This window comes from Carassius auratus, chromosome 38, assembly GCF_003368295.1.
Source record: "Carassius auratus strain Wakin chromosome 38, ASM336829v1, whole genome shotgun sequence".
Lineage (NCBI taxonomy): Eukaryota > Metazoa > Chordata > Actinopteri > Cypriniformes > Cyprinidae > Carassius > Carassius auratus.
In genome coordinates, this window is record NC_039280.1 from 20,291,362 (window position 1) to 20,363,450 (window position 72,089).

Genomic DNA, 72,089 nt, shown 5'->3' on the forward strand with positions numbered 1-72,089 from the left:
ATTAGCATTAGCACGCTAACGTAAGTGAATTAATATTACCTACAGAACAATTAAGTGACAGAGATCAGAATCCATGCTTTAAATTAATAAAATACTATTTAAATCCCCAGAAAAATAGGCCTTGAAACGTTATTGGAGCAGGAATCCGCATATTTAATTAGCTGTCAAAGAAGCTGACTTTAAATGCTAAAAAGAGCTATTTATCAGTGATAAAAACCTAAGAAAGCTGTACGGTCGTGTCCGACATATTTGGAGGAGCACAAGATGGGTCTAATCTCAAAAAAATATTTGATAATTTTGAACTCACCACCCTGTAACAGTGTATGCAAAAACACACAAATAGAAGGCTATTGCAACATCTTTCTCTCTCAGAAGTTATCGCATCCAGCGGTTACCCTTGTGTGAGGGTGATGTCTGATTGGTTTGCCATAACTTTTAGGAGGGAGGTCTGGTAGAAGCTTGATGCCCCGCATCCGCCAGTCTCAACCTTCGACCTTTTAGGAGTGTTCTAGGCCAAGTTTTCGATATTTCAGACCTACTTTGGTTTATTATACAGCAGAGTACATTTTGTTTTTTTTTTTTAGTCGCTCTAACATGCACTCCAAATATTTTCAAATCAACAGAATCAAATTAACATTTCTCCTAATCACTGGTTTAAGTGGAAAACCCCTTTTAACTCAATCCAGATCCAGACCCAACCATGCAATTGTGGATCTGGTCAGGCCCAAATAGCATTGGATACAAGACACGCGCTTGGGGCTGATCGTCCAAGCGAGCCGGCCTCAGCGTGGGTGTATAGTGTTTAACGGCCGAAACACCCGATGATCCTGAGGTACACTACTGAAGAGGTTGTCTTGAACATTTCCCTCACTCTAACTGTTTTGGGGGAGCAGGAAAGAATAATGACCAAAAATGTCCTATAACAAATATCGTCCTTGAAACATGGCATTTGCCTGAAACAAAACTTCTTGGCGTGTTCTCACATCTACTCAGATCTAATTTTAGCACTGGAACAAACCTGCGCTCTAAACCTAACCGCAGCCTTCAAAAACCCAACCGGTTCAACTCGGGTACTGTTAAATCTATAGATGGACCAAACCGCACTCTAAACCTAACCACCATAACCGCAGCATGTAAAAACCTAGCCGGTTCAACTCGAGGACTGCTATTTTTAAGGCTGGACCAAACCACACCCCTAAACTTAACCATCACAGACCCAACGATTATAATTTAACTATGACATTAACAGTCTTTGATAACATGGCAGTCTGGCTGAAACAGGACTTCATGGCGGAACGCGATGCTGGGTCGGGATCGACGGACTCTGAATTTCGAGCTGTGGTCTGGTGAGTACTGCTAAATTTAAGGCTGAACCAAACCACACCCTAAACTTAACCATCACAGACCCAGCGGTTTAAAAACCTAGCCGGTTTAATTCTAACACAGCTAAATTTAAGGCTGAACTAAAACATACCCTAAACTTAACCATCACAGACCCAGTGATTGCAGTCTAACGATGACACTTACCGTCTTTGGGACAAAGCAGTCTGGCTGAAACAGGACTTCATGGCGGAACGCGATGCTGGGTCGGGATCGACGGACTCTGAATTTCGAGCTGTGGTCTGGTGAGTACTGCTAAATTTAAGGCTGAACTAAAACACACCCTAAACTTAACCGTCACAGACCCAGCGGTTTAAAAACCTAGCTGGTTTAATTCTAACACAGCTAAATTTAAGGCTGAACTAAAACACACCCTAAACTTAACCATCACAGACCCAGCGGTTTAAAAACCTAGTCGGTTTAATTCTAACACAGCTAAATTTAAGGCTGAACTAAAACACACCCTAAACTTAACAATCACAGACCCAATGATTATAATTTAACTATGACATTAACCGTCTTTGATAACATGGCAGTCTGGCTGAAACAATACTTTTTGGCAGAGCACGATGCTGGGTCGGGATTACCGGTCTGCGACCTTCGAGTTGTGGTCTGGTTCGCCGATCTGGAACAAGTTCAGTCAAGAACTTTGTGTTCTCATATCTACTTAGATCTAGATTGAGTGCTGGAACAAACTGCACTCTCAAGCTAACCGCCATAACCTCAGCAATTATGAACCCAGCGGGTTCAACTCGAGCACTGTGAAACTTAAGGGTGAAAAAATTCAGAGCCTAAATTTAACCAAAAACATAACTTTCATTTTTTTTAGGCCAATGCTTAGACAAGCGCAGCTCCTAGACCGGAGATGATCTCATGCGATATGGTATAGTCTGACAAGCGTGGGCCCGTGCACCTTTCCCTCAGTCTCCCTATCCCAAACCGGCCTAGACGAGGGCTAGGTTGGGGGAGCTGTTGTATTTTTCCAAACCTAACCCTAAGCCTAAAAAAATATTTTAGACTGGCGTTGGCTCTGTGGGGAAGTGTTGGCTGTTGTGTGTGATTGGGGGTGTGCTTGTGACTCTTGGCGGCCGGTGGGACTCAGGACCGTGCACAACCGTTTTCGAATCCTTCGGGATTCGGATTCTGGATTTTCCTTCACCTAACCAAGCCAGTGCCGGGTTCCTATGGACCTCGAGTTCCCTGTACTCACCTGAATTATGCACAAAGGTGCCTACTTACCTGCTGCAAGTGCCTGCTGATCGACATTATTCGCCTAGTACCTGTAAAAAATTAAAAAAACAACAATACAGTTTATTAGTGTGTGAAAGAAACAATTCATGAAGCATCATACAATGCTGAAGGTGGTTATCGGTTGCTATTGGTTGCGAGGTGAGAAGCCCCGCCCTCCTGGCACATAAATGCTGGAGCGAGCTGGGTCAGAGTCATTTTGTCATTGAATTCGCCTGATGAGAACACTGTGGGAAGGTTCGAAACGCGTCGCGACAGACCTGAATGACAAAATTTGAAGACATTTAAAAATAAACAGCCGGCATCATTAGGGTGGTGATGCGTCTGAGCACAATATATGTTTATTAAATTTTTCTTCTCCGTCCATACAGACGTTGAGATGTGTACTTTTAGAGTAATATACCCCTCACCACATCTAAACCTTAACCTACCATCGGTTTTTCTTCACACACCCCTGAGAAAAACAGCCCGTGTGGCTGTAGCCCGGGTTTGGGATTTTTACAGAGCCTAAAAAAAATATTTTAGACTGGCGTTGGCTTTCTGTGGGGAAGTGTTGGCTGTTGTGTGTGATTTGGGGGTGGTGCTTGTGGACTCTTGGCGGCCGGTGGGACTCAGGACCGTGCACAACCGTTTCGAATCCTTCGGGATTCGGATTCTGGATTTTCCTTCACCTAACCAAGCCAGTGCCGGGTTCCTATGGACCTCGAGTTCCCTGTACTCACCTGAATTATGCACAAAGGTGCCTACTTACCTGCTGCAAGTGCCTGCTGATCGACATTATTCGCCTAGTACCTGTAAAAAATTAAAAAACAACAATACAGTTTATTAGTGTGTGAAAGAAACAATTCATGAAGCATCATACAATGCTGAAGGTGGTTATCGGTTGCTATTGGTTGCGAGGTGAGAAGCCCCGCCCTCCTGGCACATAAATGCTGGAGCGAGCTGGGTCAGAGTCATTTTGTCATTGAATTCGCCTGATGAGAACACTGTGGGAAGGTTCGAAACGCGTCGCGACAGACCTGAATGACAAAATTTGAAGACATTTAAAAATAAACAGCCGGCATCATTAGGGTGGTGATGCGTCTGAGCACAATATATGTTTATTAAATTTTTCTTCTCCGTCCATACAGACGTTGAGATGTGTACTTTTAGAGTAATATACCCCTCACCACATCTAAACCTTAACCTACCATCGGTTTTTCTTCACACACCCCTGAGAAAAACAGCCCGTGTGGCTGTAGCCCGGGTTTGGGATTTTTTTACAGAGCCTAAAAAAATATTTTAGACTGGCGTTGGCTTTCTGTGGGGAAGTGTTGGCTGTTGTGTGTGATTTGGGGGTGTGCTTGTGACTCTTGGCGGCCGGTGGGACTCAGGACCGTGCACAACCGTTTTCGAATCCTTCGGGATTCGGATTCTGGATTTTCCTTCACCTAACCAAGCCAGTGCCGGGTTTCCTATGGACCTCGAGTTCCCTGTACTCACCTGAATTATGCACAAAGGTGCCTACTTACCTGCTGCAAGTGCCTGCTGATCGACATTATTCGCCTAGTACCTGTAAAAAATTAAAAAACAACAATACAGTTTATTAGTGTGTGAAAGAAACAATTCATGAAGCATCATACAATGCTGAAGGTGGTTATCGGTTGCTATTGGTTGCGAGGTGAGAAGCCCCGCCCTCCTGGCACATAAATGCTGGAGCGAGCTGGGTCAGAGTCATTTTGTCATTGAATTCGCCTGATGAGAACACTGTGGGAAGGTTCGAAACGCGTCGCGACAGACCTGAATGACAAAATTTGAAGACATTTAAAAATAAAACAGCCGGCATCATTAGGGTGGTGATGCGTCTGAGCACAATATATGTTTATTAAATTTTTCTTCTCCGTCCATACAGACGTTGAGATGTGTACTTTTAGAGTAATATACCCCTCACCACATCTAAACCTTAACCTACCATCGGTTTTTCTTCACACACCCCTGAGAAAAACAGCCCGTGTGGCTGTAGCCCGGGTTTGGGATTTTTTACAGAGCCTAAAAAAATATTTTAGACTGGCGTTGGCTTTCTGTGGGGAAGTGTTGGCTGTTGTGTGTGATTTGGGGGTGTGCTTGTGACTCTTGGCGGCCGGTGGGACTCAGGACCGTGCACAACCGTTTTCGAATCCTTCGGGATTCGGATTCTGGATTTTCCTTCACCTAACCCAAAAATAGTAAAAACACATAACTGAGACAGTTAAAACAATTCGTTTTTATTTTTGAAAAATAAGTGGTTTGGTGTGAGTGGGGAACACGCCCACTCAGAAAAAAACATAAATACATGGCTGCTGTAGAGAATTCCAGCCATTTGTGTCCAACGCTTGCCTGAGGAAGGATCAGAAAATCCGAAACGTCGCGATAGGCCTTGGACACAGGATTTTGGGCCTCCATCATGAGACTGGGTGATGTAGAGAGCCACATATATGAGAAAGAGAGTCAAATAAAGTGTATCTAAAAGACGAGAGAGTCAAACTGAATTTATTGAAGTGTTTCTAAAAGACGAGAGAGTCAAACTGAATTTATTGAAGTGTATCTAAAAGACGAGAGAGTCAAACTAAATTTATTTCCTTCATCTACACCGATGAAGTGACGTACACCGTTTTTTTCTTTGGGGAAACGTGATCTACACCACACACACTAAACTTACCAGCCACAGTTGCTGTGCAGACCTAAGGGAAAGAGCCCTGAGTTCTCTAACCCCATTTTGGGATTTTTTGCGTCAACAGAGAGATATTTTTGGGCCCCTGGAAGTCGAGAGGTGGTGTCCGGGATAGTGGTCAGTGGACGGATGGACCGTGCACAACCAGGTTCAGACCTCAGGTCTGGACCTTGGACGTTTCATTCCTCTAACCAGCCAGTGCCTTCGTCTCTGAGCTTTCTCTGGGCCCCTCTTTGGTGACCGGGGGCCCCGGAATTTTTTGTGGGGATGCAAAAATAGTAAAAACACATAACTGAGACAGTTAAAACAATTCGTTTTTATTTTTGAAAAATAAGTGGTTTGGTGTGAGTGGGGAACACGCCCACTCAGAAAAAAACATAAATACATGGCTGCTGTAGAGAATTCCAGCCATTTGTGTCCAACGCTTGCCTGAGGAAGGATCAGAAAATCCGAAACGTCGCGATAGGCCTTGGACACAGGATTTTGGGCCTCCATCATGAGACTGGGTGATGTAGAGAGCCACATATATGAGAAGAGAGTCAAATAAAGTGTATCTAAAAGACGAGAGAGTCAAACTGAATTTATTGAAGTGTTTCTAAAAGACGAGAGAGTCAAACTGAATTTATTGAAGTGTATCTAAAAGACGAGAGAGTCAAACTAAATTTATTTCCTTCATCTACACCGATGAAGTGACGTACACCGTTTTTTTCTTTGGGGAAACGTGAACTACACCACACACACTAAACTTACCAGCCACAGTTGCTGTGCAGACCTAAGGGAAAGAGCCCTGAGTTCTCTAACCCCATTTTGGGATTTTTTGCGTCAACAGAGAGATATTTTTGGGCCCCTGGAAGTCGAGAGGTGGTGTCCGGGATAGTGGTCAGTGGACGGATGGACCGTGCACAACCAGGTTCAGACCTCAGGTCTGGACCTTGGACGTTTCATTCCTCTAACCAGCCAGTGCCTTCGTCTCTGAGCTTTCTCTGGGCCCCTCTTTGGTGACCGGGGGCCCCGGAATTTTTTGTGGGGATGCAAAAATAGTAAAAACACATAACTGAGACAGTTAAAACAATTCGTTTTTATTTTTGAAAAATAAGTGGTTTGGTGTGAGTGGGGAACACGCCCACTCAGAAAAAAAACATAAATACATGGCTGCTGTAGAGAATTCCAGCCATTTGTGTCCAACGCTTGCCTGAGGAAGGATCAGAAAATCCGAAACGTCGCGATAGGCCTTGGACACAGGATTTTGGGCCTCCATCATGAGACTGGGTGATGTAGAGAGCCACATATATGAGAAGAGAGTCAAATAAAGTGTATCTAAAAGACGAGAGAGTCAAACTGAATTTATTGAAGTGTTTCTAAAAGACGAGAGAGTCAAACTGAATTTATTGAAGTGTATCTAAAAGACGAGAGAGTCAAACTAAATTTATTTCCTTCATCTACACCGATGAAGTGACGTACACCGTTTTTTTCTTTGGGGAAACGTGATCTACACCACACACACTAAACTTACCAGCCACAGTTGCTGTGCAGACCTAAGGGAAAGAGCCCTGAGTTCTCTAACCCCATTTTGGGATTTTTTGCGTCAACAGAGAGATATTTTTGGGCCCCTGGAAGTCGAGAGGTGGTGTCCGGGATAGTGGTCAGTGGACGGATGGACCGTGCACAACCAGGTTCAGACCTCAGGTCTGGACCTTGGACGTTTCATTCCTCTAACCAGCCAGTGCCTTCGTCTCTGAGCTTTCTCTGGGCCCCTCTTTGGTGACCGGGGGCCCCGGAATTTTTTGTGGGGATGCAAAAATAGTAAAAACACATAACTGAGACAGTTAAAACAATTCGTTTTTATTTTTGAAAAATAAGTGGTTTGGTGTGAGTGGGGAACACGCCCACTCAGAAAAAAACATAAATACATGGCTGCTGTAGAGAATTCCAGCCATTTGTGTCCAACGCTTGCCTGAGGAAGGATCAGAAAATCCGAAACGTCGCGATAGGCCTTGGACACATGATTTTGGGCCTCCATCATGAGACTGGGTGATGTAGAGAGCCACATATATGAGAAGAGAGTCAAATAAAGTGTATCTAAAAGACGAGAGAGTCAAACTGAATTTATTGAAGTGTTTCTAAAAGACGAGAGAGTCAAACTGAATTTATTGAAGTGTATCTAAAAGACGAGAGAGTCAAACTAAATTTATTTCCTTCATCTACACCGATGAAGTGACGTACACCGTTTTTTTCTTTGGGGAAACGTGAACTACACCACACACACTAAACTTACCAGCCACAGTTGCTGTGCAGACCTAAGGGAAAGAGCCCTGAGTTCTCTAACCCCATTTTGGGATTTTTTGCGTCAACAGAGAGATATTTTTGGGCCCCTGGAAGTCGAGAGGTGGTGTCCGGGATAGTGGTCAGTGGACGGATGGACCGTGCACAACCAGGTTCAGACCTCAGGTCTGGACCTTGGACGTTTCATTCCTCTAACCAGCCAGTGCCTTCGTCTCTGAGCTTTCTCTGGGCCCCTCTTTGGTGACCGGGGGCCCCGGAATTTTTTGTGGGGATGCAAAAATAGTAAAAACACATAACTGAGACAGTTAAAACAATTCGTTTTTATTTTTGAAAAATAAGTGGTTTGGTGTGAGTGGGGAACACGCCCACTCAGAAAAAAACATAAATACATGGCTGCTGTAGAGAATTCCAGCCATTTGTGTCCAACGCTTGCCTGAGGAAGGATCAGAAAATCCGAAACGTCGCGATAGGCCTTGGACACAGGATTTTGGGCCTCCATCATGAGACTGGGTGATGTAGAGAGCCACATATATGAGAAGAGAGTCAAATAAAGTGTATCTAAAAGACGAGAGAGTCAAACTGAATTTATTGAAGTGTTTCTAAAAGACGAGAGAGTCAAACTGAATTTATTGAAGTGTATCTAAAAGACGAGAGAGTCAAACTAAATTTATTTCCTTCATCTACACCGATGAAGTGACGTACACCGTTTTTTTCTTTGGGGAAACGTGAACTACACCACACACACTAAACTTACCAGCCACAGTTGCTGTGCAGACCTAAGGGAAAGAGCCCTGAGTTCTCTAACCCCATTTTGGGATTTTTTGCGTCAACAGAGAGATATTTTTGGGCCCCTGGAAGTCGAGAGGTGGTGTCCGGGATAGTGGTCAGTGGACGGATGGACCGTGCACAACCAGGTTCAGACCTCAGGTCTGGACCTTGGACGTTTCATTCCTCTAACCAGCCAGTGCCTTCGTCTCTGAGCTTTCTCTGGGCCCCTCTTTGGTGACCGGGGGCCCCGGAATTTTTTGTGGGGATGCAAAAATAGTAAAAACACATAACTGAGACAGTAAAACAATTCGTTTTTATTTTTGAAAAATAAGTGGTTTGGTGTGAGTGGGGAACACGCCCACTCAGAAAAAAAACATAAATACATGGCTGCTGTAGAGAATTCCAGCCATTTGTGTCCAACGCTTGCCTGAGGAAGGATCAGAAAATCCGAAACGTCGCGATAGGCCTTGGACACAGGATTTTGGGCCTCCATCATGAGACTGGGTGATGTAGAGAGCCACATATATGAGAAGAGAGTCAAATAAAGTGTATCTAAAAGACGAGAGAGTCAAACTGAATTTATTGAAGTGTTTCTAAAAGACGAGAGAGTCAAACTGAATTTATTGAAGTGTATCTAAAAGACGAGAGAGTCAAACTAAATTTATTTCCTTCATCTACACCGATGAAGTGACGTACACCGTTTTTTTCTTTGGGGAAACGTGAACTACACCACACACACTAAACTTACCAGCCACAGTTGCTGTGCAGACCTAAGGGAAAGAGCCCTGAGTTCTCTAACCCCATTTTGGGATTTTTTGCGTCAACAGAGAGATATTTTTGGGCCCCTGGAAGTCGAGAGGTGGTGTCCGGGATAGTGGTCAGTGGACGGATGGACCGTGCACAACCAGGTTCAGACCTCAGGTCTGGACCTTGGACGTTTCATTCCTCTAACCAGCCAGTGCCTTCGTCTCTGAGCTTTCTCTGGGCCCCTCTTTGGTGACCGGGGGCCCCGGAATTTTTTGTGGGGATGCAAAAATAGTAAAAACACATAACTGAGACAGTTAAAACAATTCGTTTTTATTTTTGAAAAATAAGTGGTTTGGTGTGAGTGGGGAACACGCCCACTCAGAAAAAAACATAAATACATGGCTGCTGTAGAGAATTCCAGCCATTTGTGTCCAACGCTTGCCTGAGGAAGGATCAGAAAATCCGAAACGTCGCGATAGGCCTTGGACACAGGATTTTGGGCCTCCATCATGAGACTGGGTGATGTAGAGAGCCACATATATGAGAAGAGAGTCAAATAAAGTGTATCTAAAAGACGAGAGAGTCAAACTGAATTTATTGAAGTGTTTCTAAAAGACGAGAGAGTCAAACTGAATTTATTGAAGTGTATCTAAAAGACGAGAGAGTCAAACTAAATTTATTTCCTTCATCTACACCGATGAAGTGACGTACACCGTTTTTTTCTTTGGGGAAACGTGAACTACACCACACACACTAAACTTACCAGCCACAGTTGCTGTGCAGACCTAAGGGAAAGAGCCCTGAGTTCTCTAACCCCATTTTGGGATTTTTTGCGTCAACAGAGAGATATTTTTGGGCCCCTGGAAGTCGAGAGGTGGTGTCCGGGATAGTGGTCAGTGGACGGATGGACCGTGCACAACCAGGTTCAGACCTCAGGTCTGGACCTTGGACGTTTCATTCCTCTAACCAGCCAGTGCCTTCGTCTCTGAGCTTTCTCTGGGCCCCTCTTTGGTGACCGGGGGCCCCGGAATTTTTTGTGGGGATGCAAAAATAGTAAAAACACATAACTGAGACAGTTAAAACAATTCGTTTTTATTTTTGAAAAATAAGTGGTTTGGTGTGAGTGGGGAACACGCCCACTCAGAAAAAAACATAAATACATGGCTGCTGTAGAGAATTCCAGCCATTTGTGTCCAACGCTTGCCTGAGGAAGGATCAGAAAATCCGAAACGTCGCGATAGGCCTTTGACACAGGATTTTGGGCCTCCATCATGAGACTGGGTGATGTAGAGAGCCACATATATGAGAAGAGAGTCAAATAAAGTGTATCTAAAAGACGAGAGAGTCAAACTGAATTTATTGAAGTGTTTCTAAAAGACGAGAGAGTCAAACTGAATTTATTGAAGTGTATCTAAAAGACGAGAGAGTCAAACTAAATTTATTTCCTTCATCTACACCGATGAAGTGAAGTACACCGTTTTTTTCTTTGGGGAAACGTGAACTACACCACACACACTAAACTTACCAGCCACAGTTGCTGTGCAGACCTAAGGGAAAGAGCCCTGAGTTCTCTAACCCCATTTTGGGATTTTTTGCGTCAACAGAGAGATATTTTTGGGCCCCTGGAAGTCGAGAGGTGGTGTCCGGGATAGTGGTCAGTGGACGGATGGACCGTGCACAACCAGGTTCAGACCTCAGGTCTGGACCTTGGACGTTTCATTCCTCTAACCAGCCAGTGCCTTCGTCTCTGAGCTTTCTCTGGGCCCCTCTTTGGTGACCGGGGGCCCCGGAATTTTTTGTGGGGATGCAAAAATAGTAAAAACACATAACTGAGAGAGTTAAAACAATTCGTTTTTATCTTTGAAAAATAAGTGGTTTGGTGTGAGTGGGGAACACGCCCACTCAGAAAAAAACATAAATACATGGCTGCTGTAGAGAATTCCAGCCATTTGTGTCCAACGCTTGCCTGAGGAAGGATCAGAAAATCCGAAACGTCGCGATAGGCCTTGGACACAGGATTTTGGGCCTCCATCATGAGACTGGGTGATGTAGAGAGCCACATATATGAGAAGAGAGTCAAATAAAGTGTATCTAAAAGACGAGAGAGTCAAACTGAATTTATTGAAGTGTTTCTAAAAGACGAGAGAGTCAAACTGAATTTATTGAAGTGTATCTAAAAGACGAGAGGGTCAAACTAAATTTATTTCCTTCATCTACACCGATGAAGTGACGTACACCGTTTTTTCTTTGGGGAAACGTGAACTACACCACACACACTAAACTTACCAGCCACAGTTGCTGTGCAGACCTAAGGGAAAGAGCCCTGAGTTCTCTAACCCCATTTTGGGATTTTTTGCGTCAACAGAGAGATATTTTTGGGCCCCTGGAAGTCGAGAGGTGGTGTCCGGGATAGTGGTCAGTGGACGGATGGACCGTGCACAACCAGGTTCAGACCTCAGGTCTGGACCTTGGACGTTTCATTCCTCTAACCAGCCAGTGCCTTCGTCTCTGAGCTTTCTCTGGGACCCTCTTTGGTGACCGGGGGCCCCGGAATTTTTTGTGGGGATGCAAAAATAGTAAAAACACATAACTGAGACAGTTAAAACAATTCGTTTTTATTTTTGAAAAATAAGTGGTTTGGTGTGAGTGGGGAACACGCCCACTCAGAAAAAAACATAAATACATGGCTGCTGTAGAGAATTCCAGCCATTTGTGTCCAACGCTTGCCTGAGGAAGGATCAGAAAATCCGAAACGTCGCGATAGGCCTTGGACACAGGATTTTGGGCCTCCATCATGAGACTGGGTGATGTAGAGAGCCACATATATGAGAAGAGAGTCAAATAAAGTGTATCTAAAAGACGAGAGAGTCAAACTGAATTTATTGAAGTGTTTCTAAAAGACGAGAGAGTCAAACTGAATTTATTGAAGTGTATCTAAAAGACGAGAGAGTCAAACTAAATTTATTTCCTTCATCTACACCGATGAAGTGACGTACACCGTTTTTTTCTTTGGGGAAACGTGAACTACACCACACACACTAAACTTACCAGCCACAGTTGCTGTGCAGACCTAAGGGAAAGAGCCCTGAGTTCTCTAACCCCATTTTGGGATTTTTTGCGTCAACAGAGAGATATTTTTGGGCCCCTGGAAGTCGAGTGGTGGTGTCCGGGATAGTGGTCAGTGGACGGATGGACCGTGCACAACCAGGTTCAGACCTCAGGTCTGGACCTTGGACGTTTCATTCCTCTAACCAGCCAGTGCCTTCGTCTCTGAGCTTTCTCTGGGCCCCTCTGTGGTGACCGGGGGCCCCGGAATTTTTTGTGGGGATGCAAAAATAGTAAAAACACATAACTGAGACAGTTAAAACAATTCGTTTTTATTTTTGAAAAATAAGTGTTTTGGTGTGAGTGGGGAACACGCCCACTCAGAAAAAAACATAAATACATGGCTGCTGTAGAGAATTCCAGCCATTTGTGTCCAACGCTTGCCTGAGGAAGGATCAGAAAATCCGAAACGTCGCGATAGGCCTTGGAAACAGGATTTTGGGCCTCCATCATGAGACTGGGTGATGTAGAGAGCCAAATATATGAGAAGAGAGTCAAATAAAGTGTATCTAAAAGACGAGAGAGTCAAACTGAATTTATTGAAGTGTTTCTAAAAGACGAGAGAGTCAAACTGAATTTATTGAAGTGTATCTAAAAGACGAGAGAGTCAAACTAAATTTATTTCCTTCATCTACACCGATGAAGTGACGTACACCGTTTTTTTCTTTGGGGAAACGTGAACTACACCACACACACTAAACTTACCAGCCACAGTTGCTGTGCAGACCTAAGGGAAAGAGCCCTGAGTTCTCTAACCCCATTTTGGGATTTTTTGCGTCAACAGAGAGATATTTTTGGGCCCCTGGAAGTCGAGAGGTGGTGTCCGGGATAGTGGTCAGTGGACGGATGGACCGTGCACAACCAGGTTCAGACCTCAGGTCTGGACCTTGGACGTTTCATTCCTCTAACTCTAACCCTAATTTTTGTTTCTCCGTCCATACAGACGTTGAGATGTGTACTTTTAGAGTAATATACCCCTCACCACATCTAAACCTTAACCTACCATCGGTTTTTCTTCACAGACCCCTAAGAACAACAGCCCGTGTGTCTGTAGCCCGGGTTTGGGATTTTTTGCAGGCCCTAAAAAAATATTTTAGACTGGCGTTGGCTTTCTGTGGGGAAGTGTTGGCTGTTGTGTGTGATTTGGGGGTGTGCTTGTTACTCTTGGCGGCCGGTGGGACTCGGGCCCGTGCATAACCGTTTTCGAATACTTCGGGATTCGGATCCTGGATTTTCCTTCACCTAACCCTAACAACCACACTACACCTAAAACCTACCCATTCTACCACTAATGGTTGAAACCTACAAAATTATTTTTATAATATAAATAATGATTATAATAGCATATTAATTTGAAGTCTCATTTTATTGGGGGGGGGGTGTTGTGGGCCTGGGCTGTGGGGCTCTGCTCGAACGGTGAAAACAGGTGGCCATCAGGAGTATAAGAAGGACAGTGCATTTACCGATATTGAACTATGTTTCAGCTTCTGGATCTCATTCGTTCCTAACCCTAACCCTTAAGACCTACCCAGTTCAACTACACTGCACCTAAACCTAACCAGGAAAACCACACCACACCTAAACCTAACCAGGACAAACACGCCGCACCTAAACCTAACCAGGACAACCACGCCGCACCTAAACCTAACCAGGACAACCACACCACACCTAAACCTAACCAGGACAACCACACCGCACCTAAACCTAACCAGCAGAACCACACTACACCTAAAACCTACCCATTCTACCACTAATGGTTGAAACCTACAAAATTATTTTTTATAATATAAATAATGATTATAATAGCATATTAATTTGAAGTCTCATTTTATTGGGCGGGGGGGGGGGGTGTTGTGGGCCTGGGCTGTGGGGCTCTGCTCGAACGGTGAAAACAGGTGGCCATCAGGAGTATAAGAAGGACAGTGCATTTACCGACGTTGAACTATGTTTCAGCTTCTGGATCTCATTCGTTCCTAACCTAACCTAAGTCTTCTAAACTTCAGATATTTCAATTCTCTTATTTTGTGCACTACTTTCTTTATTTTTTGGTTCAAGCTCGGCCTGATGAAGACACGGAAAGTGTCGAAACGTTGCTTTCGTGCTTGAACCCCATTATTTCTTTATCTTTAAGGTCAGTTTATTACAGAAAAAAACTAAAAAAAATCTTCAAAAAAGCTAATAAAATATAAAAATACACAAAAAATATAATAGTTCATAGATTTATTTTATATGTAGTTCATCTTTATTTTTTCTCATTTTATTTCTCTTGCTCTCTACTCTTTCACACAATCTCTCAATATATTCCTTGTTTCCTTTGATTTATCGGTCATGGAAATCCACAGAGGACGCACGAGACAGAGATACTTTACCCTGAATAACAGAGGCCAACGAAGAGATCGTGCTCCTTCTTTCTCGGGTGATAGATATGTATCATTTCAGGGACAAGGAAGAAAATTGAGAGGTCAACCACAGTACACTAATCATCAAACACACAACAACACACATCCACAAAATTACACTGTAAAACCCGACAAGTTAACTTAACTCAAATCGTTTGAGTAAACCGATTGCCTTGACTGTAATACCTGACAAGTAAACTTAACTCAAACGGTTTGAGTAAACAGATATCCTTAAGTTATGTTAACTCAAACCGTTTGAGGAAACCGATTGCCTTAAACCATTTAAGTTGAAAAAACTAACAGTTATGAGTACTCTGAACTTAATTCAGTTGAGTTCACTGAAAGAAGATATACATTGCAATTAAGTGATTAAGTGATTAATTGAGCTTTAGTGATGAACACCTGCTGTTAACAAACAGAATTACTGAAGAAAAGAGAGAAAGGAACAACAGCTGACTTCAGACACAGCCTCACTCAAACCTGACAAGTTATGTTAACTCAAACCGTTTGAGGAAACTGATTGCCTTAAACCATTTAAGTTGAAAAAACTAACAGTTATGAGAACTTAATTCAGTTGAGTTCATTGAAAGAAGATATACATTGCAATTAAGTAATTAATTGATTAACTAAGTGCTGATTGAGAATTAGTGATGAACAGCTGCTGCTAACAAACAGAATCACTGAAGAAAAGAGAAACACAAGAACTACTACAACTGACTTCAGACACAGACTTAGATGAAATCAACTGAAATAAAATACATGAAATCTCTCAAGATCTGATAAAACAACCCCACAAACAGCATCAGCAGCTCCACTTATTAATAACCAGACTGACTTTATTTCTGTCAGACGTCTACAGAAGATCTTATTGAGAATGAACTAAGGTTTAGATGTTGATTTATTGTTTCATTTGAAGTAACCATGTTAGAGATCAGTGTCTGCTTTAGTTGGTCTCTTGACCCTTGACTTCTGTCTTAGTCTTTTCTCTGGCTGTTATAACCGTGTGTTTCTAAAACACATTTGTTGTAACTCAAAAGCCCAGAAGAAAAGCCATCAGGTGTTAACCTGTACCTAGGTGTAGGTTGTTATACTTTATATAGATGATGATAATTATTCATTATTATTCACAAATATTGATCTGTCTAATCGGAGTCTAATCTCTGATGAAACAAATGTGTAATTAGTAGAAGAGGACCTAATAAAAATGACACTAAGAGCCAGTGATTCTGTGATAATCAGTTAATATAAAAATGACTTCATAAACATTTTGTACACATACACTTGTCTTCTATTCCAGTAACTGGTCAAACACAGACATCAATAATCAGAATATGAACCTCAACAATGGTGACAAAAAAACATGCTGCAATGCATGCTGGGTACTATTGTAGTAAAAAAACTCATCCATGGCGCCCAGCATGCTCTGCAGCATTTATTTTTTATGGTCACCATTGTTGAGGTTCATATTCTGATTATTGATGTCTTTGTGTGACTGTTTGACACTGTAGAAGACCAAACTGTTTGGAAAGTCTTTGTATTAACTGCTTATTACAGAACCACTGGCTTTCGAATCACTTTTACTATAATAAATCAAATTACACAACACTTATTTCATCAGAGATTAGACTCCTAGCAGTTCAATAATTGAAGATTATCATCACCAATATAAAGTAAAACAACCTACATCTAGGTACAGGTTAACACCTGATGGCATTTCTTCTGGGCTTTTGGATTACAACAAATGTGTTTTAGAAACACACGGTTATAACAGCCAGAGAAAAGACTAAGACAGAAATCAAGGGTCAAGAGCCCAACTAATACAAACAGTGATCTCTAACATGGTTACTTCAAATGAAACAATAAATCAACATCTAAACCTTAGTTCATTCTCAATAAGATCTTCTGTAGACGTCTGACAGAAATAAAGTCAGTCTGGTTATTAATAAGTGGAGCTGGTGATGCTGTTTGTGGGGTTGTTTAATCAGATCTTGAGAGATTTCATGTATTTTATTTCAGTTGATTTCATCTAAGTCTGTGTCTGAAGTCAGTTGTAGTAGTTCTTGTGTTTCTCTTTTCTTCAGTGATTCTGTTTGTTAGCAGCAGCTGTTCATCACTAATTCTCAATCAGCACTTAGTTAATCACTTAATTACTTAAATGCAAAGTTTTAAAACTTACAGGGTTTAAATCAAGGCAATCTGTTTACTCAAACGGTTTGAGTTAAGTTAACTTGTCGGGTTTTACAGTGTATAGATCTTACTACAACAATCTCGATGACTGACATCAGGGGACTCATTATAGTTCCTCCTCTGCTCCTGACACTTCATCCAAACGCCCGATGGGACGTTTCAAAAAACGTTACAGCCGCCAGAAAAAAGTTTACAGAGCAGAAGACGGCTTCACCCGTGACGCAGCGTTCTATGAAGGTGAACAGGAGTTTGAGTTTCAAGTGGAACCAGATTCCCTGCATATGCAGTCAGCCCCTTCAAACAGGGGCCACAAAAGGAGGTTTACCGGACGGGGCCTTCACTACACAGCTCCGGCTAACCGCAGCAGTCACATCCTCTCATTTGTGGACCAGGGGGGTACATTTAGAAACGTCAACATGAACACCAGAAATGACAAACAAACACAGAAAAGGGATAGAAATACACGCCATTTCCCTCAGAAAAAGGGTGAGGGAAGGCCGAAACACACTATTAGGAAACCACCGCGAAATGATTTCATCCCGGCCCCCCCCAAACTTAAGAGAGCTATTCAATTTATGTACAAGCTCCTTAAGCTTACGCACCACATGAGTAGGGTGACCACAAAAGTAGAGGGAAACCAACCTCTCACCTTCAAGCGGTTAGCCAACCTCTTAACTAATACCATCAGACCAGCCTTCCCCAATGAGACGGTTACACAAATGGTCAAAGGCAGTGCACTAAATTGGGCCTACACGACCCAGCTGATCCTGGAACAGCACTATGAGGATCAAGTGGAGGTCACGTTACAGGAAATTAAGGAGGAGACAGAACCGAAGGATTGGGCACAAGCCTTTGAGATTGCTTCTTGGTGGGCTTCTAAAAATTATGGAGCAAAAATTGATAAAGACATAATTGAGAGAACAGAGGCCCTCATCACTGTTGAACTCTGTGAGACGGAGCAACCTGCTCCCTCCCAGTGAACCTGGGCCTTCTACATCTAACATCCGCTCCTACGCCCAAGTAATCGCTTCTACACCATCTGTACACCACACTGTTCCTCCCCAAATCACTGTACGACCTCCACCCAATGTGCAAAACATAGAAGTACAAACTTCCCCAAGCCTTTTCGCAAATGCTAACACGACACATGGGGGGGACTGGTCTTTTGATGAAGAGGCGGCCGATGACAACCCGCTGGACCCTAGGGAGGTTCTCCAACCCCAACATGATTATTATATAATTTTATTAAAAATACATATATTATTCATTCACGACTCTTTTATTAATATATCATAAACTTTAAAATGATGGTTATCATAAATAAATAAATATATTTAAAAAGTTCATGGGGATTAAAAACATGCACAGAATAAAGGGCTTTAAACTGATACAGTGTTCCTTTTTCTAATATGGAGTGAAGTACAGTTAACTCCATACAGAGTTACTGTAAAACTACTATCCTTTCCTATCATTTTATTCATCCTATCTTATCATTTTTCCTTTTGGTTTTCTCTACAGTACAACCTGCATACCGTAAACCCTGATTTTCATAACTCTTTTGGGGTTTTTACCCCAACATAATGGAGGTATAATCAGTTATATATACTACGGATATATAACTTCCCTTTTTTAAAAAAAAAACCTAATGCATGGTTATTAAAAATTAAAAACAGTCCATGGGGGTTCAAAAACTTGTGACTAACTAGTAAACAACTTCTATAGTAGACCACCTTCTTAAAATACAAATGGATTGAAATACAGTTAACTCCTCAAGGAGTTACTGTAATATAACTATCCTTTCCTTTCTATTCTCTTCACAAATATTAATTTACATCTATAAAGGATCTTTTTCAGAGGTGGAGATTATTCCTCTTCCTTTTTTCCTTCTTATATCTGTGAATATACATGATCATCTTTGTTTTGTATGGTGGACCGGAGAGTGGACAGTGGGCTATCGATGCGGGCATTCCTGATTTTTTGATAGAATGGACAGTGCACAACCATATCCGGGCTCCTCTGGAGCTCGATTATTGGACTTTACATAAACCTAACCCTAACCCTAACTTAAGGATCGATCCGCCCATCCCTACTTGTTACTTGTAAAGCCCTGAATGGTTAGCACATCAGTAATTGAACAAGCTCTTATTACATTATAATCCTCCAAGTCTGCTGCGTTCTCAAAACTCTCGCAATTTGATAATACCTAGAATATCAAAATCAACTGCGAAATCCTTTTACTATTTAGCTGTCAGTTTGGAAATCTTGCCAGGAGTGGCATTTTATGATACACATTATATTAAATGTTTATCATTAGATAATAGACAGTTAATTTATAATTGCAGTTAAATAATATGAAAAACACCATAGCAAAATACTAGCTGTCATATTTTTAAGTTTTAACATTTCTGTAATCTTTCTCTCTCTGTAGGAGGTTGAATGAGTTTCAGTGAATACAATACAGGGTTTCGCTGAATGCAATTGGTTGCCTTGTGGGGTTTTTTATACCATAATTTTAAACCTTTTTTTATTATTGGTTTAATTCCATATATGCTTGCCTTTTATAATATTATATTATGTTGTATGGTAATTTGAATATCACAAAATACCACTTGGAAGTAAGTAATTAACCTTGTTAAAATGAATATATATATATATAAAATCTGAGCTAAAATCAAGTGTTTAATGTTTGTCTATGCAAAAACCTAAAAAAATAAATAAGCAATTATGACTGACAAAATTATTTTGAGCAACTAGACTAGTGCTAAATACATGTAGACTACATTTATTAAATGGCCAGATGGGCATCCAGTGGTTAAACCATGGCATTACATATGCATATTATTTTTCTCTTTGCACTGGAATTTAAAAACGTTTTCCCCATTTAACCCTAAATGCTACATAATTATATAAATAATAAACAAATTAGGTCATGCATATATCATTTAGTGCCAAAAATCTCCTCAAAATAATAAATAAATAGAACTGAAAGAAAATATAATACAATTATTTAATTGATTAAAATTTACACTTAAGGTGTTTGGTCACATACAACTGCTAAGGGCTATGAGAACATATCAATGCTGTATTTTTATTACTCCCAAGAATTAAATGTTATTGTAAAGTGAAGTCAGCATAGTTATCAATGCACATAAGTACTAGAAATTGCTTCAAATATAGTGAAACTGCTGTCTATCCCGATTTAACCCATTCAAACCTATAGACAGCAAAGAGCTGTTTGGAACTATTCAGAGCTCCATGAACGAGTTGCCCACATGGCAGGAAGATCAAATCATGTTACTACAACTTTCTCAATGGCTCTGCACATTAATTTTTGGTATGCTTTGAAATGCAACATTTTGAAAGCAAACTTATTTTGAAGTTTTGCTGTGAATGAATGAGGCATTTATATAGCGCTTTACTGTGTATTGCTGTGCATGCAAATCACTTCACAATCATGTGAGGGGGTCTCTCCTCAAACACCACCAATGTGCAGCATCCACATGATGATGCGACGGCAGCCACAGTACATTGGTGTCAGTGCACTCACCACACACCAGCTACAGGTGGAGAGGAGAGAGAGATCGAGCCAAATCTGTGAATGGGGTTATTAGGAGACCATGACTGACAAGGGCCAGTGGAGAGAATTTGGCACTGACACCGGGGTTACACCCCTACACTTTACGAGAAGTGCCATGGGATTTTTAATGACCACAGAGAGTCAGGACCACGGTTTAACATCTCATCCAAAGAACGGTGCTTTTTACAGTATTTTGTCCCCGTCGGGTGTTAGGACCCACACAGACCACAGGGTGAGCGCCCCCTGCTGGCCTCATTAACACCTCTTCTAGCAGCAACCTATTTTTCCAAACGCTCCCATCCAGGTACTGACCAGGCTCGACCCTGCTTAGCTTCAGTGGGCCATAGGGTGATATGGCAGGCTGTTTTGGTCTTCACTTTTCTGTGTTCCTGTTTCTCCTTCCCTTTGTATTTTTGCTATTTCCTTTGTTGTCATTATAATGCATTTTTACAGTGCATAAATATACCAATTTTCTTTTGTCTCCTTGAGTATTTTGTGTTCTTATTTGCCACTGACTCTTGGTTTATGCCAAAACATTTACATTTATGCACTTAGCAGACATTTTCATCCAAAGTGTCATAAAAAGAGAAGTTCACATTTTTGTTATGAAGTTCAGGCTGTTTCCAGTTTAGTTTTTTTTTTTTTTTTTTCTCCTGCTTTTCATTTTTGGGTTCTTTATGTCAGTATTACAATAGTATTATTCAGTACTCTGCATTTGTGATCTTTGCCATATCATGCCTCATGAGTTGTCTTTTAAAACAGTGACTGAGTATGTGATGAAGTTTGAAAGTTGAAAAAATAAAGAAGAACGAAGTCAAACTCTGCCATTTAATGGACACATAAGAACTCAGCACAAGTCAGTCATAAGCTTGCTTGTATGTGTAGTTTCTTGTCTTCATTCTTCAGCTTTAGTCTTAAAAGAAGCAAAAAAATGAATAAATTAATCAATTAAAAAATACATATTTTGTTGAAAATGTTTAATAGATTTTATGTATAAAAGTAACTTTTCTCTGTATAATCATCATCTGTTGTTACCTTCCCAGCTTCACGGCTCTTGGCTCTCATCTTGTTGACCTGGGACTCGGCGATGTCCGCGCGCTCATGAGACTCCTCCAGCTCATTCTGCACCTTCCTGTACCTGGACAGGTGAGTGTTGGCCTGCTCCTCCTGTTAGGATTACACAAGATATCCAACCCCTTTCAGAGCATTGCACTCATGGCACTGAGTGTATTAAAATAGAAAATGTCAAAAGCTTCACACTCAAGACATTGACATTAGACTTACAGCTTCTTCAGCTTGGCGTTTGTAGGCCTTCACTTTCAGCTGTAGCTTGTCTACCAGATCCTGCAGTCGAGTCACATTCTTCTTGTCTTCCTCAGTCTTTGGGTGTAAAAATTGTTCATGGTCTCGGTTAAACTATGTATATAATCATGAAAGGTATTAAATATTTAATTTGTGTGTAGTTTTACCTGGTAGGTGAGCTCCTTCACTCTCCTTTCATATTTGCGCACTCCTTTCACAGCGTCTGCTCCACGTCTCTGTTCAGCTTCAACTTCAGCCTCCAACTCATGCACCTTCAGTAGAGAGTTATATTATATAGCTGTGCACCCCCAATGTCTGGTTCTTTTGATTCATTATTGTGATCACTCTGAACCATGTCCTGGCCCGCTTGAAGAGGTGAGCTAGAGCAGGGTTCATTTGGGCTCTGGCACGATACGCATGTAGTGTGATCGCTAACTGCACCGGAGGACGGGACAGCTACTAACTGTGTGTGCGCTAATTTCATACTTTATACACAAAAATGTAAACTTGAAAAGTAGCCATTTTTAGTTAATTTGAGTACTGAGTAATTGTGAGTATAGCTGCAAATTGCTCCATCAGTGCCATCTGACTCCATAATCATTTTCTGACATGTACAGCACAATTAAATGAAAATAATTACACTGCATAAGTGATAAATGTATTAGATAGTCTAACAGCCAAAGTGCTTTTCTTCAAAACAAAAGTTGAATTGTAATGACTAAAGCCTGCTGCAGCACAAAATGCTAAAAACAATGTAAGTGCAGGCCAGCGGTGGAGTGGGGAAGGGGTATAATGACACTCTGGCTCGTTAGAAGGCAACCGTTCCTAGTATGAGTACACCCTAAGACTGTATTTAATCTGTAATTTACCCTGGACTCCAGTTTCTGGAGCTGTTTCTTTCCACCCTTCATGGCCAGACTCTCAGCCTCATCCAGACGGTGCTGCAGGTCTTTGACAGTCACCTCCATATTCTTCTTCATCCTCTCCAGGTGAGAACTTGTGTCCTGCTCCTTCTTCAGCTCCTCAGCCATCATGGCAGCCTGAAATATAGGCCAATGAAAATAAGCTTACCAGTACAGATAGATTTAGCTTCCATGAATGTTCTCTTTGTTATCACATGCAGCTAAACATACAAAGTCAAAGAACTGTTTAAATTAGAGTAGCGTAATGCAAAAACTCACATCAGTGATGGCCTTCTTGGCCTTCTCCTCTGCATTTCTGGCCTCCTGGACTGCATCGTCCACCTCACCTTGAACTTGGCCCAGATCAGTCTCAAGCTTCTTCTTGGTGTTAATAAGACTCGTATTCTGCAGGATTTAATGTAGTTTAGTGTATATTTAACTAGTAATTTGTCATGTGATCTGAATTTGCTCTTAGTAATTAATAATCTTTTTGTACTTGTGAGTGCAGCAGTCCCACACGCTCGCTGGCATCCACCAGCTCCTGCTCAGCCACTTTGCGTCCTCTCTCTGTTTGCTCCAGTGCAGCTCTCAGCTCCTCAATCTCTGCTTGCATCAGGCCATTCCTGCGCTCCACCATGGCCACCTGCTCCTTCATGTCCTCCTGTCCTCTGACAGCTTCATCAAGGTGCAGTTGGGCATCCTGTGGAAATGTTCTTTCTTTGTTAGTTGCAGGTCATGCTTCAGTTAATTCATGTGTCATGTTCATATGATCAAACACCTAAACTCTTCATTCTACAGAGAGATACCTTGAGTTGTCCTTGGACGTTCCTGAGCTGTTTCTGGGCCTCAGCAGCCTGGCGGTTGGCATGACTCAACTGGACCTCCATCTCATTCAGATCTCCCTCCATCTTCTTTTTGACTCTCAGGGCATCGTTTCTGCTCCTGACCTCAGAGTCCAGAGTGCTCTGCATGGAATCCAACACTCTTTGGCTGTTCCTCTTGATCTGTTCCATCTCCTCATCCTTCTCAGCCAGCTTCCTGTCGATCTCGCTCTTCACCTGGTTCAGCTCCAGCTGCACACGGAGAATCTTGGACTCTTCATGCTCCAGGGTGCCCTGCAAGGAAAAAGGAAATAATTTACTTACTTTTTAAACTTGTCAAATTGTACTTTATGGCTCCAGAGTATGGCGGTATATTTGTGACTGCGTATGAAGGAAATAATAACATTAATTTAAGCTTTTGAACCACTACATATACAATGTTTTAATATTGTTCAAAGCACTGGTGTGATGTCAGTATTGTAGCAAAGGAATGGCACCTCAGCTTCTTCTAGTGCAGTCTGGATCTCTGCTTTCTCAGACTCCACTGTCTTCTTGGCTTTCTCTAACTCATGAATGCTCTTTCCAGTCTCTCCAAGCTGCTCAGAGAGGTCAGAAATCTCCTCTGAAAGTATTTAAAAATTGATTGTATATCTTTAATTTTTTTAAAGCATATGTTTTTTAAAATCCTTGCTGTAATAATAAAAGTGCCATTTACGTTGCAGATTCTTGTTCTCCCTCTTCAGGGTCTCGAGGTGGTCAAGAGCTTCCTCATAGGAGTTCTTCATTTTGAAAAGCTCAGTGCTGAGAGAACGAGCTTCTTTCTGAGCAGCTTCTAGTTCAGCCTGGCTTTCCTCATACTTCTGTTTCCACTCTGCTAGGACCTGAAGAAGAAATGTAGTCATTATTAATGAGTCAAGTCCATGGTTCACGGGCTAGATCTGAAGATTATTCACACCCTTCTCACCTTGTCAAAGTTTCTCTGCTTCTTGTCAAGGTTGGCAGCCAATGCATTTGCCCTCTCCCCATCAATCATGAGGTCCTCTACTTCACTCTGCAGTCTCTGTTTGGTCTTTTCCAGAGAGGCACACTTGGAGTTCACTGCCTCAATGGATTCTTCAGCATCCTGCAGACGCTGTGCCAGCTTTTTCCTGAAGAAAGTGGTGTTAGATGATGAAACCTTACTAATATTTGTGAAATTAAATGTAGGGTACTGAAGACTTTTTTCTTTGCTGTATTTACTTGGATTCCTCAAGCTCTTCAGTGCGTTGAATGGCATCCGTCTCATATTTGGCTCTCCACTGGGCCACCTCACTGTTGGCTTTAGACATTCCACGCTGGAGTTCAGTTTTGGCCTCCTGCTCCTCCTCGTACTGCTCTCTGAGCAAATCACAGTCATGGCGTGCAGACTGAACCGCGTGGGCCAGAGCATTCTTGGCCTATAGGGTGGCATATTTTGGGATTTTAAACACTCCACCATCTACACAATGGATTGGATATATATATATATATATATATATATATATATATATATATATATATATATAAAACAAATGATTTGATTATCAAAACAAAATAATATTTGCAACCCTACCTTGACTTCTTCCTCAACATGTCTTTTGAGATCTTCAATTTGCTGAGTAAAAGCCTGTTTTCCTCTAGTTAACTGTGAAACAAGAGCTTCTTTCTCTTCCAGCTGACGGCTAAATTCACCTTAGAAACAGGTTACAGATATTAGCATGAAATAGAATAACAGAATCTTTGTTTTAAGATTTTTTTACATGTGTAGCTTACTCTCTTACCATTTTCAGTCTGAAGTCTTGCTCGTTGTGCATTCATGTCGTTCAGCTGGCGACTATTTTCATCACTTTTGGCCTTGATTTCACTTAGCTGGTCTTCAAGAGTGCGGCACATCTTCTCTAAATTACCCTAAAGAGATTAGAGATTATATGAATATGTTTGTAAAGAAGATTTTGTACTTCTTAATGATCATCTAGTGACATTTACCTTTGCTTTAGCCACAGCCTCCATGTTGCTTGACAAATCATCAATCTCCATCTTGTATTCACTCTTCTCCTTCTCCAGCTTCTGCTTGACCCGCTGGAGGTTGTCGATCTGTTCTCCGAGTTCAGCCACACTGTCTGCCTGTTTCTTTCGGAGAGCTGCAGCTGTAGCTTCATGCTGCAAGGTGGACTCTTCCAGATCACGACGCATCTTCTGGAATTCGGCTTCACGCTTCTTGTTCATCTCAATCTGAGCAGCAGTGGCACCACCAGCTTCCTCAAGCCTCTCGCTGATCTCTTCAAGTTCCCTGGAAAGATCAGCTCTCTGCTTCTCTACTTTGGCACGAGCAGATCGCTCTGCCTCAATTTCTTCTTCCAGCTCCTCGATACGGGCCTACATAGATTTAAAAAAAAATCATCTTTATTGATATTTGTAATATGGATTTTTCCAGATATGTGTCTGCTTCACCATTTCACATCAGAAAGATAAGAGTTAGGGTTACCTGAAGTTCTTTGATCTTCTTCTGAAGCTGTGCTCCCAAAGACTGTTCATCCTCAATCTTGCTGAGAAACTGACTTATCTCAAAATCCTTCCTGTTTTTAAAGTGTTGTTTTGTTAAATGTCCCAAATACTAATTTTGTGTAATTGTGTAAAGTTCAAAATCCGATGGCCACTCACTTTTTGATCTTCTCATCTGATTGCTGTTTTTCATTCTCCAGGTCCATTATGGACTCTTGGGCCAGTTTCAGATCACCCTCAAGCTTCCTCTTGACTCTCTCAAGGTCCATACGAAGTTTCTTCTCTTGCTCCAATGAGCCCTCAAGCTATTGTTACAGAAACTGGAACATTACAATCTGGTATAGAGCAATAAATTTGATTTCTTATTGATTCACGGCCTTATTCTTATGTCAAACATCTTACATCGTCCACTTGCTGCTCAAGCTTTGTCTTAGCTTTAGTCAGAGTGTTGACTTTGTCTTCCTCTGCCTGAAGGTCATCAAGAGTCTGCTGGTGTGCCTCTTGGAGGGCTTTCTTCTCTTTGGTCAGCTTGGCGATGCTCTCGTCTTGAGAGGCCATCTCCTCTGTCAGGTTTTTCACCTAAATGGAAACATTGATTACTGGTTTCATTACCAAGAGCCTGAATCACAATCTGCAGTGTATATGAAGAGTTTGGTTCCAAAATGCTATAAATCCATTTTGATTAATTTGAGTAAAAATGTGTTTTGTTTACCAAGAAAGTGGCAAGATGAAAACCACTATTTTCTGTTTCAAACTTTCATAAAGCATCTTTAGTTGATAATAACATTACAAATTTAAATCCAGATTTTGATTTTTAAATATTTATTATATATATGTATTTTTGTGTGTGTTTTAAAATGCAACAAATCCTTTGAATCAATATGTAAGTTATTCACTCAACATTTTAAGCTGATCCACATATAACAGCCTCTGAATTTGATCAATACTAATCTTATACACAGGCACTGGACTAAAAATAGATTCATCAATCATCACTCCCAAATTGAATTCAACAGGTCATCTTGTTTGCTATAAATTAATTACAACAATAAAATAAAATTTCTTCATGAACAAGAATATGAACAGCAATATCACATTAGACCACAGAAATTCCAAAATAACATTTCCCTTACATTCAGCTAAAAAAGTGAATTCATCTTTGCCACGTAACATTCATTTAGGTGACTATTGCTATAAGCTGTATTAACAAAAACATAAATTGCATTAATAGAAAAAGACGTACACTGACAAGCAACGCAATAGTGCATTCATAATCGAATGAGATTCCTCTAATGAACTAGATATTGTGTAGATTGTCTGTGATCTACAGGTCTGTGTAAATGCCACTCCATCTGACAAGATGTGTATGACAATCACATGTGATTTACAGTGCAGCCCTTGTTTGTTGATCACAAAGTAGATGAAGAAAACTAGGATGCCAGGCAGTATTCAGAGCACCGCTATTACTGTCTAGAGTGCATGGAATGGTCCCCAATCTCTGAAGAGACTGGGGATGGTAGCATTTTGGAAAAAAAGGGAGAAAACATGACCTAAGAACTAATTTATGACCTAATAACTACATTTTGCATAATATAAAAAATAATTTTTTCAACACCGACCAGATAAAAAACTGATTTTGGTGGAAACATTTTTTTTTTTTAAATTGCGTTTATTGGGTTTTGGAACCAATATCTTCATATATGCTGTGTGTGTGTATATATATATATAAATAAATACTGACTTTATTCTCTGTTGCATGTTTCTCCTTCTCCACTTTTGCCAAGGTGAGCTCCAGGTCATCTATGTCTTTTTTCAGCTCGGAGCATTCGTCCTCCAGTTTTCTCTTCTTGGCAGTCAGTTCAGCATTGATTTCCTCCTCATCCTCCAGTCTCTCGGTTGTCTCTTTGAGTTTGCCCTCGAGCTGGATCTTGCTTTTGATGAGCCCTTCACATCTCTCCTCAGCATCAGAGAGGTTTTCAGATTCCTGTTCGTTGACATGGATATAGTTAGATATAGGGATATAGGGATGCACAATATATCACTACCATATCGGTATTGGCTGATAAATTGTAATCTTTCTCTTATTGCTATTGAACCGATAAGAGAATTTGACCAATATCTTAGAGCCAATAAATAATGCATTATTTCCTGCAAAGACAGATGTGCACTGTTCACCATGGTTTTTAATTGCTTGAAATATTATATGATTCACTTAGAAAAGGAAAATACAGTGAATTGCAACATGTGCAGGGCAAGTCTATCATATTATAATGAGATCATAAAATAAGGTAACAGAATATTTTTTCATTTAGTGTATTGTTAAGGGAAGAGCACATTCACAATGGATCCACACATGAATAGCACAGTTAAGTTCGCTTGTGAATTTACAGTCTTTTGTGCAATTGTACATTGTAATATTGTGTTTATTTTATGCATATAAATCAGATTTTTCTCTTATAGGATGGGTGTGGTTAAGCTATATAGAGGGTTAATAAAGCACTTCAGTTTGCTGGTGATCATCTTTAGCTCAGCGCACTCAGTTCAAACAGCAGTTTACAACATTAATAACTATGAATGAGATATATATATATGTTTCCATGTTTGATGTTTCCATGTATCCATGTTTGATATATATGATCTCCTTGGTTTCCATGTTTCAGCGCTTTGTTGCAGGAAGAGCCGAGAGTGCATCCGCAACAGAAGTTACACATTCTGATTAGCACATAAATTAGTTAGAGTTCACGTGTGCAGTTGCATCTTTTTGTACATATATAAGTTGTAATATATTTATGTTGCATAAATATCTTAATATATGATGCATTTCCTTGAGTTAAATAAGCTAGCAGCATCTCAGTTTACCGTTTTTCATTCAGCTCTCAAGCTTGGCACACAATAATTGGGAATGTCATAAACAAAATATTATAAAGAGAATATTACCGTAATAAAAAAAATTAGTAAATTACTTGGGTTTATTGGCCGTGTTTCAGCACATTGTTACAGGAAGAGCCAAGAGCGTGTCCACAACACATCTGACTATTCGGGTTGTAGCACGGGTGCATTGCAATATTGTATATAGGCTACTTCTGTTTTAAACCATGAATAGCCTATTTTTTTTTTTTTTCTCACAGGCTGTGAGTCACAGCATGCCAATTATGCGGTGATGCGCTATGAAATTTTTCAGAATCAAATTAATTCTAATATTTATTTAATAATAAAAGTAATCTTTTAGACTTTTTGGTAATGAAGTTCTCAAAAATTCTGTAAAATGTGGATGTAGATTTATTGGCCAACACATCTGTTATCGCCTTTCATATTTAAAGAATAATCGGTATTGGCCAACATATTCATATTGGTGCACCCCTACTTATGTTCAAAGCTGTACGATCCATACTAGGATAAATAAGGGCTGAAATACTCACAGAAGTTACTTGCATTAGAAGATCGTTTTTCTCCTGAACAAGTGACACCATTTTCTCCTCAAGCTCCTTCTTTTTAGCTAATGCCTTTGTTAAATCTTCTTTCATTTTATCAAAGTTCTCCTTCATTGATGCCATTTCTTTTTCACTCTCTGCAGTCTTCAGAAGAGGCTTGATCTTGAAGTACACCTTCATCCATGGCCAATGTTTAACATTCATAAATGAGCGGATGTTGTATTGGATGGAATAAATTGCCTCCCTGTGTAAATTGTAGTCAGTAAATCAGCTTTTATCACACTGTGCTATTAAACAGTTGTGTTGCAAACATTATTGTAATTTGTACCTCCTCTCCATCATTTTGACAAACTCCTTCCTCATGACATATCCTCGGGCCAAAGCCTGAGTCATGGTAACCAGACTTGATAGTTTTTCATCTCTCATCTCCTCAAGAGTACCCAACAGACCAGCTTTAAAGAACACCTACAAGAACATTTGTAATATATTACTGGTATAGTGTTGAAGTATAGAATTGCATTAGAATGACATTTGAGAGAATTCTGTCCTTTCTTTTTTTGATGAAATAGTTTGAGGAGGCCTGACAGTGTCCGGTACACAAAGTGGGATCCATATAGAAATGCTTTGTGTAATCTGGTGTGGAATAACTTGACTGACACAAAGTCTAGATTGAACGCCTGTTAAAAAGCGTCAGGCCTTCCTTCCACATACTGCTGCAGGACAATTGGAAGGACTGAATTCTCTACAATGTCATTGTGTTGTAGCAGAGTAAAAAATGGGTAGGAAAGCGTCTAAATAGTTTTGTCCACATGGTGTTTTTGCTGAACAGCTCACCTTGGTGTGTCCAAATTTGTATTGGGTGTGGTCAACATCAATAGAGCCCAAGAGTTTCTCTGTAGCCTTTTTGTTGTCAATGAAATGTCCCTCAGGGATGACGCTTGCATTTAATACTTTGTATCTAGGGGACATTTAGGGGAAAGTATTATTCTTGTGAAATATGTAAGGAAGTTAAGATTAGGTGATACATCAACTCTAAGTAAGAAGTTGCAAAAAGATGTCTGTACCTCTGCTTGAAGTCACCGTAGTGGATTCTGCTGGGGAAACCCTTCGTGCAGATTCTGATGCCCTCCAGCACACCATTACACCTGAGCTGGTGGATAACCAGGAAGTTCTCCATCAGACCTGAAATGCAAATGTTCTTAAGGTTCCAGACATTTCTTTTTTTTTTTCAAAAATGTGATGTACTTGATCCTTCAAGTATCAAGATTACCTGGAGTCTTGGATTCATTAGGAATCAAGCAGCGCACAAAGTGAGGGTGAGTGCTCCTCAGGTTAGTCATCAGCTTACCCAAGTTCTCCTGTGGAAATATTTGTGATTAATCTAATCTGTAATGTTGAAAAATTCACAAACTTCAATAAGAGAGAGAATCTGTTTACCCTAAAAACTGCAGACACCGTCTGGAAGGAACCACCCTTCTTCTTGCCTCCTTTCTTTCCAGCTGTATCTGATGTACATCAATGACATAATTTTTTTTTTTTTTTTTTGTGTTGCTGTCTATTGTTGAATCTAACTGTTCTCCTGAATAGATATACTTCATAATGTGAAACTACAAAATCTGTGGTCACAAGTTTGTTGTGCTCTGATGATCTCATTCTTGTTTTCTTTTTTGTGTAAGCAGGTACATAATTAAAACACAAAGGAATTGAGGAAATGCAGATGTTTGTACCTTCTGGCACAGCGACATACAGCAAGGCCAGCACTTTGAGTGCTGACTTCTGGTAAAGTTGCACGACAGAGTCGTTCAGTGGATCCTTGTTCTTTTCCAGCCAGCCACTAATGTTGTAGTCCACAGTGCCGGCGTAGTGCACCAGAGAGAAGTGGGCCTCTGCCTTCCCTTTGGCAGGCTTGGGCTTCTGGAAAGCTGCACATTTGCCCAAATGCTGGTCATGCAGCTTGTTTTTGAAGCTTGTGTCTGTAGCCTTTGGGAACATGCACTCCTCTTCGAGGATGGAGAAGATTCCCATTGGCTGTTGAAGAAATATTCACACTCAAGTACAGGCACAGTGAGAATAGTTATTTTTATTTAATGAATATCCTCTTACCTTCTCAATGAGCTCAATGCATGCAGCCAAGTCCATACCAAAGTCAATGAACGCCCATTCAATGCCTTCTTTCTTGTACTCCTCTTGCTCCAGAACAAACATGGTGTGGTTGAAGAACTGTTGCAGTTTCTCATTTGTGAAGTTGATGCAAAGCTGCTCCAAGCTGTTATACTGATAATTCAACAGATGCAGTTATTGCAACTGACTGTTGTCTTTTATGTCTTGATTCTTTTAGAGACATTAATGACTGACACTCACATCAAAGATCTCAAATCCAGCGATGTCCAGCACACCGATGTAGTACTCTCTAGGATTCGTCGTGTTCAACATCTCATTGATACGGACGACCATCCACAAGAACATTTTCTCATAGACAGACTTGCAGAGTGCAGAGACTGCATTGTTCACCTGAGAAATTCAAAGGTCAGTGTCGATTATATTAGTACCCTTACTTCTCACGATGACTATGTCTGAGACATTTCTCACTGTATCCACAAGTTAAATGTGTCGATGAAGTCTTCACCTGTGGTACTGTCTGGCCTTTGGTCACCATCTCATTCCCGACCTTCACTCTGGGGTAACACAGAGCTTTCAGCATGTCAGCGGAGTTGATGCCCATGAGGTAGGCGATTTTATCAGCCGCTAAGGAAGCAGATTTCTATGCATTATTGTTGCTAATTAAGTGAATGTTTATATGTTCAGTTGTGCTATAATTTGATCTTACCCTCATTGCCGTCAGGTTCGGCCTGCTCCTCTCTCTGCTTCTGTTTGAACTTCATGGCCCCATGATGCATCACAGCACCTGTCAGCTTGTAGATGCTTATCTTCTCATCAGCAGTGAAGCCAAGAATGTCAATGGCAGTCTGTTTTTACAAAGACCAAATAAATCATATTGTTTATTGGTGTATTTTATACTGTCATGCAGTATTCAGTTCAAGCTGGTGTTTTTCTGATGTTTGCTCAGAAATTTTGCATAAAATCTAAAAATACTACTAATAATAATATTATTTCAGCTGTCCACATACATCTGTGGCAATGAACTCCTCCACATCATCGATGCTCTTGACAGTGATTTCACCCTGGCTGATCATTGGATAGTCGTAAGGGTTGGTGGTGATGAGCAGGGCCTCTGTAAAGAATTGAAGTGCAGTATGTTGCCAGTGCTCTCAAACATAGAAATAAGTGGAAACACAATCCTGTAGATTTCTCACCGAGCAGCTCTGGCTTGTGTCCAGTCATGAGCTGGTAGAAGATGTGATAACTCCTTTCAGCCGACAGCTGGAATGTTACCCTTGACTTTTCTAGCAGATCTTTCCAAGAAAAAAATGGGGAAAAAATACGTTGTGTTCAATTGATTAACCCACATCTTGTACTCCAAATAAAATGTTTGGCTGAAAGCTGTGTTGACTTACAAGTTTCAATATCTGCTTTTGCCAGTTTACCAGTGCCCGAAAAGTGAATCCTGATAAATTTACCCTAGATTGAAATCGTTGATAAAAGCTCAGCTGTTGATGATTGAAAATGTATGATGTTATAAATGATGATTCATAGGTGCAACTTACAAAACGAGAGGAGTTGTCATTCCTTATAGTCTTGGCGTTACCATAAGCCTCCAGCAGAGGGTTGGCTGCAATGATCTGGTCCTCCAGAGATCCCTAGATGTAATTGTAGCACAGTGGAGAGTAAGGAGGTGAATCAAAAACACGTCATGTCATGCATAACATTGTCTAGAACAGATATTCACTAACCTGCATTTTTCCAGGGCCAGAGTCTGTCTTCTTTGGACCAGCCATCGCAACAGTTGCAAAGTACTGAATGACACGTTTTGTGTTCACAGTCTTTCCTGCACCAGATTCTCCACTGGAGATTTATATGAGATCATCATTTAGTCCTAGATCTTTTACTGATTTACAATTAAAAATTGAAAAGCTTCAGGTTGTGTCAGCAGAAGAATATTTACTCACGTAATCAGGACAGACTGGTTCTCACGATCTGAAATTAAACCATAAAATATTACCGTTTTTATAAGTCGCTTTGGTACATTTCTCGAATCATTCTTGAGATTTGCAAAACAGTAAGTGCATTTCTCAAAACAACTCGTACAAAGAGAAAAACACCATGGATTACCTGCAAAAGCCAATCTCTTGCTCAAAATCCTTAGTTCGTCTCTCAGAAATAAATATCTGTGTCAATGAACATGTTAGTGCCATCAGAAGTCCTTGTGTCATAGTTTACGGATGAGACAGATTGCTTAGTCATGATGTCAATATAACAGTGTACTCTGGAGGGATGTTCTGATGTAAACTATGGCAACATTTTGGCTGACAGTTACTGTATTGAACAGTATGCCATATGCTTCTGTATGCCATATAATCATTACAAAAGTACACATTTACACATGACTGTATGTGGGATATTGACTGAAAGAGACTGGATTGAATTCCCAGTAACACTTTTACTAGTGGTCTGACCAAAAAATAATAATAATAATGAAAAAATATTTTACAGTGCCATTATGATATAGAAAAGGAAAAAGAAATATGGGCACAAAGATGAAAATAAGTCAATTTTCAGAATTTGTAACTCTGTTGTCCTCTGTCTATACAGTATAAGCTTTCCAACTGAAGAGAGATGAACCTTTGAGCTATTTCAGACAAATGGTTTATCGTTGGTTTATCATCTACATTCTCTTCATTAGTCAAGATTCATATGCACAATTCATGCCAAATTGACAAAGAGTCTAATAATAATGTGTAAAAAAATAAATAAAAAGTGTGCTTGGCAGTTTATGACAACTAGATTAACCATTTTGCATTTAATGGCTTATACGATGAACTAAAGACTAGATGTTTTGAGGGGTAAGACTTTTGCACAGAAAACTATATAATACTTTTTGAGCAACATGACATTAGCAACTGATAATGTAGGAAACCGCAGATAAATGTGTGTAATCAATTGCATGAATGTACAAAAGCAATCGCAACTTGTTCAAACGTACAAGAAACTGGTTTTATGATGTGTATAAATGACTAGATGATGTGGAGTTTGTACAAGTAGTTTTGAGAATTTCATTTCTGATTTGAGAAATGCGCCAAAGTGACTGAGAAAAACTGTAAAAGGATATATAAAATAGGTAGCACTCTGTAGTAACTTGAAGCTATAAAGTGTTTGTGAAGGAAGCCCCCCCCCCTCTTTTTTTATTTTTTTATGTTTACGTTTACATTTTTAGATTAATAGGCTATATCCTAAAGTTAAGATTTCAATTATTTATTCATATAAGTACATATAGAAGATACAAGATACATATTATTGTTTATGGAGCATTGAGTTAATTTAGCTTTCTATAAACTCATCAAAACAGCAATTTATAGACAATAAATAATACACTAATAATTCACATTAGTTATTATAAAGTGTATTTTTTTCATTGTATTTTTAACTGTCATTTGTTGAGACTGCTGCAATCCACTCACCAGTGAGCATGAACTGGTAGGCGTTGTCAGAGATGGAGAAGATGTGAGGTGGGGCTTCAATCCTCTTTTTGCCTCTGTATCCAGCCACAACAACTGCGTCGTACACTGGGAGCCATTTGTATGGATTGACAGTGGCACAGAACAAGCCTGAGTAGGTCTGAAATGGAGATCGTCCAGTTTTACAATGTTGTTGCCCTATTCCAGGAATAAATTATGATTAACTTACATAGATCATCCATGCTGCATAACGCTCTTTGAGGTTAAACAGCACAGAAGGCTCATTGAGGTGGGTCATCATGGCCATGTCCTCCATTTTGTCAAACTTGGGAGGATTCATTGGGAAGATTTCATCTTCTTTTACTGTGACAGTCTGTAATGAACATTGTTTAGACTTTTTGTACACACATTTCTACACTATTAAAGTGATAAACTTTAACCTCTGAACACTCAAGCACAGTCACATGAAATAGTTTTTGTTTGTTAAATCTATGATACTTACTTTCCCACAGTGAGTTTTGACAGTAGCTTTGCCACCCTCTATACTAATAAGAGTACTTTTCAAGTACATCTCTGCAGCATCTGTCACGAAGAATGCTGTTTTGGCATCGAAGGGGATGGTCTGAGCCTCGAGTCGCTCTCTTTCTGGCTTCCGGAGGTAAATGGCCGCCGGGCCGAAACACTCCATTTCACCATCTCCCATGACTGTACTTCACTGTAGAGTACAACTGACATCACCATGATGATAAACTTCATTAGATTCACTTTTTGATTGTCATTGTCTAACTTTTAACTCTAACTCTCCTAATACATTTCAATCAGTGAAACATCCAAACATATAATATTGTCACCATCAGTTGGGAAGTTCTTTACCTTGAGTATTATGCGCAGATAGAAATCGAAGCCGTCCAGTTATGGATTCTGAAAAATACAATTTATAGATGACTATATACTAAATACTGATAGATAGATAGATAGATAGATAGATAGATAGATAGATAGATAGATAGATAGATAGATAGATAGATAGATAGATAGATAGATAGTGACTCACCAGTTTTGATGGGCAACTGTGCTGCAATCAGAGGTTGTCATTTATATAGTATCTTTACTGAAGACTCAGCTGAACTGTCCAGCTGGATTTGGTAATGTTATTCTACATGGTTTATGATGATGCATCTCAGTCCTGATGGAAAATAGCAACATGTTGTCATTTAATTGTTTTGTTGGTTTGCTGGAGCATGTGATATTTTACTTATTATCGTGTTTTAGATCAAATCAACAGCCTTTCTATACTTAAATTCATGGTGTTTATATGTTTACATTTTAAAGAAATAACATATTAATCATAGACATTTGGATAATACACTTATATGGTATATAAGTTTAACAGTTAAGGTTTTTCTTATGTTGTGTATCTTCTTTTTAATGTAGTCTTTCTTGCTGAGTGCTTGTTTACAATGTTTAATTTTAATTTTTTTATTAATGTCACTGAGCTCTTATTTCAATGTTGTATCTTATTTCAATCTTGGCAAAGAGGAGGAACTTGGTTCAGATGTGAAGAAGCAGTCAGCTGTCACCACTATATGCTTTTAGAGGTGAAAGCAAGACTAACCTATGACTAAAAGTTTTTACTTTTGATTAAAGGTAATATACAACCTATGTTTCAGGCAACTATCATATAAATAACTATTTGTTTTTGGATATTTAGCATCCATATTATTTCGTCTTTAATTACCAAAGATGGACTGTGACAGTCCTTGCAAATGAAAAAAAATTATATATACATATATCTGGCAGACGTCTTTGGGCAATTAAACCTGTGATCACTGCACATACGAATCTTATTTCATGGCCATAAATGACTCTCAAAGTTATAAACAGCATGTTCATATATGGACAAATCATAAATATAACACAGTGAGCTCATGATTATATTATTAAGTTTAGGTTACACATCCAGGCCACATTGAAGACTTATTTGACCTATCATGACATTATTACTGTAAGATTTCTCAGTAAGTACTCTGTTTTTTTTTTTGTTTTTTTTTTTGTTTTTTTTGTTTTTTTCAATTTACTGTACTTTTGAAATAAATAAATAGATAAAAAGTAATAAACTGTTGACTTGCTCTAGATTTAGCTGATTTATATGTTACAGTTTTTCTCAGTCACTTTGGTGCATTTCTCAAATCAGAAATGAAATTCTCAAAACTACTTGTACAAACTCCACATCATCTAGTCATTTATACACATCATAAAACCAGTTTCTTGTACATTTGAACAAGTTGCGATTGCTTTTGTACATTCATGCAATTGATTACACACATTTATCTGCGGTTTCCTACATTATCAGTTGCTAATGTCATGTTGCTCAAAAAGTATTATATAGTTTTCTGTGCAAAAGTCTTAACCCTCAAAACATCTAGTCTTTAGTTCATCGTATAAGCCATTAAATGCAAAATGTTTAATCTAGTTTTCATAAACTGCCAAGCACACTTTTTATTAATTTTTTTACAAATTATTATTAGACTCTTTGTCAATTTGGCATGAATTGTGCAAGTGAATCTTGACTAATGAAGAGAATGTAGATGATAAACCAACGATAAACCATTTCTCTGAAATAGCTCAAAGGTTCATCTCTCTTCAGTTGGAAAGCTTATACTGTATAGACAGAGGACAACAGAGTTACAAATTCTGAAAATTGACTTATTTTATCTTTGTGCCCATATTTCTTTTTCCTTTTCTTTATCACAATGACACTGTAAAGGTTTTTTTTTTTTTTTTTTTTTGGCCAGACCACTAGTAACAGTAACTGGGAATTCAATCCAGTCTCTTTCAGTCAATATCCCACATACAGTCATGTGTAAATGTGTTCTTTTCAAATGATTATATGGCATACAGAAGCATATGGCATACTGTTCAATACAGTAACTGTCAGCCAAAATGTTGCCATAGTTTACATAATCACAATCACCTTTATTTATATAGTGCTTTAAACAAAATACATTGCGTCAAAGCACTGAACAACATTCATTTGGAAAACAGTGTCTCAATAATGCAAAATGATAGTTAAAGGCAGTTCATCATTGAATTCAGTGATGTCATCTCTGTTCAGTTGAAATAGTGTCTGTTTTTATTTGCAATCAAGTCAATGATATCGTTGTAGATGAAGTGACCCCAACTAAGCAAGCCAGAGGCGACAGCGGCAAGGAACCGAAACTCCATCGGTGACAGGATGGAGAAAAAAACCTTGGGAGAAACCAGGCTCAGTTGGGGGTCAGTTCTCCTCTGACCAGACGAAACCAATAGTTCAATTCCAGACTGCAGCAAAGTCAGATTGTGCAGAAGAATCATCTGTTTCCTGTGGTCTTGTCCTGGTGCTCCTCTGAGACAAGGTCTTTACAGGGGATCTGTATCTGGGGCTCTAGTTGTCCTGGTCTCCGCTGTCTTTCAGGGCAGTAGAGGTCCTTTCTAGGTGCTGATCCACCATCTGGTCTGGATACATACTGGATCCGGGTGACTGCAGTGACCCTCTGATCTGGACACAGACTGGATCTCGTGGCTACGGTGACCTCGGAACAAGAGAGAAACAGAAAAATATTAGCGTAGATGCCATTCTTCTAATGATGTAGAAAGTACGGTGTTATGTGAAGTGTTTCCGGTTCCGGTTTACCTAATTGCCTAAAAATCCTTTAACGGATTTGGATATTAAAAGCATATTAGTATGTTATGTGTATGCCAGGTTAAAGAGATGGGTGTTTAATCTAGATTTAAACTGCAAGAGTGTGTCTGCCTCCCGAACAATGTTAGGTAGGTTATTCCAGAGTTTAGGAGCCAAATAGGAAAAGGATCTGCCGCCCGCATTTGATTTTGATATTCTAGGTATTATCAAATTGCCTGAGTTTTGAGAACGTAGCAGACGTAGAGGAGTATAATGTAAAAGGAGCTCATTCAAATACTGAGGTGCTAAACCATTCAGGGCTTTATAAGTAATAAGCAATATTTTAAAATCTATACGATGTTTGATAGGGAGCCAGTGCAGTGTGGACAGGACCGGGCTAATATGGTCATACTTCCTGGTTCTAGTAAGAACTCTTGCTGCTGCATTTTGGACTAGCTGTAGTTTGTTTACCAAGCGTGCAGAACAACCACCCAATAGAGCATTACAATAGTCTAACCTTGAAGTCATAAATGCATGGATTAACATTTCTGCATTTGACATTGAGAGCATAGGCCGTAATTTAGATATATTTTTGAGATGGAAAAATGCAGTTTTACAAATGCTAGAAACGTGGCTTTCTAAGGAAAGATTGCGATCAAGTAGCACACCTAGGTTCCTAACTGATGACGAAGAATTGACAGAGCAACCATCAAGTCTTAGACAGTGTTCTAGGTTATTACAAGCAGAGTTTTTAGGCCCTATGATTAACACCTCTGTTTTTTCTGAATTTAGCAGTAAGAAATTACTCGTCATCCAATTTTTTATATCGACTATGCATTCCATTAGTTTTTCAAATTGGTGTGTTTCACCAGGCTGCGAGGAAATATAGAGCTGCGTATCGTCAGCATAACAGTGAAAGCTAACACCATGTTTCCTGATGATATCTCCCAAGGGTAACATATAAATCGTGAAGAGTAGCGGCCCTAGTACTGAGCCTTGAGGTACTCCATACTGCACTTGTGATCGATATGATACATCTTCATTCACTGCTACGAAATGATGGCGGTCATATAAGTACAATTTAAACCATGCTAATGCACTTCCACTGATGCCAACAAAGTGTTCAAGTCTATGCAAAAGAATGTTGTGGTCAATTGTGTCAAACGCATCACTAAGATCCAATAAAACTAATAGAGAGATACACCCACGATCAGATGATAAGAGCAGATCATTTGTAACTCTAAGGAGAGCAGTCTCAGTACTATGATACGGTCTAAATCCTGACTGGAAATCCACACATATACCATTATTCTCTAAGAAGGAATATAATTGTGAGGATACCACCTTTTCTAGTATCTTGGACAGAAAAGGGAGATTCGAGATTGGTCTATAATTAACAAGTTCTCTGGGGTCAAGTTGTGGCTTTTTTATAAGAGGCTTAATAACAGCCAGTTTGAAGGTTTTGGGGACATATCCTAATGACAATGAGGAATTAATAATAGTCAGAAGAGGACCTATGACTTCTGGAAGCACCTCTTTTAAGAGCTTAGATGGTATAGGGTCTAACATACATGTTGTTGGTTTAGATGATTTAACAAGTTTATATAATTCTTCCTCTCCTATAGTAGAGAATGAGTGGAACTGTTCCTCAGGGGGTCTATAGTGCACTGTCTGATGTGATACTGTAGCTGACGGCTGAATGGTTGCAATTTTATCTCTAATAGTATCAATTTTAGAAGTAAAGTAGTTCATAAAGTCATTACTGTTGTGGTGTTGGGAAATGTCAACACTTGTTGAGGCTTTATTTTTCGTTAATTTAGCCACTGTATTGAATAAATACCTGGGGTTATGTTTGTTTTCTTCTAAAAGAGAAGAAAAGTAATCAGATCTAGCAGTTTTTAATGCTTTTCTATAGGATATGCTACTTTCCCGCCAAGCAATACGAAATACCTCTAGTTTTGTTTTCCTCCAGCTGCGCTCCATTTTTCGGACTGCTCTCTTTAGGGTGCGAGTATGCTCATTATACCATGGTGTCAAACTGTTTTCCTTAACCTTTCTTAAGCGTAAAGGAGCAACTGTATTTAAAGTGCTAGAAAAGAGAGAGTCCATAGTTTCTGTTACATCATCAAGTTGTTCTGAGGTTTTGGATATGCTAAGGAATTCGGATACATCAGGGAGATAACTTAAAAAGCAGTCTTTTGTGGTAGAAGTGATGGTTCTTCGATACTTGTAACAAGAAGTAGAATTTACAATTTTGGCTATATGAAGTTTACACAGAACTAAATAATGATCTGAGATATCATCACTTGGCTGAATAATTTCAACACTATCAACATCAATTCCATGTGACAGTATTAAATCTAGAGTATGATTTCGACAATGAGTAGGTCCTGAAATATGTTGTCTAACACCAATAGAGTTCAGAATGTCTATAAATGCTGATCCCAATGCATCTTTTTCATTATCGACATGGATATTAAAATCACCAACTATTAAGACTTTATCTGCAGCCAGAACTAACTCGGATGTAAAATCACCAAACTCTTTAATAAAGTCTGTATGATGCCCTGGTGGCCTGTATACAGTAGCCAGTACAAACATAACAGGGGATTTATCATTAACATTGGTTTCTCTGGATAATGTTATATGAAGCACCATTACTTCAAACGAGTTATACTTGAAGCCTGCCCTCTGAGAAATCCTGAAAACGTTGTTATAAATTGAAGCAACTCCTCCCCCTTTGCCTTTTAGACACGGCTCGTGTTTATAACAATAATCTTGGGGGGTGGACTCATTTAAAATAATGTAATCATCAGGTTTTAGCCAAGTTTCTGTCAAACAGAGCACATCTATATTATGATCAGTTATCATATTATTTACAAAAAGTGTTTTCGTAGAAATGGATCTGATATTCAATAAGCCAATCTTTATCATTTTTTTATCCATATTGCATTTGTTTTTTATTTGTTGAACCTCAATTAAATTGTTAACCTTAACTTGGTTTGGACGTTTTTTGTATTTTCTAGTTCGGGGAACAGACACAGTCTCTATAGTGTAATATCTAGGTGAAAGAGTCTCTATGTGCTGAGAATTAACTGACCTCTGTGACGGGAGGCAGCTAGCAGACGGTTGGTTTAGCCAGTCTGTCTGCTTCCTGACCTGGGCCCCAGTTAGTCAAGTATAAACACTAAGACTATGTGCCATATTTCTAGACAGAAGAGCAGCACCACCCCAGGAGGGATGAAGACCATCTCTTTTAAACAGGTCAGGTCTGCCCCAAAAGCTTGTCCAATTGTCTATGAAACCTATTATTGTCTATTATTGTCTATTATTCTGTGGGCACCACTTAGACATCCAGCCATTGAGTGATGACAATCTGCTATGCATCTCATCACCACGGTAAGCAGGGAGGGGACCAGAGCATATAACAGTGTCTGACATCATGCTTGCAAGTTCACACACCTCTTTAAAGTTATTTTTAGTGATCTCCGACTGGCGAAGTCGAACATCATTAGCGCCGGCATGAATAACAATCTTACTGTATTTACGCTTAGCATTAGCCAGCACTTTTAAATTTGCCAAGATGTCAGGCTCTCTGGCTCCCGGTAAACATTTGACTATGGTGGCTGGTGTCTCTATATTCACGTTCCGTACAATAGAATCGCCAATAACTAGAGCACTTTCATCAGGTTTCTCAGTGGGTGCATCACTGAGTGGGGAGAACCTGTTTAATGTTTTGATCGGAACAGAAGAGCGGTGTTTTGACCCATGACTACGCTGCCTCACCGTCACCCAGTTGCCCTGCTGCAGGGGCTCTGCTGGAACCGGACAATGTACAGGAGTCCCTGAGCTAGACGCATCCAAAGCCGTATCTAGAGCCCTAACATTCTTACTGTCCTCAATTAAAGTTTGGATGCATGTCTCTAATTCTGAAATCTTCTCTGTCAGCCTAACTATTTCCCTGCATTTATCACATGTGAATCACTCATCAGCAACAGAGATAGATAAACTGTACATGTGGCAAGAGGTGCAAATAACAATAGCAGGAGAAGCCATTACTCACCGTGCTTGATGAAATATTCTTACTGCGGTTGTTTGATGAACTTGTGGAAAACTGCAGCGTGAGAGAGGAGAGGAGAGGAGAAAAGAAAACGCTAATGACAAGCTAACGAGTGCTAACGCTTTGCAAGTGTGCTGCAGTCACGGAAGAGCGAAGGTCAAAGTTAATCTGATAAGATTGATCGGTAATATCAGAAATATGGTGTGAATTAAGTTATATTTTACAATTTAAAAAACAAACAAACAGACAGTGATAGTAAGAAAGATTATAGAGAAAAAAATAAATAAAATAAAAACAGCTACACGGAGCTATGATTAGCTACAGAAGGCCAACAGGAAGTAGAGAAAACACTGTCCAACAGCGACACCAACAGGCACTACTCAACACCAACAGGCACTACTCTACATCAGAACATCCCTCCAGAGTACACTGTTATATTGACAACATGACTAAGCAATCTGACTGTCTCATCCGTAAACTATGACACAAGGACTTCTGATGGCACTGAAATGTTCATTGACACAGATATTTATTTTTGAGAGACGAACTAAGGATTTTGAGCAAGAGATTGGCTTTTGCAGGTAATCCATGGTTTTTCTCTTTGTACGAGTTGTTTTGAGAAGGCACTTACTGTTTTGCAAATCTCAAGGATGATTCGAGAAATGTAGACCCGGGTGGCACCCGCTCAACGCATTCCACTGCCCGACCCGCGAAAGTGTCCCAGCTACTGCCCAAGATGACCGCTGATGACGATATAGAGGCCTTTCTCCAGATGTTTGAAAAACACAGCCGCCTAGGAGGGCTGGGAGAGCAATGACTGGGCGCGGTTGGTCGCCCCTCTCTTCACCGGTGAAGCTCAGCAGGCCTTCTTCGCCCTGCCGACAGAAGTGGCAAAGGATTACGGCAAGCTGAAAAGGGAAATCCTGTCCCGGTTGGAGCTCTCCTCGGTCTGGGCTGCCCAGCACTTCCAAGAATGGGATTATAAACTCTGCCTCCCAGCCCGAGCCCAGGCGGCTGAACTGTCTCGCCTCGCGCGGCATTGGCTGCTCACTGAAGAGCCCACGGCTGCCCAAGTTGTAGAGCGCGTTGTCGTGGACCGATTCCTCTGGGCCCTCCCCCGGACTCACCGGCAAGCAGTAGGGATGTGGAACCCTACCACCATAACCAAGCTCATCAAGGTGGTGGAACTGGCGGATGCTTCCCAACAGCGGGACACCTCGCCAGGGCACAGCAAGCGCAGCAACGGCACTACAACCGGGCCGCCCAGACGCGCGAATTTCAGCCTGGAGACCGTGGTAATGGTCCTTATCCAACCCAACTCCACCTGCAAGTTCCTGGCCGGCTGGCAGGGCCCATACACCGTCGCTGAAAGAATCGGGCCCGTCACATACTGAGTCTGCCAGCCGGGGCGGTGGAAACCAGACAAACTCTACCACATCAACCTGCTCACAAAGTGGATTGGGACAAGAGACCAGCTAGCGGCCCTCGCCACTAAGGGATACTGGCAAGTCCCCCTATCGGAGTCTGCCAAGTCCAAGTCCGCCTTCAGTACCCCCGGTGGGCACTGGCAGTACCAGACCCTCCCATTTGGCCTACAAGGGGCTCCAGCCACGTTCCAGCGCATGATGGACATCTTGCTGCGGCCTCACCAGGCCTACGCCGCGGCATACCTGGACGACGTGGTCATCCACTCCGAGCACTAGGAAGACCACCTGGACCTTCTGCGGAGGGTGCTGATGGAGCTACGTAGGGCTGGGCCCACTGCCAACCCCCTGAAGTGTCACTTGGGCTTCCAAGTCGGAAGGGGACTCATCCGACCACAGGAGAAGAAGGTCGAGGCGATATGGTCTGCACCGAAGCCCAGCACAAAGACCCAGGTACGAGCATTTTTGGGGTTGGCAGGGTACTACCGCTGTTTCATCCCTAACTTCTCCTCCTTAGCCGCCCCCCTGACAGACCTGACCAGGAAGGGACAGCTAATTCTCAGCACATAGAGACTCTTTCACCTAGTGATCACACTATAGAGACTGTGTCTGTTCCCCGAACTAGAAAATAAAAAAATAAAAAACGTCAAAACTAAGTTAAGATGAAAAATTTAATTGAGGTTCAACAAATAAAGAAAATATGCAATACGGATAAACAAATTATAAAGCTTGGCTTATTGAATATCAGATCCCTTTCTATGAAAACACTTTTTGTAAATAATATGATCACTGATCATAATCTAGATGTGCTCTGTTTGACAGAAACCTGTCTAAAACCTGATGATTACATTATTTTAAATGAGTCTACCCCCCAAGATTTTATCCAGGGAAACAGATGTTAATGATAAATCCCCTGTTATGTTTGTACTGGCTACTGTATACAGGCTACCAGGGCACCATACAGACTTTATGAAAGAGTTTGGTGATTTTACATCCGAGTTAGTTCTGGCTGCAGATAAAGTTTTAATAGTTGGTGATTTTAATATCCATGTTGATAATGAAAAAGATGCATTGGGATCAGCATTTATAGACATTCTGAACTATATTGGGTTTAGACAACACATTTCAGGGCCTACTCATTGTCGAAATCATACTCTAGATTTAATACTGTCACATGGAATTGATGTTGATAGTGTTGAAATTACTCAGCCAAGTGATGATATCTCAGATCATTGTTTATTTAGTTTTGTGCAAACTTCATATAGCCAAAATTGTAAATTCTAATTCTTGTTACAAGTATGGAAGAACCATCATTTCTACCACAAAATACTACTTTTTAAGTTATCTTCCTTCCAAATTCATTAGCAGGAGGAAAACAAAACTAGAGGTATTTCGTATTGCTTGGCGGGAAAGTAATGTATCCTACAGAAAAGCATTACAAACTGCTAGATCTGATTACTTTTCTTCTCTTTTAGATGAAAACAAACATAACCCCAGGTATTTATTCAATACAATGGCAAAATTAACGAAAAATAAAGCTTTAACAAGTGTTGACATTTACCAACATCACAGCAGTAATGGTTTTATGAACTACTTTACTTCTAAAATCAATATTATTAGAGATAAAATTGTAACCATTCAGCTGTCAGCTACAGTATCACATCAGACTATAGTGCACTATAGACCCCCTGAGGAACAATTCCATCAAAATCAACTGCGGGCGTCAGATCCTTTTCCTATTTTGTGCCTAAACTCTGGAATAACCTACCTAACATTGTTTGCGTGGCAGACACACTCTTGCAGTTTAAATATAGATTAAAGACCCATCTCTTTAACCCGGCTTGCCCATAACATACTAATATGCTTTTAATATCCAAATCCGTTAAAGGATTTTTAGGCTGCATTAATTAGGTAAACCGGAACCGGGAACACTTCCCATAACACCCGATGTACTTGCTACATCATTAGAAGAATGGCATCTATGCTAATATTAGTCTGTTTCTCTCTTATTCCGAGGTCACCGTAGCCACCAGATCCAGTCTGTGTCCAGATCAGAGGGTCACTGCAGTCGCCCGGATCCAGTACGTATCCAGACCAGATGGTGGATCAGCACCTAGAAAGGACCTCTACATCCCTGAAAGACAGCGGAGACCAGGACAACTAGAGCCCCAGATACAGATCCCCTGTAAAGACCTTGTCTCAGAGGAGCACCAGGACAACACCACAGGAAACAGATGATTCTTCTGCACAATCTGACTTTGCTGCAGCCTGGAATTGAACTACTGGTTTCTTCTGGCCTGGTTTTTCCCAAGGTTTTTTTCTCCATTCTGTCACTGATGGAGTTTCGGTTCCTTGCTGCTGTCGCCTCTGGCTTGCTTAGTTGGGGTCACTTTCTTTTACAGCGATTTTGTAGACTTGATTGCAAATAAATTCACAGATACTATTTGAACTGAACAGAGATGACATCACTGAATTCAGTGATGAACTGCCTTTAACTGTCATTTTGCATTATTGACACACTGTTTTCCTAATTAATGTTGTTCAGTTGTTTTGACGCAATGTATTTTAAAGCACTATATAAATAAAGGTGACTTGACTTGAATATCATCAAAAAGTTGATTTCATTAATTCCATTAAAAAAGTGAAACTTGTATATTATATTCATTCATTACACACAGACTGATATATTTCAAATGTTTATTTCTTTTAATTATGATTATTATAACTGCAAACTTATGAAAATCCCAATTTCAGTAAATAAGAATATAACAAAGAATACAAAGAAAGGATTTTTATAAATCTTGGCCAATTAAAAAGTATAAAAAATGAAATGTATGAGCATGTACAGCACTCAATACTTAGTTGGGGCTCCTTTGGCTGAATTACTGCAGCAATGCAGCGTGGCATGGAGTCGGTCAGTCTGTGGCATTGCTCAGGTGTTATGAGCCCAGGTTGCTCTGATAGTGGCCTTCAGCTCTTCTGCATTCTTGGGTCTGATATATTGCATCTTCCTTTTCCCAATACCCCATAGATTTTCTATGGGGTTAGATCAGGCGAGTTAGAACAGGGATACCATGGTCCTTAAACCAGGTACTGGTAGCTTTGGCACTGTGTGCAGGTGTTAAGTCCTGTTGGAAAATGAAATCTGCATCTCCATAAAGTTGGTCAGCACAAGGACGCATGAATTGCTCTAAAACTTCCTGGTATACGGCTGTGTTGACTTTGGACCTCAGAAAACACAGTGGACCAACACCAGCAGATGACATGGCACTGCAAACCATCACTGACTGTGGAAACTTTACACTGGACCTCAAGCAACATGGACTGTGTGCCTCTCATCTCTTCCTCCGTACTCTGGGACCCTGATATCTGAAGGAAATGCTAAATTTACTTTCACCAGAGAACATAACTTTGGACCACTCAGTAGCAGTCCAGTCCTTTTTGAAGCGAGACACTTCTGATGCTGTCTGTTGTTCGAGAGTAGCTTGACACAAGGAATGCGACAGCTAAAACCCATGTCCTGCATATGTCTCTGTGTAGTGGTTCTCGAAGCACTGACTCCAGCTGCAGTCCACTCTTTGTGAATCTCCCCAAAATTTTTGAATGGTTTTTGTTTCACAATTCACTCCAGGGTGCAGTTATCCCTATTGCTTGTACAATTTTTTCTACCACATCTTTTCCTTCCCTTCACCTCTCTATTAATGTGCTTGGACACTGAGCTCTGTGAACAGCCAGTCTCTTTTGCAATGACCTTTTGTGTCTTGTCCTTCTTGTGCAAGGTGTCAATGGTCATCTTTTGGTCAACTGTCAGGTCAGCAGTCTTCCCCATGATTGTGCAGTCTACAGAACTAGACTGAGAGACCATTTAAACTTTTCAGGTGTTTTGAGTCAATTAGCTGATTAGAGTGTGGCACCAGGTGTCTTCAATATTGAACCTTTTCACAATATTCAAATTTTCTGAGATACTGAATTTGGGATTTTCCTTAGTTATCAGTTATAAACATCAAAATTAAAAGAAATAAACATTGGAAATATATCAGTCTCTGTGTAATACACAAGTTTCACTTTTTAAATGGAATTTGTAAAATAAATAAACTTTTTGATGATATTTAAATTATATTACCAGTACCTGTATATAATATTGAAAAGAACAGTTGGAAATGAGAGGAGAATTTTGGGGAATAGAAAGGAAGACAGCATAATATCTTGCCTTAGAATTGGACACACTGCACTTAATCAATCATTATTTATAATAGGTATATAAAATTGACAGACAATTTGGGCTCAGTATTAACACCTCCAAAACACAAGTGATGTATGTCAACTCCATTCCCACAGCACCCATCCTTGTTACTGAGGAACCACTTGAGTTTGTGGAAAATTTCACCTATCTGGGCAGTTTCATCAGTAAGGACAGTGGGGTATCTATACACTGTAAAAAATTTTGCCGTTAAATAACAGTAATTTTCTGGCAGCAGGGGTGCCAGTAAAGTACTGTTAATTTACAGCTCTTAACCATTAATTTACCACTCTTATTTTTTAACAGTATTTTACCGTAAATTCTACCATGGAAATTAACTCCACTCCCACTGCTTCAAACAGTTCGAGTTTTTAAACTAGCATTCCTACGATGTTAGTACTATGAACATATTTCATTTGAGTCCACTGAGAAGGAATATTTCTTACACTTAATGTGCAGTAATAAAGTAACTAAATACATGACTTTTACTCAAATCACTGCAGCTCATTGTCAGCTGTATTACACATGTATGTGCTGAAGTACTTAACACAGAGATCATCACTGTATCAGCGACTCCACATTTACTGCCTTTATATAAAGCAGCAGAAAATCAGAATTTGTGGCTCATCATTGACTGAAGCACCGGCTCTACTCTCCAGCACAATGGTGAACAACAAAACTACATAAAACTAAACGATCTCTCTTGTGCAAACACACATTAATACAGTCGAGTTCAGTATTTACTCTCATTATCAGTTTATGACTTTGCCTAATTTTTTTTCTATGGATGTTCACAAATATTTTAGTTAAATTAACTTATTTTTCATTTGGTAAATCTGACGTTTACATTTTACAGTATATTACTGTTTTTCCTTGACTTGACGGCAAAAAAACTGTAGAAAAACACTTTTTTTTGCTGGCAACCATTAATTTACGGCAAGAAACAGTAGAAAAACAGTTATTTACTGGCAGCAGGGGTGCCAGTAAATAACTGTTTTTCTACAGTTTGTTTCCTGTAAATTAATTACAGTTTATTACTGTTAAATTATGTTTCATTCTGTTTTTTCTTCATCTTAAATATTTAACCCTTTAAACCCCACAAGAAAATCCTCAGTTTTAAATGAACACTTATAATGTGTGCACACTACAGAGTGTTAGAGTAACACTGAATCAGTGAAGTTAATGAGATAATTCTGTTATTAATTGATGATTGAGCATTAGTGATAAACACCTGCAGAATCACTGAAGGAAAGAGAAACACAAGGACTACAAATGACTTCAGCCACAGCCTTAAATGAAATCAACTGAATAAAAGAATACATCAAATCTCTCAAGATCTGATTAAACAACTACTAAAACAGCTTCACCAGATTCACATTACTAACCAGACTGACTTTATTTCTGTCAGATGTCTACAGAAGAACTTATGGAGAGTTAAATAGGTTTAGGTGTTTTTTTCACTACCATGATGGAGATCAGTGTTTACTTTAGTTGGGCTCTTGAACGTGACTTTTCAACAACTAAGGTTTTTTTTTTTTCATGCTGTAACAATGCGCCTTTGGAACCTGTTATAGCGAAACAAAAGTACACAGAAGAAAAAAAATCTGATATTGTTGTTTATAGATTGACAAGAACAAATACTATTATTTCTGATCTAATAATTGATACTACAGCATGAGAAGGAACACTGCTGAGCCATAAGTTATGAAAGACTGTTAAGAAAATGTCACTCATAATAAATAAAAAACCTTTGCTGAAATTTAGACAGAAATATCAAGAATCAGCGTATGAATCACAACAATGGTGACAATCCACAAAATAAATGAACAGATCAGCTCTGAACATCACAACACATGCTACTAAAACTTAAAACAAATTCAAAATTATAAGCACATAAGAATTCAAGAAAATAGGTGAACAATTCAGGGGCATAATTTATTCATGCCGCAATGCATGCTGGGAATCATGGATGAGTTTTATCCTGTGCTGGTACCCAGCATGCATTGCATCATGAACCTTTTGATTGTCACCATTGTTGAGATTCATATGCTGATTGTTGATTTCTCTCTTTGAGTGTTGTGGGGACTGCTGCCCGAAATACTTTTTAACTAAAACTAGTCGTTAAATCCATAAATACTGGTTATCACACTACTTTTCAATCTTACTAACTTGAAGTGTCATTCACTCAAATATTTCAACACCAAATTAATATTAGATTATTATAGCAACACTTTAAGCCAGTCTAGTAGATCATGCCTGTTAGAAACAACCATAATCACTTGACTATCAAAATTAATACTGCTGTAATAGATGCATCATAAAGATACAAATACAGCAATAAAACAAAATGTAAAGTGTAAAAGTCAATGGTCAGGAGCCCAACTAAAGCAAACACTGATCTCCAAAATGGTGACGCTAAACGAAACAGTAACATTATCATCTAAATCTCTTTAATTCTCAATAAGATCTTTTGATCTCTGTTCTCTGATCTGACAGAAATAAAGTCAGTCTGGTTAGTAATGAGTGAAGTTGGTGAAGCTGTTTGTTGATCGTTTAAATCTTCAGTTGATTTCATCTAAGGCTGTGGCTGAAGTCAGTTGTATTTCATGTGTTTGTCTTGTTATGTTTTTTTTTCTTCAGTGATTCTACTCATTAACAGCAGCTGTTGATCAGTGTCTGAATTCACTCACTAGTGTTCATTCTCTCTGTCAGGTGGACTATATTAGTAAACTCATGTAGGGAATAGTGAATGAGGGAGTAGGGTGTGATTTGAAACACAGCCGCTGAGTGTCGAATTTGAACGTTGTTAATTTACGATATAAAGCAGCAGGCTACTTCTCGAAAACGATGAATATTACCCAGAATGCACTGTTTTAGTGAAAAACAGTATTTTACTGTCGAAATTTGGCCGTTTTTTTACAGCGATTTTTAACAGTGTAGATATTAAAGCAAGGCTGGGAAAGGCTCAGGGTGCCTTCTCCCAACTCCGTTCTATATGGAGATCAAAACAATACAGCCTTAAAATGAAGATGATCCTATATAAATGTAATGTAAAGTCTGTTCTGCTGTACGGTTCAGAGAGCTGGCCAGTTATCAAAACTGACATGAGGAGAATGGAAGTGTTCCATAATGGATGTGTCCGATGAATATGCCAGATTTTTTGGCCTAATAAGATCTCCAACAATGAATTGTACAAGAAAACGGGAAGCTGGAGTATCACCAAGGAGATTACATGAAGACGCTTGAGATGGGTAGGACACCTGTAAGGATGGAGCAGGACAGTATCACAAAAGTCGCCCCCTGATGATGGACACCACCTGGTAAAAGAAAACCAGGGAGACCCAAAACCACCTGGCGCAGAACTGTGACACAAGAGCTGGAACAGATGAACCTGTCATGGGGAGAGGCCCAACATGCTGCCAGGGACCGAATACAATGGAGAGTGCTCATTGAAGCCTTATGTCCCATGGGGGATGAAGAGAAATGATGATGATGATATAAAATTGGCCCGTTTCCTATATTATATGGACATATATGTACATGTATGTACATATATGTCCATATAATATAGGAAAACATATATATGTCACATATATTAAAAACCTATATACAAACCTATATTAAAACATAAATGTTTATATAAGTTATTTCCATGTGGGTGGACTTTTCTTTACTGAAGTGCTGAACCACAGAGTTCGTGCTAACATCCACATCGCTGTAATCAAATGTGTTCTTAATTGCTGCTTTTACACCGGGGTCAGTTTTTGTTGTGTTTATGTAGTTAATGAGAGGAAGGCGTGCAATATATATTTACATATTCATCCAAACTCTGCTCAGCAGCCTCAGGTTCTCAGGTTAACCCTCTGGAGTCTAAGGGTATTTTTGGGGCCTGGAGAAGTTTTGAAATGCCCTGACATTTGTGCTTTTTTCAGTTTCTTATAAATGTCTAAACGGCTAAAATCTAGTCTCACTGTAATCAGCACAATCTGGGCTATAATAATATGTGAGCAGCATGTATGTACATGATTGTGTTTTTGCGAAAAACAAATGTTATGCGTGGTTAGTGAAAAACTAAAAATGTTAAATCACTTGAATAAGGCAATAAAACAGATATAGAACTTTGGTTCCCGGGACTTTTGAGAACTGGAGCTTGTAGCCTAGAATTTTTCTTTCAAAATTACCTGAAAATCATCTTGTTTACTGACTCACAGAAAACAATATATTGATAAAAATTTTCTAAGACACTTTTTGTTGGTAAAAGTCACATGCGAGTAGGCGTCAACTATCATGAATATCATTGTGATTTACACCTGAGAAGACAAAGACCCACATAATGAGCCTTTCAGTAAGCTGTGTGTCACTGAGAGTGTGGTGTCTTTTGCCGGTTCTCTGAAGAACAAACTCAGTCAGGGATTTTTCTCTCAGAAGAAAAGACTTTATTTTAAGCAAAACAAAGCCGAGAGCTCCTTGCAAGGAGATCTCCCGAATGCTAGGTTGCATCTCATTATATACCCTATACAGGGCGTTTCCAAATAGTCAGGCTTTTCCTTATGCTCACTTTTCATACATCCCTAGAGAGGAGAGGCCCCTACTTGTTTTGGTATGAAGAAAGGCCCTTTCTGTATGTCTGACCACACACTCAAAAAAATATTTAACCCCAAAAGTTAAAACTTATTTAATTCAATTAGATGTCAATTTTCCATCCAATGTAATCACATAAATCCAACGCAAAAGTTAATATTTGTTTAAGCTTCACCTTTTCATGTTCAGTTAACGTAAATTAATTAAATACATTTTATGAAAACTGATGAACTGTGATTTAAGCTTGTATAATACATAAACTTTACTCATTTTCAATAACTTATTGTTACTTGCTTTATATAAGCACCTTACATTTTCTTAATTCTATTAAATAAATGGACAAAACATGTTACATTTTCAAACCTTTATTGTTGTAATTGAAAGTGACAAAAGTGAAAGTGACGTGACATTCAGCCAAGTATGGTGACCCATGCTCAGAATTTGTGCTCTGCATTTAACCCATCCGAAGTGCACACACACAGAGCAGTGAACACACACACACTGTGAACACACACTCAGAGCAGTGGGCAGCCATTTATGCTGCGGTACCCGGGGAGCAGTTGGGGGTTCGATGCCTTGCTCAAGGGCACCTAAGTCGTGGTAATGAAGGTGGAGAGAGCTGTTCATGCACTCCCCCCACCCACAATTCCTGCAGGCCCGGGACTCAAACTCACAACTTTTCGATTGCCAGTTCGACTCTAACCATTGGGCCGCAACTTCCCTATTTTTATAATTTTAGCTAACTTCGCAGGTCCTCAACCCAACCACAAGCTCCACACTTCACCACAACGGTAACTCGCACAAAATACACCAATATAAAGTCTTTTAAAATGCCCATATAATAGAGCATTAGACATCAATCAATCAATCACCTTTATTTATATAGTGCTTTAAACAAAATACATTGCGCCAAAGCACTGAACAACATTCATTTGGAAAACAGTGTCTCAATAATGCAAAATGATAGTTAAAGGCAGTTCATCATTGAATTCATTGATGTCATCTCTGTTCAGTTGAAATAGTGTCTGTTTTAATTTGCAATCAAGTCAACGATATCGCTGTAGATGAAGTGACCCCAACTAAGCAAGCCAGAGGCGACAGCGGCAAGGAACCGAAACTCCATCGGTGACAGAATGGAGAAAAAAACCTTGGGAGAAACCAGGCTCAGTTGGGGGGCCAGTTCTCCTCTGACCAGACGAAACCAGTAGTTCAATTCCAGGCTGCAGCAAAGTCAGATTGTGCAGAAGAATCATCTGTTTCCTGTGGTCTTGTCCTGGTGCTCCTCTGAGACAAGGTCTTTACAGGGGATCTGTATCTGGGGCTCTAGTTGTCCTGGTCTCCGCTGTCTTTCAGGTCAGTAGAGGTCCTTTCTAGGTGCTGATCCACCATCTGGTCTGGATACGTACTGGATCCGGGTGACTGCAGTGACCCTCTGATCTGGACACAGACTGGATCTGGTGGCCACGGTGACCTCGGAACAAGAGAGAAACAGACAAATATTAGCGTAGATGCCATTCTTCTAATGATGTAGAAAGTACGGTGTTATGTGAAGTGTTCCGGTTCCAGTTTACCTAATTAATGCAGCCTAAAAATCCTTTAACGGATTTGGATATTAAAAGCATATTAGTATGTTATGTGTATGCCAGGTTAAAGAGATGGGTCTTTAATCTAGATTTAAACTGTAAGAGTGTGTCTGCCTCCCGAACAATGTTAGGTAGGTTATTCCAGAGTTTAGGCGCCAAATAGGAAAAGGATCTGCCGCCCGCAGTTGATTTTGATATTCTAGGTATTATCAAATTGCCTGAGTTTTGAGAACGTAGCGGACGTAGAGGAGTATAATGTAAAAGGAGCTCATTCAAATACTGAGGTGCTAAACCATTCAGGGCTTTATAAGTAATAAGCAATATTTTAAAATCTATACGATGTTTGATAGGGAGCCAGTGCAGTGTGGACAGGACCGGGCTAATATGGTCATACTTCCTGGTTCTAGTAAGAACTCTTGCTGCTGCATTTTGGACTAGCTGTAGTTTGTTTACCAAGCGTGCAGAACAACCACCCAATAAAGCATTACAGTAGTCTAACCTTGAAGTCATAAATGCATGGATTAACATTTCTGCATTTGACATTGAGAGCATAGGCCGTAATTTAGATATATTTTTGAGATGGAAAAATGCAGTTTTACAAATGCTAGAAACGTGGCTTTCTAAGGAAAGATTGCGATCAAGTAGCACACCTAGGTTCCTAACTGATGACGAAGAATTGACAGAGCAACCATCAAGTCTTAGACAGTGTTCTAGGTTATTACAAGTAGAGTTTTTAGGCCCTATGATTAACACCTCTGTTTTTTCTGAATTTAGCAGTAAGAAATTACTCGTCATCCAATTTTTTATATCGACTATGCATCCCATTAGTTTTTCAAATTGGTGTGTTTCACCGGGCTGCGAGGAAATATAGAGCTGCGTATCATCAGCATAACAGTGAAAGCTAACACCATGTTTCCTGATGATATCTCCCAAGGGTAACATATAAAGCGTGAAGAGTAGCGGCCCTAGAACTGAGCCTTGAGGTACTCCATACTGCACTTGTGATCGATATGATACATCTTCATTCACTGCTACGAACTGATGGCGGTCATATAAGTACGATTTAAACCATGCTAATGCACTTCCACTGATGCCAACAAAGTGTTCAAGTCTATGCAAAAGAATGTTGTGGTCAATTGTGTCAAACGCAGCACTAAGATCCAATAAAACTAATAGAGAGATACACCCACGATCAGATGATAAGAGCAGATCATTTGTAACTCTAAGGAGAGCAGTTTCAGTACTATGATACGGTCTAAATCCTGACTGGAAATCCTCACATATACCATTTTTCTCTAAGAAGGAATATAATTGTGAGGATACCACCTTTTCTAGTATCTTGGACAGAAAAGGGAGATTCGAGATTGGTCTATAATTAACTAGTTCTCTGGGGTCAAGTTGTGGCTTTTTTATGAGAGGCTTAATAACAGCCAGTTTGAAGGTTTTGGGGACATGTCCTAATAACAATGAGGAATTAATAATAGTCAGAAGAGGACCTATGACTTCTGGAAGCACCTCTTTTAAGAGCTTAGATGGTATAGGGTCTAACATACATGTTGTAAGTTTAGATGATTTAACAAGTTTATACAATTCTTCCTCTCCTATAGTAGAGAATGAGTGGAACTGTTCCTCAGGGGGTCTATAGTGCACTGTCTGATGCGAAACTGTAGCTGACGGCTGAATGGTTGCAATTTTATCTCTAATAGTATCGGTTTTAGAAGTAAAGTAGTTCATAAAGTCATTACTGCTGTGGTGTTGGGAAATGTCAACACTTGTTGAGGCTTTATTTTTCGTTAATTTAGCCACTGTATTGAATAAATACCTGGGGTTATGTTTGTTTTCTTCTAAAAGAGAAGAAAAGTAATCAGATCTAGCAGTTTTTAATGCTTTTCGGTAGGATATGCTACTTTCCCGCCAAGCAATACGAAATACCTCTAGTTTTGTTTTCCTCCAGCTGCGCTCCATTTTTCGGGCTGCTCTCTTTAGGGTGCGAGTATGCTCATTATACCATGGTGTCAAACTGTTTTCCTTAACCTTTCTTAAGCGTAAAGGAGCAACTGTATTTAAAGTGCTAGAAAAGAGAGAGTCCATAGTTTCTGTTACATCATCAAGTTGTTCTGAGGTTTTGGATATGCTAAGGAATTCGGATACATCAGGAAGATAACTTAAAAAGCTGTCTTTTGTGGTAGAAGTGATGGTTCTTCGATACTTGTAACAAGAAGAAGAATTTACAATTTTGGCTATATGAAGTTTACACAGAACTAAATAATGATCTGAGATATCATCACTTGGCTGAATAATTTCAACACTATCAACATCAATTCCATGTGACAGTATTAAATCTAGAGTATGATTTCGACAATGAGTAGGTCCTGAAACGTGTTGTCTAACACCAATAGAGTTCAGAATGTCTATAAATGCTGATCCCAATACATCTTTTTCATTATCGACATGGATATTAAAATCACCAACTATTAAGACTTTATCTGCAGCCAGAACTAACTCGGATGTAAAATCACCAAACTCTTTAATAAAGTCTGTATGGTGCCCTGGTGGCCTGTATACAGTAGCCAGTACAAACATAACAGGGGATTTATCATTAACATTGGTTTCTCTGGATAATGTTATATGAAGCACCATTACTTCAAACGAGTTATACTTGAAGCCTGCCCTCTGAGAAATCCTGAAAACGTTATTATAAATTGAAGCAACACCTCCCCCTTTGCCTTTTAGACGCGGCTCGTGTTTATAACAATAATCTTGGGGGGTGGACTCATTTAAAATAATGTAATCATCAGGTTTTAGCCAGGTTTCTGTCAAGCAGAGCACATCTATATTATGATCAGTTATCATATTATTTACAAAAAGTGTTTTCGTAGAAATGGATCTGATATTCAATAAGCCAATCTTTATCATTTGTTTATCCATATTGCATTTGTTTTTTATTTGTTGAACCTCAATTAAATTGTTAACCTTAACTTGGTTTGGACGTTTTTTGTATTTTCTAGTTCGTGGAACAGACACAGTCTCTATAGTGTGATATCTAGGTGAAAGAGTCTCTATGTGCTGAGAATTAACTGACCTCTGTGACGGGAGGCAGCTAGCAGACGGTCGGTTTAGCCAGTCTGTCTGCTTCCTGACCTGGGCCCCAGTTAGTCAAGTATAAACACTAAGACTATTTGCCATATTTCTAGACAGAAGAGTGGCGCCACCCCAGGAGGGATGAAGACCATCTCTTTTAAACAGACATGAAAAAGTCTCCTTATTATCACATTTTACTAAAAACTGCATAAAATAACACTTTATTTCAACATTTTCTCTCCCCATATCCAGTCCTGTGCAAAGCATGATGGGAAGTGTAAAACTTATTTTGAGGTACTTGATTGAAACATGTTCTTTCAAAATGAAAACTTTATGTTAAACCAACGAGTCACAGTTTTAAGTCAGTTTAACATGACACAATCATGTTGAACTGAAAAATAGCCAAAATGGCATTAATTCAACATGAATTGTTCAGGTAAAGTGAACAAATGTGAAAAATCATTTTTTTGAGTGCATGTTTCTCATCAGTTCTGTACATTCCAGCACGTAAGCATATTCCTTTCTATCCATTATCTATAGGATTGTAATGGAAAAACAACTAGCAACAAAAATGGCTAGATTCACATTGATTATTCTTGATTGATTAAAATCTAATTAATAAAAATATTCCACATATTCTCCCCTTTGAGACTTAATAAGTCTCACATTTGATTATTCTTATCCAGAGTGCTACTCCATAATCCAGTCATATTAGTTACACTACCTAGTGACTAAATAAGTCACATTGTATTATCACCAGTGACTAGATTGTGAAATTCCACTCTGAGGGATTACTGGACCAAACATCTCTCTCCTACTTTGACAAGGAGTGAGTAAAAGATCCAGTCTCCCTAATTCCTTCTTTAATAGTAGACATTGTTAAAAGCATTAACATGCAATTGGCTTGGCATTTGCCTGGTTATCACAGTTATGTATAAAAGGCATACAAATACATACATCACATCACACATTGAATATCACAAGATTATAAGAGTTGATCTTCAGCTTAGATACCTTATGTATCAATTTCCCATTATCTTGACATCTCTGAATTTAATTTGCTTAGCTGTGACTTTGACTAGTGACCTCAATATAGGAAGTATACAGTAAATCTCCTGTCAATAATGCAATTCCTAAAAACTTTCCCAATTTAGTCATAAACTATGCTCCACATGCTCCTAACTGTAAATCAAACCAGTCTTACATTTTATTTATTTGATTTTTACTTCATTAAATGCTCCCTTCTATAAATACATCATTGTCCCCCAACCATAACACATACTTTTCCTTCTTCAATTCACAAATAATCTCGAGCTTTTCTATTTTGCTCCTTTCATTCTATTTGTTGCATCCAATTGCTCTATTCTCCTTTAAAATCTTCCTACATCCATATTTCCCTTCTCATAACCTTCAAATTCTTCATCTACCATTACTTAAAATTCTCTTTCCATTTTTTCTTTTCTATTTCTTGGCTCACATCTGCTCCCAAGTATTTTGATCTCAATAGCAGTCCCATCACTCTCTCATTCCATCTTCACCAGGGAGACTCTTTGCGAGTCGTTGCAATGGTCTTTCCCTCGTTGGCAAGGGTGGGTCGTTACTAGCACGCCCTTCATCCCTCACTTCATGCTGTGTGGAGTTGTTGAAGCTGGTTGGAGTATTTTAAGGTTAGAGATGTGAACTCAGGTGTCACTCTGTAACCATTTTGCTGATTAATGCAATGCTCTTCCTTGAGCTCATAACTGCACCCTCACTGGTTCTCTTTGATGGAGCGAAGCATTCCTTGGCCTTACTAGAACTGCTGTCACCTGTAAATGGAAAACTTCAGAGTTTTTTGTTAGTGTTATCAAGCATGCTAATTTGTTCCTCTTGCTAGTCATCCTTCTTGGTGTGACCTGTGGAAATGTAATGTGGGTTGAGGGCTGTCTTGGCCCCTTTTTGAGTTTTCACAATTCCAGTGCTGTCTTTACTATTTTTTAATTCCTTTCAATTTTATTCTCAACACTTTGCTTATTTAGTTATCTTTTTATTTTGTAAACTGAGTTCCACTATATCACTGGATATTTTCCTATGTTGCTCAGTAGCATAGGCCTTTTGACCTGGAAAACACTCAACCCACTGTATTTATTTTAACAGTCAGAAAGACAATATTTCATCCTTTTGACACAATCAGCTCCATCATGATATTCTGAAAAGAAAGTTAGATGTGGGGTGGACAGAGCAAGCTTGCTTTGCTCTGCCTTCCCATGTTATACGCTGCGCATGTGTGGCACTGTTTTTCTTTCTGCCACAACAAAGACCTTGGTACTGACCAGGAAACTTAACCAAATTCATCCATGGTCATTATTTTACTGGGCATAAGTTTGCCCTGTGGGCCCACATTCATATTTGTACACAGCTGTTTGGGCAAATTGATTGAATTGCCTCAGTGTCTCGTCAGACACTCTCTTTCATGCCATACAACACCATCATTCATACTTTTTCACACACTTTCACTCCCCTTTTTTGCCAAAAACTTTTCTTTTCTTTCTTTCCTTCCTTTTTCCAAAATCTCATAGATGAATTTGTTTAGAATATTAGGCCTATGCATTGGGCATCTGAGAGAGCCAATTATCATTTCTCAAATATCACTTGTTCGTCTAATTTAAAGTTTATTCAAATACTTTTTTGTTATTGCTCATGAGCAATTTTGAGAAGACGATTGGAGATCTCTGTAAATCTTGGATCCATGGCCATCAACATTTCCATCTTGTTATCCCCAGTGATGACAGTATATGTGATTTCATGATTTTGGATATTTGGAATAATATTTTATTCATTATTATTTTATTCAGTTTTACCTTAGAAAATTACCTTTAAACAAAATGGAGTGACCAATATTTCTATTCTATCAACAATATATATTTTTTCTATTGTTCATCAAGATACCCTTTTTTTATTTTTTTATTTATTTCCTTTTTTCCCAAAGCGCTCAGCATTGTTGTCAAGTATTCAGTTATGCACTTTCCCCTAGTTGTTTAATGAAACAGCCTTACTCTGCCAAATCCAGCTCCATGTTTATCTGATTGGTGAGTCAAGTACTCACTTCTGTCTGTCAAAATGATTTTTTCTTTAAGACATGAGGCTGGACTGGAACCTATTGAAAAGCAGATTGAGAGAGTTAGTTAAAACACAGAATTTAAAGAAATGCTGTGAGACCAGTGAATAATCAAGATTAAAACATAATAAACAAGATAATAAAATAAAATAATTAACATTTGAAGCAGTCTCTATAGTGTTCATTGAATATGCAGGACCTGTGCACTGAAGGCATGGAAGTCCTTCTGGTGACATCATCAGCCTGGGCTGTTGTACTGGGTCATCAGTCTGTGATGTTGTGGTGTATGGTCTCCGTTGTTTTTGTGCTTCTTCTCAGTCTGGCTTCTGGTTGCTTTCTGCCAGAGTTTTGCATTTCAGAACGTTCTTTTCACCCTCAGGAAAAGTCTCAAGTGAAAGATTCACCTTTTCCTGCTTTAACTCAGTCTTTCTCCTTGCTGAAGTGTGTTCTTCTCTTTCAGGAGGGTATATCGTCCATCAGCCCCTCCCTCTTCTTCTCTCCGCAGCTGTGTTTGCTGCTTTGCCATTCCTCGACAGACTCCAGTTCATTGCTTTCCTTTGTCAAGGCACTGTTCCAGAAATCATCTGAAAGTTTAACACTCAGAGACTGCATTAATCAAATGTACCTATGTAACTTCTGACCAAATTGTGTCTGAGCAATCAGCTCTTTTTCTAATTTTCACTTTTCAACCTCTTCTTTCAGTGGTCCCTTAATAAAAACAAAATCATCTGGTTGAAAACAGCAGTTCTCTTATTCTATGTTAGTGAAGCAAGTTCTTCATTGCAGGAAAATAGCAAGCATTTTTTCTTCTTTGCAAGATGCAGAAATCAGCTACCTTTATTATCTAAGTATACTGCAATAAAACAAAATAAACCTTCCTTTTATAACAGTCAGACATGCATATGGTAAAATAAAGACTTCAATCATAATTTTTCTTCTATATTTGCATACATGATTCAGAATAATCTGGTATTGATGAATTAATGTTTCCTAACCAACATAAAATAATTCCTATTATTGTAAATAAAATGATTAAATCTAATTCTTTAAGCAACTAGTTCCCTTCCTATTGTAAAATGCCTATGGCTTTTGAATCAAAATGTCTATTAACTTGGTCACCCAATCTTGCTCTCATTCCACATTGCACAAGTTATGTATTTTATTTTTGACATTTACACAAACCCAATCTCTGAAACTCTGTAATGGATTAAATTTCATACTGTGTCCCAGGGATAACAAGATACAAATTTTAGATGTCTTCACATATTAGATATAAAGTTTTAAGCACATTCATCTTTTAAATTTATCTATTAAGACAAGTTATTAAATAATAAATGCATCTTATTTTAATTAATTTATTATTAATTCTATATTCCACCATATCTGCCATCTCTATATTAGTCCATTTCTTGGAACATTTGTATTTATTTTTCTCTAAAACAACCTTCATACAGTTAAATTTATTGTTTTAGGGCTCCTGCACTTATTCTTTCTGGGTTGCCTCTGTGTTTTCACGGCTGGCTTCTCTTCCTCATTCATCTCTAACTGCCCTTCTAACTCAAGTTCTCCTGTTACCTCCACGGTTCCCTTGAGTATTGGGAACGCTCCTTCTACCGGCAGATAGGGGGGAGGCTCTGAAAATAACTTTTCTTTTCTCATGTTATCTTTCTCTGCCCCCTTCAGGACTTTCCTGGCCTGTTTTACACTCTTCAACATATCCTCACCTTCTTTTTAAACAGAGCAATTACTTCTTTCTCTTTTCATACTGATGCTTTTAATTTTATAGTTTTTTATCAGAGTTTCCATTTCCTCACACAATGGTACATCAAATGTCCCTTCCTTTGGCCATGTTGTCGTCATATTTTTTGTTCTCTTCTGCCATTTTTTTGAGATTTTGTTTATTTGCTCTTTACACAGTGGATATTTTAATCAAATTATTTCCACTGGTGTGGCTGCCATATCTTTATTTATATTATTACCACCAAAAATCTACTTTTTAGTTTTATAGTCACTTGGTTACAATCTCTTCTTTTCCTTTCACTTAATTTAACTATTTTTACCCATTTCACCCTACTTTTTATTCTTTACTATGTGTCATACCTTTTTGAATTTAGTTTTTTATTTTGTCTCATGCATTTATACTTTATTTATTTATATTATTATTTGACTGTCTATTTTATTTACTCTATTTTATTATCACCCATGTAATAGGCTACCCTTGCTCTCACTCCCACTGCACTGGGCTCAGAAAATTTTCTCCCCTTTCACACAGACATCCAAAATGCAAAAATCTATTATAGATCTTGGTTCAATCTTTATTGATACTATTTTCCTAACCTCATCCACACTTTCTGCACTCTTTATTGAGCCAGAGTGCTTATTCTTGCATACTTTTCCCCTTTATCTAAGGGATAATCAGTCATTAATTGTCCTTTTATTATCAAGGCTCATCATACATTCATCCCTCTCAAGTGGATACTAGTTGCGTCCAACTCCACCCAGCCATCCTGAAGTGACGGTCCAGGAACAGTGCTCAACTTCTACCCACCCAACACGGAATTTATTCACACATTCATTCGTCCGGACACAGATACATCCACACAACAAAACACAGCTCTACCTAGAGCTCGCTCTTCCTAGAGCGTCCTTAAGGGCCCACCTATTCTGTCCTTCGAGAATTTTCACTTTATACTTTCTCAAAGCGGTATCCGTGGGACTTTTCCTCGCGATTCCTTAACTAATCTGCTTATCCGTTTATCACTGTCCTTACCTTGCACAGCTATCCAATAAACACAGACCATTGCATACAATGTCTTTCTGCCTACACCATATTTGTCTTAAATCAAGGTTACCTTCCAAGGCTTTCCTATTAATAAACCAAATATGTGCATGCAGTTATTTCTTCTGGAGTAAAACCCCTTTTTCAATTTAGATATCCTATTATTTTTCTAAATTTGGAAGAGCAGATTTTAAGTGTCCTTACCACTCAGAACTGACCAGTCAACAACACACACTAATTATATAAGCAAAAATGCTTACCTTATTCTATGGTGGCCACCACTGTGTGTGTGTGTTGCTCATCAGTCAGCTCAAAAGCAGTCGTCCACTCTGCTCCTTTCCAGTCCCATCTGTGGTGCCAAATCTGTGGTGTCTTTTGCCGGTTCCCTGAAGAACAAACTCAGTCAGGGATTTTTCTCTCAGAAGAAAAGATTTTATTTTAAGCAAAACAAAGCCGAGAGCTCCTTGCAAGGAGATCTCCTGAATGCTATTTAGCATCTCATTATATACCCTACACAGGGCGTTTCCAAATAGTCAGGCTTTTCCTTATGCTCACTTTTCATACATCCCTAGAGAGGAGAGGCCCCTACTTGTTTTGGTATGAAGAAAGGCCCTTTCTGTATGTCTGACCACATGTTTCTCATCAGTTCTGTACATTCCAGCACGTAAGCATATTCCTTTCTATCCATTATCTATAGGATTATAATGGAAAAACAACTAGCAACAAAAATGCAAGCAATGCTCTGACAAACACAAGATGAAAGACAGGGCAATAAGTAGGGATCGGTAATGAGTAGCAGCTGGTGTCGATGATGGGGTCGCCCACATGAAACAATCAGTGCTGACGCGAGACACACACCGTTTACCAACCGTGACATCCAGTCACACAATCGTTCAGAAATCCTTTTAACAATCTTATTTTCTATAAAAAAACATTTATTGTTATTATTATTATTAATGTTGAAAAGAGCTGAGAATAATTTTTCAGGTTTTTAGGAGGGATAAATGGAAAGAACAGCATTGTGTTACATTTGTTACAGTTGCATTTCTTGCATTTATATTATTTACATCAAGCTTGTGAATGGTATAGTATTAATGGTGGGCTGAGGGGAGATTTCATGTTTTCAAATGATATGTTGCGAGGGATAACCCAGTTTTTATATGTAACCGCTACGCTTTTCAACAAAGCAAATAAAAATTGTTGCGACTAACACACTTTTCCCATTACTATAATACCGGTAATTTTCTCCAGGTTATTTTCCCGGTGAATAGAGCAAGCAGCTATGTGCGGGGTCCGACCTGCATGACGTATTTGTTGCCTTCAGCCAATAGCATGTGTGGAAAGTGTTGGTGACGCGTTTGTGAACACACTGGTGGGTGAACACACTGGAAGACTGACGAAATTATGCTGATTTTTTTTTTTTTTCTTCTTCTTTTTGTATCACTTTATCACAGGAAAAAAATATTTTTTAACGTATATTCAAATAGAAAACTATTATTTTAAGTTGTACTAATATTTCACAATATTACTGTTTTTTTCTGTATTTTTGATCAAATAAATGCAGGCTTGAGCAGAAGAGACTTCTTTCAAAAACATTAAAAATCGTAATGTTTTCTAAACTTTTGACCTGTACTGTACAGTGCAGAATGGACAGTAATATACAGTTAAGAAAGTAGTATGTTTACAGTAATATAAATTAAATATTACATATAAGAGCAGTAAGAATGGGGCTTTATTAGTGCTGTTCATTGATTTGAGTAACTTTTTTGACATTTAAGTATAAAGTTTTTTAATTCTACAATATATGGTGAAAAAAACCCTGAGTGCTGCCCTCTTCAGGTTGACCGGTGGCTACTGCAGTTGATTTTTCCTATTGGATGTTGCGGTGGCAGCTGACGTAAGCAGTTTCCACACTGTTAAAAATCGCTGTAAAAAAACGGCCAAATTTCGACAGTAAAATACTGTTTTTCATTAAAACAGTGCATTCTGGGTAATATTCATCGTTTTCGAGAAGTAGCCTGCTGCTATATATCGTAAATTAACAACGTTCAAAGTCGACACTCAGCGGCTGTGTTTCAAATCACACCCTACTCCCTCATTCACTATTCCCTACATGAGTTTACTAATATAGTCCACCTGACAGAGAGAATGAACACTAGTGAGTGAATTCAGACACTGATCAACAGCTGCTGTTAATGAGTAGAATCACTGAAGAAAAAAAAACATAACAAGACAAACACATGAAATACAACTGACTTCAGCCACAGCCTTAGATGAAATCAACTGAAGATTTAAACGATCAACAAACAGCTTCACCAACTTCACACATTACTAACCAGACTGACTTTATTTCTGTCAGATCAGAGAACAGAGATCAAAAGATCTTATTGAGAATTACAGAGATTTAGATGATAATGTTACTGTTTCGTTTAGCGTCACCATTGTGGAGATCAGTGTTTGCTTTAGTTGGGCTCCTGACCATTGACTTTTGCACTTTAAATTTTGTTTTATTGCTGTATTTGTATCTTTATGATGCATCTGTTACAGCAGTATTAATTTTGGTAGTCAAGAGATTATGGTTGTTTCTAACAGGCATGATCTACTAGACTGGCTTAAAGTGTTGCTATAATAATCAAATATTAATTTGGTGTTGAAATATTTGAGTGAATGACACTTAAATTTAGTAAGATTGAAAAGTAGTGTGATAACCAGTATTTATGGATTTAACGACTAGTTTTAGTTAAAAAGTATTTCGGGCAGCAGTCCCCACAACACTCAAAGAGAGAAATCAACAATCAGCATATGAATCTCAACAATGGTGACAATCAAAAGGTTCATGATGCAATGCATGCTGGGTACCAGCACAGGATAAAACTCATCCATGATTCCCAGCATGCATTGCGGCATGAATAAATTATGCCCCTGAATTGTTCACTTATTTTCTTGAATTCTTATGTGCTTATAATTTTGCATTTGTTTTAAGTTTTAGTAGCATGTGTTGTGATGTTCAGAGCTGATCTGTTCATTTATTTTGTGGATTGTCACCATTGTTGTGATTCATACGCTGATTCTTGATGTTTCTGTCTAAATTTCAGCAAAGGTTTTTTTTTTTTATTATGAGTGAAATTTTCTTAACAGTCTTTCATAACTTATGGCTCAGCAGTGTTCCTTCTCATGCTGTAGTATCAATATTCAATAAGAGAAGAGACACGAGATTAGATCAGAAATAATAGTATTTGTTCTTGTCAATCTATAAACAACAATATCAGATTTTTTTTCTTCTGTGTACTTTTGTTTTGCTATAACAGGTTCCAAAGGCGCATTGTTACAGCATGAAAAAAAAAAAAAAACCTTAGTTGTTGAAAAGTCACGTTCAAGAGCCCAACTAAAGTAAACACTGATCTCCATCATGGTAGTGAAAAAAACCCCACCTAAACCTATATAACTCTCCATAAATTCTTCTGTAAACATTTGACAGAAATAAAGTCAGTCTGGTTAGTAATGTGAATCTGGTGAAGCTGTTTTAGTAGTTGTTTAATCAGATCTTGAGAGATTTGATGTATTCTTTTATTCAGTTGATTTCATCTAAGGCTGTGGCTGAAGTCATTTGTATTTCTTGTGTTTCTCTTTCCTTCAGTGATTCTGCAGGTGTTTATCACTAATGCTCAATCATCAATTAATCACCGAATTATCTCATTAACTTCACTGATTCAGTGTTACTCTAACACTCTGTAGTGTGCACACATTATAAGTGTTCATTTAAAACTGAGGATTTTCTTGTGGGGTTTAAAGGGTTAAAGATTTAAGATGAAGAAAAAACAGCATGAAACATAATTTAACAGTAATAAACTGTAATTAATTTACAGGAAACAAACTGTAGAAAAACAGTTATTTACTGGCACCCCTGCTGCGAGTAAATAACTGTTTTTCTACTGTTTCTTGCCGTAAATTAATGGTTGCCAGCAAAAAAAAGTGTTTTTCTACAGTTTTTTGCCGTCAAGTCAAGGAAAAACAGTAATATACTGTAAAATGTAAACGTCAGATTTACCAAATGAAAAAAAAGTTAATTTAACTAAAATATTTGTGAACATTCATAGAAAAAAAATTAGGCAAAGTCATACACTGATAATGAGAGTAAATACTGAACTTGACTGTATTAATTTGTGTTTGCACAAGAGAGATCGTTTAGTTTAATGTAGTTTTGTTGTTCACCATTGTGCTGTAGAGTAGAGCTGGTGCTTCAGTCAATGATGAGCCACAAATTCTGATTTTCTGCTGCTTTATATAAAGGCAGTGAATGTGGAGTCGCTGATACAGTGATGATCTCTGTGTTAATTACTTCAGCACATACATGTGTGCTATAGCTGACAATGAGCTGCAGTGATTTGAGTAAAAGTCATGTATTTAGTTACTTTATTACTGCACATTAAGTGTAAGAAATATTCCTTCTCAGTGGACTCAAATGAAATAAGTTCCTAGTACTAACATCGTAGGAATGCTAGTTTTAAAAACTCGAACTGTTTGAAGCAGTGGGAGTGGAGTTAATTTCCATGGTAGAATTTACGGTAAAATACTGTTAAAAAATAGGAGTGGTAAATTAATGGTTAAGAGCTGTAAATTAACAGTACTTTACTGGCACCCCTGCTGCCAGAAAATTACTGTTATTTAACGGAATTTTTTTTTACAGTGCAGCTCACAACGCCCATTGGTGCGAGCTACCATGCCCTTAGCAGTATAAAACCATCTTGTTCCATCAAAATTACTGTAGTGAGTCAGGAGTTGGAATTGAGAGTATTGAAAACGACCATGATAGACTATTATAGCATCTATTTAGCATAGCATTTATATAGTTATTTAGATTATTTTGTGTAGCCTATGTAGTTAATTAGCATAGTAGTGTAATGTTAGTATTGTTAGAAGCATAGCTAGTTAGTTAGTAAGTAGCATAGTATTGCATCAGTTAGGATAGCTTCAAGTTGTCATAGATTTAACTGTATTTTTAGTACAGTGGTCAGGATGGTACGGAGGTGTGTTGCTGGTTGCGACAGCACTGCTGGACTGCATAGTTTTCCAGCAGACTTTATAATTATGCGCCAGTGGTTGCATGCACTTTACCTGGAAGATCGTGAGTTCCCGCCTAGAGCTGGAGTGTGCATTTTACACGGGATTGCTTCTCCAACGCAATGGAGGTGGAAATGGGCTTCTCCACACAGCTCACGCTGAAAAGCGATGCGGTGCGGGAGTTAAGACTGCAGTTTGAGCCAGCGGCTCTAAATTGATATGAACAGACACCTCGACATCCTCCACTTCAGGTGAAGGTGGGGGAGAAAAGTCCTCTACTTCAAATGAACGCTCTGTTGCAAAGCTACTTGTGTCACTCTTCATTTTAGCGACTCTGACAGCAGCTGTCAATCAATTCGTCACTGCTGGTCTCAGGTTCACGCCCCACGCGCTCAACCCCGCCCTCGGTTCGTCCCCTCTATCTCCGCTGGCTCTGCCCACTTTTCAGCATTTTTCAAATATTGCCAGTGGGTGGAGTCAGGCTCTGACCAGGGGTTTAGTTACCCTTTATGGCAATACAGTTCAATAGATAGGTAGAAAGAAAAAAATTTATAGATAAAAGAAAATAAAAGAAAAGGTTAGAAAGAAATCTTGAAAGGTTAGAAAGAAGGATAGATAGAAAAAAGAAAGATATGAAGGAAGTAAGTTTAATTGAGTCTAGGACTTCAGGGAGTTTAGATTTGAGTTTGTGTTGTGCACTGCTGGGCCACCGTAGCCTTGGCTCAATTTGAACATTCTGCAATGAAAGTCAATGGGATTTTCCAGAGTTTTAGTCGTCATTTTTAGGAAAACTAAGTCCAATCAGTTAGAAAAGATATAGGAACTTCAAGCCAACTTTATATATATATATATATATATATATATATATATATATATATATATATATATATATACATACATACATACATACATACATACAATTAACTAATATAATAAAAAACACCCTGCAAAAATTTACCCTTCCAATTATGGCATCATTAACATCAATAAGGACAGGCACCTGAAAGCTGTGAAACAGGTTTATTACCTGTGTTCAGGGAACAGGTGGAAACAATAAATGGAGCACAAGTTTTCCCCTGCTGAAAGATATAAACCATTTTTCTTTAATCAGTGATTTGGGGAAGGGTGCAGAACCTAAATCTATTGTTTTGCACTTTTAGTGGTAGAGGCAGAGGATGGTGAGGCAACAGTTAAAACACGGTCTCTGAGATCTTACGCCCGTGATTCCTACACGTCCAAGCGGGCCCCACACTTGCTTCCAGTACAATGCATTATATGCAAACATGAGAAGTACAAGGTTCAGTCACACAGCAGGAAAAGGTTAAAAGAAAAGCTAACACAGTATGAAACACTCCATGCCGGGAAATTGCTACTCGCCGCTGAAGGGAAAAGGGACGAGTCTCTCCTTCTCCATATCCAAGACAGGGACTTGGTGGCTAGTGAAGCACTGTATCACTTCACCTGCTATCGAGATTATACCCGGTATCTGACCACACACAAAATTGAGAGAACAGAAACAAACATATATGAAAATGGATACAAGCACTTCTGCAAAACTGAGGAGAAAAAATTGAGGAGAGGCTGTTAAAACAACGCAAAGTACTTCGACTGTCAAAGCTGAATTTGCTTTTCAAAAAATCTGTGGAAGAAACAGAGGGAGTTAACATTGCAGCTTATAAGGCACACTCACTAAAGTCAAGACTTCACAAGTCTCATCCCTTCTTGAAATTCCTGAAGGCATCCATAACCTACCTTGTATATGTGGACAATCTGTCAACTGACGAGATTGTGCATGAAGTTGCCGTCTCCTCTGCTTCTTCCTCATCTGAAGAAAGAGAAGGAGAAATGACAAGTCAAGGAAATATAGAAAATGTCACCAACACCACGGATGATTCTCGGGTGTTATATCATGCAGCAATGACACTTAAAAAAAAAAAATTCAAAAGACATCAAAAATATAGCCAAAGCTACCATGGCCTCCCACAGCAAGTGATCTCACACTGGAAAATGGCATGAGTGTAGCGCCTCACCAACTTTTTAACTTCATTGCATGGATATAAGGAATGTCATCACAACCATCAGATGAACGTGTTGATGTCACTTCAGAGGACAACAGAAAGATAGTGTCCACTTGTCAGGACATTATTACCCTGGCAACCAGAGGACGGTGGCTCATGCCTAAACAGTGCTCACTTGCAATGGCAGTTCGGCATATGACTGGCTCTGCACAGCTTATAGGGCTGTTAAATGGTCTGGGTCACTGCTCATCTAATTCCCAGGTCCTTGAGCATGATACTGCCCTTGCTCATCTACAAATGGAGAGGGGAGAAATATACATCCCTGAAAAATTCAGTGCTGAAGTGCCTGTGACTCTTGTCTGGGATAAAAATGACTTTAGAAAGGAGACTCTTTCAGGTAAAGGGACAACACATAAATTACCAGACACATTACCCAGACAGACAACACGAGAGCGGTCGGTTCATCCTCCTCCACTGAATCTTTCAACATACACAAGAGGAAAGCGGTCTGGTCCACAGAATTTTGCATTGAAGATCTTAATTTCCTTAATCTCAGTCTTTTCCCGTCTCAGCTTAGCCCTGTAACATGGAAGTAGGTGGACAACATTATGATCAGATTTCCCCAAGGCAGGCCTGCAGATGGATTTATAGGCGTCTAGTATGTTGCCATAACACTTATCTAGGGTACGTGCCAGACGGGTGGGACAGTCCACATATTGATGTAAAGTGGGTAGATGATCAGACAGGTCACAGGAATTAAAGTCCCCGAGTAACAAGACGGGTTGACTGACTGCAAGGGACAGGGCGGTGTTGTAGCTCTCTGCTATCCTGGCTGCAGCTCCCACAAAATCCGGCCCAGGTACATAGGCCAATATGATAGTGATCTGTCCAAACTCCCTCGGGAGGTAAAAGGGGCGAAATGAGACAACCAAGATTTCGTAGTCATGTGTACACACACGTTCCCGGACGGTATACTGAGTAGCCCAGCGTGTGTCCATATAGACACACAAACCACCACCAATAGATTTCCGAGACGAATTAATGTCTCTATCAGCCCGAATAAGTGTATAACCCGGCAAGTTGGGGTCTGATATCTCCTCTTTCAACCAGCTTTCCATAAAACAGATGAGAGTACTCTGTCGGAACTCATTATGATATTGTACTTTAGCGATCTGTTCATTCATCTTGTTGCTCAAAGAGCGAACATTAGAGAAAGTTATTACCGGTAGGGGATGTCTGCTGCCGCGCTTCCTCAGTCTTTCTCTCACTCCTCCACTTGATCCTCTTTTCTTTATTTCCTTACCGTGTATAGGTAAGGATTCCGGCGTTTCCATATAAACTCCATACTTCGGCGATTAAACCACTGAGAAGGCACACAGCCAGCCAAAGTAACATGCAAACCCTGAACTTCATTTTGCCACAAAGAGAATGCAGGCACAATCACTTAAAAAAAAAAAAAAGAAAAAAAAAAAAAAAAAAAAAATCACAGAACACGAGACAGACAGATGAGACACTGGGTCAGCAGCAGAGCCGCGCACCATCCAACATATACACATATAAACTGCATGAGCT

At 39.3% G+C, this 72,089-nt stretch overlaps 1 protein-coding gene across 1 annotated transcript; it reads right to left on the minus strand.

Moving 5' to 3' along the window:
* Nucleotides 1–21,197: 21,197 nt before the first annotated feature.
* LOC113057331 (myosin heavy chain, fast skeletal muscle-like) lies at nt 21,198–36,004 on the minus strand. Its single transcript, XM_026224684.1, has 41 exons — nt 35,987–36,004; nt 35,806–35,853; nt 35,435–35,647; nt 35,162–35,305; nt 34,936–35,092; nt 33,427–33,454; nt 33,211–33,322; nt 33,025–33,117; nt 32,875–32,938; nt 32,674–32,772; nt 32,488–32,591; nt 32,187–32,325; nt 31,986–32,104; nt 31,721–31,870; nt 31,463–31,633; nt 31,087–31,387; nt 30,797–30,864; nt 30,630–30,717; nt 30,424–30,541; nt 30,194–30,317; nt 29,688–29,824; nt 29,348–29,603; nt 27,670–27,912; nt 26,331–26,507; nt 26,088–26,233; nt 25,912–26,002; nt 25,413–25,802; nt 25,208–25,334; nt 25,000–25,118; nt 24,648–24,844; nt 24,373–24,556; nt 24,124–24,289; nt 23,906–24,030; nt 23,394–23,702; nt 23,084–23,287; nt 22,867–22,992; nt 22,555–22,725; nt 21,853–21,957; nt 21,668–21,763; nt 21,419–21,550; nt 21,198–21,296 (listed from the first exon to the last, which is right to left on the minus strand). The coding sequence occupies exons 3-41, from the start codon at nt 35,633–35,635 to the stop codon at nt 21,279–21,281; spliced, it is 5,799 nt and encodes a 1,932-aa protein (XP_026080469.1). The 5' UTR covers nt 35,636–35,647; nt 35,806–35,853; nt 35,987–36,004; the 3' UTR covers nt 21,198–21,278.
* Between the last annotated feature and the right edge of the window lie 36,085 nt (nt 36,005–72,089).

Excerpts from the sequence above, each read along its gene's own strand:
- LOC113057331 (XM_026224684.1), bottom strand. The coding sequence starts at position 35,635 with ATGGGAGATGGTGAAATGGAGTGTTTCGGCCCGGCGGCCATTTACCTC. Across the intron at positions 35,306-35,434 it reads TCAAAACTCACTGTGGGAAA|ACTGTCACAGTAAAAGAAGA; the intron begins GTAAGTATCATA and ends TGTTCATTACAG. Across the intron at positions 33,323-33,426 it reads AACCAGTCTGTCCTGATTAC|TGGAGAATCTGGTGCAGGAA; the intron begins GTGAGTAAATAT and ends ATAAATCTCCAG.